Source organism: Acipenser ruthenus, chromosome 1 (assembly GCF_902713425.1).
Source record: "Acipenser ruthenus chromosome 1, fAciRut3.2 maternal haplotype, whole genome shotgun sequence".
NCBI lineage: Eukaryota > Metazoa > Chordata > Actinopteri > Acipenseriformes > Acipenseridae > Acipenser > Acipenser ruthenus.
The window spans coordinates 62,322,617-62,394,705 of NC_081189.1; the positions used below are offsets into that span (position 1 = coordinate 62,322,617).

The window sequence follows — 72,089 nt, forward strand, 5'->3', positions numbered from 1 at the left end:
CTTAGCCCCAGCGACCAAATCATCGTACACCACCGGATGGAAAACATTTACAACTTTCTGCACTCAAAACCAAATATATCCCATCCTGCTTCAATGAGCAACGGATTCTAGCCTCCATCACCCATGCAAGGGATTCTCTTCACTTAGTCCCCACTACCATTAAAACCTACATCTCCAGAATTCAGTATTTCTATCGCCTCAATTCCGTCCCTTACCCAACACACCTATCCATCTCATCAGTCCGCTTGACACTCGGAGGGATCCTCAACAGTCATTCGCCATACATTCGCCATTTCCCACCGACATTGCCACAACCCATCAGAAAATTGTTAGCATGCCCGGAGTAGGGGCTCCTTGACCGTCGGGGCTACCACAGGTTTTTCCCCTTTTAGAAGGGGTTGTTTTCCTCTCCGCTGAGTGGCAGGTAAACACATAAACCATTACACACTAACCCTTCTAACCCCTCTCTGTTTGTCTCTACTCATGTACTTAATTGGGACTTAATCAAAATGTTGTGCTTGAATTGAGTTTGGCACGCCTCTAGAGCATCAGTCTGAAACTAGCCTTGGTAAGTTGCAGTCCATCAGCGTGCTTTTAAATTTGGAAATTCGTCTGCAGGGGGGGGGGGTATTTTAGTAAAATAAACCATTAGTAATTTAAATCATACGCTTTTCAAAACACAGCATGTAAATAGGAAATTGAAGACTCCTATTAGTGTTTCAAAAAACACATTTTAAGAGCATTATTAAAACTATAGAAACATTAACAATAACATTTAGAAATAGAGTTTATACAGGCTCCCAAGTGGCGCATCCCAAGCACTCGCGTAGAGGGCAGGATGCGCCCTATAGTCTGGATGTCGTCGGTTCGAGTCCAGGCTATTCCTTTGTCGACTGAGGACGGGAGCTCCCAGGGGGGCGGCACACAATTGGCTGAGTGCTGCCTGGGGGGAGGGAGGGATTAGGTCGGCCAGGGTGTTCTCGGCTCACCGTGCACCAGCGACCCCTGTAGTCTGGCCAGGCGCCTGTGGGCTTGTCTGTAAGCTGCCCAGAGCTGTGTTGTCCTCCGACGCTGTAGCTCTGGGTGGCTGCATGGTGAGTCTGCAGTGTGAAAAAAAGTGGTCGGCTGACGGCACATGCTTCGGAGGACAGCATTTGTTCGTCTTCGCCGCTCCCGAGTCAGCGCGGGGGTGGTAGCGGTGAACTGAGATAAACAAAAATAATTGGACACTATTAAATTGGGGAGAAAACAACAAAAAAAAACTAATTGACGATTACTAAATTAAAAAAAAAAAGTTGTGGATTCTTTGGCATCCCAGGAGTAGACAGTGGTCCTGTTGGTCCCATCAATGTATCTATAAATATGTTTCCAATTTTAATTACAAAAGCTCAAAGTCACTAGAAACTTAATAATAAAATCCAAGAGGGCCGCTGGATGAAAGTTAAAGTGAGGTTTGGTGCGTAAAAAAGTATTTCTTACACGTTTAAAATATTATTTTGTGTTTTTTTTTTTTATTTCAGATATGTTAAAGTTAGATGAAAACTGTTTACAAAAGTCAATTCGATTTTTTGATAGTTAAAATCAGAAATTACGTTTGTCCACCCAACTGTAGGACTGTGTCTCAGCTCAGTCGACGCAATCTCACTATCCCACCCACTTCACGTGATCTCCGTGTCCCATGTGACCTTGCATTTGCCAACTATCCGTACCTGGAGCAAAGATCTTCTATATAGAGAAGATGGTCAACTCCGCTGATTTAACTTTGGAACTTCCGTCCGTGCCTAAGTGGTGCATCGTGGGAATCCAAAGAGTTCTGGTATCCATATAATGTAAAATCTGCCTCATTTCCTATTCCAAGCCTTCTTGTTTTAAAATAATTGCATTTTTAAACATGATTCACCTAGATTTATTTTAGAGACACCCTTCCTTAACACATACGTGTTATTATACATGTTAAAATAATAATAATTTAAAAATCCACTTGAGACATGTACAATTACATGGACAGCATGTCAAATTTCACTAAGGAAAGATATGCAACAAAGTTATCGGCTGCAAATCTCAAAAACTATCCCTACAAGCTCCAAGCCGATGCTTCGGTAAATGACCCAATGAAATGGCCCAAGGTGCAGTTTCCAGATATCATCGAGACACCAGGTGTGTTAGTTATAATAGATTGTATTATACATAGGGAGCCTACCTGTCAACACTGAGCTTCCAAAAGAAGGGAGATTTTTTGGAAATTGAAATGTCTTGAATACTCTAATCATGTTTATCGGTTACTGGATTAATTAATCGATAGCGTGCAGCTGCCACCACCTTTGTAACCAGAGGGTGCAGAATCAATTCATATAAATTTATTATACAGGAGGAGAGAATGTGAAAATCACATTTAAAAAAAAACACACCAGGAGGAGCACCAAATCAGGGCACATTGTTTATTAATATACAATTAGATAAAATAGGGAAATTAGTGATCTCAAAACCACATAGTAGATTAAGTAGTCAATTAAATATCACCCCCACCCCCACCCACCCCGTGTGCTGGATAAGAGGCAGACACACCCACTAATATAAAGAAAATAACTATTATTGTTATATTTTGTATTGAGTATTGTGTCTTTATTATTTACTTAATATAACCTATAATTGTTGAACCCTTCCTTGTTTTGTGTGGTATGTGAATGTCACCTTGAGAGGCGGTGTAGTGCTCTGGGGTGGGGGAAGGGCTGTCTGTGTATATGTGTTTAGTGTGTGGATGGTGCTAACTGCTTGATAGCTGCCTAAATAAACCACACTGTATCTGAGCCTTGGTGTATATCTCCAGTATTTAATAATGGTAGCTAAGTGTTGCTAGTTTTCTGGGATTTCAAACAAAAAATACAATTCTATTACTTTTTTTTAACTTCAACACTAAATAAACAAGCCTGCTGTATAATTTAACCTTGTCTTACATTTCAACAAAATACATACCAACAAGAAGTGTTTTTTCTTAACAGATTTTTTAAACAATTCACTGCTGCAAGTCGTTCTTTTGAACCTTGACAAAGTTCACCATAGTCTTTTGTTTCAGTGAGGCAAAATATGTTTGCTGGGTTTCACTAAAGCCCTGTCCACACTATGCCTTTAAACCGTAGTTGCTTTTAACCTGGCTTAAAAGTGCTCAATACGATTTGAGTCTACACTACCCAGCGTTTAATACTGTAGGCTACTCGAGAACCGAACTCAAGTTTATATTCGTTGGGACTTTTGCCCAAAGTTTCACTGCTATTTTTGTATTCAAACTTGCCCGTCAAATATCACAGGCAAGATGTGGGAACGTCTGATCTTGTTCTTTATGATAAGCGTCACAAGAAATATCTAAGAGAGTACATCGAAAAGTAAGCACTATTTGTATGTTAAAATAAACACACTGTTGTGGCTACAGGTTTTAGTTAAATGTCCGGGTGTAGCTTAGTTTAGTGCATGCCATGAGATATCGCAGCCCATTATTAAATATAGACTGAACTACAAAGCAAAATAACATATCTAATTATATCCAGTAGCATACACAGCTAAGTGGTATTGTATTTACAGAAAATTAAACTGTCTAAAACTTTTTTTTTTTTTGTCAGTCATACAGTATATGTTAGTATTCGTGTATTTTTCCCCCAATAATGTAAAAACACTGTGCTTTCTGATGTTACATCTGCATTGACTGTAGCATCTTCCTGCTTTTACTGTATTGTTTATAAAAAAAACACATCAGGATGCATCAAAAGGTTGATCGCTGCGTTTTTCGTCCAAAAATCGAACCTGTTTAGATTTTTTTTCACTGCGAATTTCGCATTTTTTTCGCAGCGATTGCTCAAGTGTGAAAGGTAGTATTCCATTCCATAGGGTGAATTTTTTACCATAGAAAATATACAACAAATAAATGCTATAGTGTGAATATACTATGCTTAAAAAAATCTGACAGGACATCTCTGTTAAACTAGTGGGGAAAATAACACAAGCACAATGTTAAAGTAGGCGACTGCAAAAATGAAATGTGAGTTAAAAGTAGGATCGGGGATGAACAATTCACATAATTTGTCAGCTTTGTTTGAAATAAAATTAAGGGGACCAGAATTAGATGCAGGCAGGATATGAAGGTAAAAACAAAGATTGTTTTGTAATTAACAGCTTTTTCTGAGTTTAATTATGAAACAGAATCAGCTCTATTCGTTTAAAGGGATGTCACCTGATTAAAAATAAAACCTGAAAACTTCAAGCCCTACTTGTGTGTGTTCGCATTTACTTTTTCCAAAATACCGGTACTTGTTTTATTTCTTTTTAGCAATATGGACCTTTGTTCATATGGGGCATAACACATTATTTTAAAATAAAATACAGTGCATGGTGGGATACTATCGTATTAATTTCCACTGTTCATTGTGCTGCTAGGAACTGTAATCAAAATATTTTAATAGTGTGTACGCATTAAGCCCGACTAAACGTGAAACGGTACTTCAGTATGGATTAATTAGAACGGTTTCGAGTACGGGTCTCGAGGTCGGATCTATAGTGTGGACAGGGCCTTAGTAACTGCCTCAAGAGAACTAATTTTACACAATCGACATCCTTCTGCTGCTCTAAGACATGCATCTGTGTAGCGCTGCTGTCATGGCATAAGATCCACAGCATTTAGACTTATGCATGCGTCTTTACTGCAGGCATTAAATCTACATTGGCAATAATGTACAGTATTTCAGAGATAAAACTCGTAAGGCAGCCATGGATAATTGAAGTCACGGATAAACGGGGTGCGGATAAATGAGGTTCTACTGTATTTATTTATTTTTTTATCACGTGACCCCCAGTTTGAGAAACGCTGAATGGGTATAAATCAAATAGGTAATAAAATCAAGCACATTTCTCAGCTTGTACTTGTACTCAGATGGGAAGCGGATTATTATAGAGTAATCCAGATCATGCTTCTTTTTGCAACAAATGTTAGGAATGAAGCAATTGTAGAAGCAAAACATTAAAGTATTACATTGCAAAACAAGATTCAGTGCCTTATGTACGTAATGTAATCTTTTCATACAACTAATTTAACCATAGCCATAACTAGACAAAGTCTTTACCTGTCCCATTTAAACTACTTATATTTTATTAATTTGATTGTTGATATTACCTTTTATTTAAAATATTTATATAATGATCTCCCACCCCATAATAGGAGAATACACAATGGATACAAAGAATGCCCAATTCCATTGAATCCTGTAACCAGGAAAATACAGAACCCCCTGGTCATGTGATTAACTGAAACAGGAGATGAAAAACTATTTCAATGAATACAAGATTGTAAGATTTATGGAGTTATTAAATGTATTGATTTGTTATTTAGGCAGCTTAAATGTTAAATTCAATCACACTTATCTGTGTCCTGGCTATATATCTACTTTTCTAACCATTTCTGAAGTAATGCATTCATGGTGTCCATAAACATTTCCTCTTTTTTACATTAATTTACTGTTTGCTATTTAAAACAGTTACATATATTCTAACACTGTACTTTTGAAATTAAACAATAATAAATTAATCATAAATTGAATTGAATTTAATCAGATGCTTGACCACAGTAATAGAATGGAGATAGATATGAAGTGTTTTAATCACTTCTATACTCTCATGAACACACTAGAAGCAGCAAATGGTTAACTTCAGCTATAAAACCAATGCAAGAAAATGACACATCTGGCAGCAGCAGCATTTTTTTCAAATCCTAAAGACATGACTTTAAGCTGGTAAAATGTTTTATCATACAAAACAACAACAATAATAATAATAATAATAATAATAATAATAATAATAATAATAATAATAATAATAATAATAATAATAATACGTACATACATACATACATACATACTTGCAATTTCATTCAGCAGTGTTCTATTAAGCAGTGAAATAGATAGACAATTGAATGTTTATTTATTAATACCATATTAAAATGATAAAGCCAAATGCACTGTACCAATTTTTGGTCAGGTATGCATTTAAATCCAGTACACTCTTAGGATGAGAACTGCATACAAAGGTGGATCTTATGGATGGCTATGATGGGGGGTTGTACACTGTATGAAAGTCACATATATTCCCCCTGGCTGTTTATGTGAAAAATGAGATAGCACAGGAGCTCTTGTTGTACCAGTAATGCTGAAATTTGATCCCTTTCTTTGTTCTTTCACGTTCCAGGCAGCTATTTTCTCTGTGAATATGAACTACTGTGATATGACAGATTCACAGGACCCAGCTTTCCACAGCTGTATACACAAATCTGAAAATGATCTGCCAAATTCAGCAGTTGCATTTGATGTAGAATTTTAATTATACATATGTATATAACTCATTTTATTAAACAACCTTGACATATAATAACAATAAATCAGTTCCCTTGTTTATGTGCCCCCTGACGATTGTGGTTATTATTCACGTGGAAAAAGGGGCTAATGCCTTGTATAGCTTGCCTCAACAGAGACTGTATTTCTAGAATGCATGTCTGTATTGAGCTCAGAATCATTTATACAACAATCTTGTTTTTAAGCATGTTTTATGCCTTTATGCATTTTCTTGCAGTTTTGAATGTAAAAAGCTAAAAGACATGTAATAATAATGATAATGTTCAAACTGTTAACTTAAATGGTTGTCCCTATGTGTCCTTCTGGGTAATTTACAACCTACTTCAAGCACAAATTATATCAGCTTGTCCCAGTACAAACCTAGGTATGTAAAGCTGGAGTCAAGAGTCAACAGATGGGTCATAGCTAACTCGACAAAGTTTGTAATAGACAGGGAATTTTAGGTAACAGAAGATATGTTGTGATACATATGAATGCCTGGGTCAAGAACATTTTTATTTTCTGAAAAGGTCTGTTTGTGTTCATTCATGTGTAGTAAGTATTTAAGCTAGGTACTGAAGAGGTTATTAAAATTGGGTGTGACAAAGAACAAATGAATCCAAATCAACAATCTCCCTCTCGACCGGTGAGGGCACTGTACAACCGGAACTGTGGGCTTTGTACTGAATGGTTGGGCAGTTCATTCCAGGGGCAGTCGGAAGCCGGCCATTCAGGAAGAGGGCGGCGTTACGGTACCTGGAGTCATCGCCCTAGTATGGCGAGCGAAGTTTCAGTCATGAATTGGAGGAGACGTGATTGAACTAGCTATCGGAGGGGGCGGGGCTTAGGGTACTTTAGGGGGACGTGACGCCGTAATTGGTTCCTTTGTTGTGGTTAATGGGAGGAAACAAGGATGGGAAAACGTGAACTAAGTGTTTTCCTATTGATAAAAAGCTTGTATTTGTCTTTGCCAGACAGCTGATACGAAGTTCGGAGCTGCAGCCAGAAGCCAACCCGGACCTGAACGCACAAACCACCACCACTCAGAGCATCGCACCTGCACCAAGAGCACACACAGTCTGGAGACATGTTTATGTGTCTGTGTTACGTGTTTTTATTATTTCAGGACTGCAACCCCTTTTGTTTTGGTGCTGGCAATACCCATTGCTGGGTAGAGCCAGCTTTATTATTTAAAACCTTTTTGTTCAAGGAAATTAAAGAGCTTGAACTGTGAACTTTGTGTTTGTCCTTTGACTGGAGCACCTGAATCACCTGTACACCTGAGCACTGCAAACCACATTGCCACATGGGGACAGACAACATTTGCATCCAAACTTCTAGATGTGTTACCTTGTAATACCCTGTAAAAGCCATGTTTTCATAGAATGCTTCATTAGTTAACTGGGAATGTCTGATGTTTCAAATAACCTTAACACTGGTCCCCACTACAGGTTTTTGTTTGTCACATTATAATAGCATGCTGCCCAAAGAATGTATTTATTGTCTATGACTATAGAACGGCAGTGCATCACAGCCATGTTTTTTTTCTGAAATGGAGTTTGGCTTGCTGCTGAGATTTCAGTGGTTTATCAACAACAGCCTGGAGGTATGTATATCTCGATTTTATATTGTATTTGTAATTTATATTAAAAAAAAAATTAAAAAAAGATTACAGTATTATTAGATTCTGTAAGAACCTGTTTTGAAATTATTCAGGGAAGTCTGTTGTATGTACTTTTTACAATCATGGGGAAACACTGTTCTGAAGTTGTGTGATGAGCATTTCTTAACTTGCAATGGGATCACAGGAGATAAGGAAGTGTATTTCTTCTCAGTAAGATGATGATTCAATTTTGCCTCTTGAATTTGATGTTTTTTGACACATGGAAGGATAGTAAATGTACCAAACTGGCACTGGCCTGCTCCCTCGAGATGTTCCATGCTTGGAACATGCATTTCAAAAATCTGAAAAAAAATGTAGTGTGATGTAGGGCTCAGGGCTGGATTTTGGTATCATGGGCCCCTCAGGGCCGCCGAGAGCCATCATGGGCCCGCGGAAGGATTGGTATGTCCAGCTGCCGCCCCCATGCTCCCTGATTTCAGCTGTTGAATTGCAAGCTTGAATAAAAGCAATAAAGAAAATCACAGAAAAAAACAATATGCCACGTCTGTCAAGAGAGCAGTGCCTTTGTGCAATCGGCATGTTGTAGGCTGGACTAGGGCAGCGTACTGTGGCTCGCCGTCTTGGGTGCTCACAGCCAGCAATTTCAAACCTGCGAAACGGTATAACCAGACACACTCTGTCAATGACAGACCACGAACTGGGAGATCAAAAGTCACAACACCTGCCCAAGATCGACAGATGGTTTTGCAGCAATTCTACTTTCCCCAAGATTATATTTACCAAGTTTGGAGTCAATCAGCTAAATGGTTTTCGAACAGAAGCAGTTTAAATTTTGTGGGCTTGATCAATTTTGCAGTGGCCACGTAATAAAAAGTGTATCGCAGCACCATCTTTTTGAAAGCTGTGAAGCTGCTGAAAGTAAGGTAAACAAGCCTTTTACGCATGCTGGGTCTGTATGCAAAGTTATGCGACATGACATCTGTTTTCACAAATTATTCCTGGGGTTCACAGGTAAAACAATGGTTGTGAAATAATTCACAATTAGTCTTCTTAATGTACAGTTGCTTTGAAAGCTCTATAGCGACTGTAAAGGCAGATTGAAGTTACCTTGATCGTTAATTGGCGATGTGGGCAGACTGGGTCCGACTCCTTGTTCTGCCACAGTACTTTCCAATTCTTCAGGCCCGTTATTTGAAACAGTAGTGCCGCCAAAACTCTCGTTGACCAGTTGTTCAGGTTCATTTGTTGTCGTTACTTCATTTTTATAGGATTTAAAACCGAAATTTGATAGTCTCGGATTTTTTTCCACTAGCTTGCTTTTCCTTTTGTTTTTTCATTTTTTCGTTTACTCTCTCTCTCTCCTCTCTCCTCTCCCTCTTCTCTCCTCCTCTCTCTCTCTCCTCCTCTCTCTCTCTCTCTCTCCTCTCTCTCTCTCTCTCTCTCTCTCTCTCTCCTCTCTCTCTCTCTCTCTCTCTCTCTCTCTCTCTCTCTCTCTCCTCTCTCTCTCTCCCTCTCTCTCTCTCTCTCTCTCTCTCTCTCTCTCTCTCTCTCTCTCTCTCTCTCTCTCTCTCTCTCTCCGTCCTTCAGCTTGCGCGTGACCAGTAAGAGATGCAAGAGTTTAGCTAGCGCGATCACGGGGCAAGTTGATTGGATTTTAAACTGTAAAATAATGATTTTTATTTATGTATTTATTTTAACCTAGGCCGTGGGCCCCCTCGGCAGCTCAGGGCGCTGGACAAATGTCCTGGTTGCCTCCCCTTAAATCTGGCCCTGGTAGGGCTGCTACGATTAAATCAAAAAACGATTTTCGATCGATTCCATTCCTCATTATATACATCGATATAAATACTGGATAATCGATTCAATAAATTCATTTTTGTAATACGCATAGTTAATAACATTATTTAAGTTTATCAATGAACATTATTAAGTTTATCAATGAACACCCTATCTTGCTATTTACAGTATTTCTGCAAAGACAAGCTGTGGGTGTGCTCTTCTTTTCCTGCTCGCATTAACTAGCATCTGATTTGCTGGTCCCATCCTACCAGCCGAATCAGTTTTGAAAATGCTTTGTAAGTACGCCCCTCTGTGTATTCGATGTAAACAAAAAACTTGCTGCCTTGGATCCAAAACAGGATGACAGGCTTGTATTCCTGGCACACAGCACGGAAATACATTGTGTACATTGAAGAAAACTGACTGTATATAGTTTGCGCTTCTTTGGAGTTTCAAAATGAACTGTTTAACAATATTCAATAACGTTAATAAATAAATAAATAAACGATCAGTGATGTTAAACGCAATTTTGGAGTAACGATCAGCTTGACCTATAGCATGTTGTGGTAAGTAAATCAATTTATTATTATTATTATTATTATTATTATTATTATTATTATTATTATTATTATTATTATTATTATTAAATAATCACACAGGGGTGGGGGGGTAGGAATGGAGCGGTACAATCATCAATATTTATTCAAACGATTATATTTGTGTGCCCAATTAATCGATTGCTAATTTGGAGACCTAACCGACAGCCCTAGTGTGATGACGGTATGATGCCATCAACATTCTAGAAAAATGTTCCATTATGGGTGCCAAATGTCGTAGACATAGCCATTATCAGAACTTCCAATATAAATCTCATTTACTGGGTTAGCATCAATAAAGAAAACAATATAGATTGCAAAAGTGTGTAACACAAACAACATTTCACACAGCTTTTAAGCTACTGACCAAATAAAAACTTACCCAATGTTTTTTTATATAAAAACTATATATGTATTTAAACTGTATCACAATTGATGACCTTTATTTAAAGTCAACCAACCAAAATATTCTGATTGAATAAACAGTTAATTCTGATATCTTGGGTAAAACTTAATAATTGCTTTAGTTTTTGTATATACTGTACTGTAGTTTAGTATTTAGTATCACCCTCTTGGGATGCATATCATTTTACATATATCTAGAAAACCCACTTACCAAATTCTGATTTACAGTTTAGTATCAGAAAATGAGGTAATGATCTGTCAAACTTACATTTCTACATGTGCATATAGTGGATGTAGGTCATGTTGATCATGTTGTTCATTTTAAAAAAGCTCTAACAGCAGATGAATGTCACTGACATCTGTGTTATTTTTATTAATACCGTGTTTACTCGAATTTAAGTCACCCCTGAATTCAAGTCGCACCCCCAAATACGGACACAAAAGGGTAAATTACCTTGAACTTTATTTCAGTCTGCTTTATTGTTCTCGTTTGTTTAATTTGGCATACGTGACTCTGTCACGTTCGCAAGCAAAATTAGTGCAAGACAGAAATGTGTAGTTCATTTTAAGTTTGAGTTAGGACTTTGGAGTTTATACTAGTGGGGTTTAGTTAAACCAGGCACAGACCATAATAAAAGTGAATAAGTTAGAGAACCAGAGAGGGATGGGCAATCCACTATTAAGCAGTCCATAGCTTAGTGTTCCTGTTTCTTGTGCTCTTCCAGATACAGAAAGAAAGATATATAAATAAATGATTGTTCATTTTGAAGCCGGACCCACGTTGATCATCTCAACAAGTACTATACTGGTGATATTATAGTATTGCATAGTCTTTCGATTGCATCTCCATCTTCTGACACATCTCAGATGCTGCAGTTTCTCTTTTCTTCAGGAAACAAAATGACTTTTCTTTTAAAAGCTGAATTAAAAAATGTTCATGAAGTTCGCTGTGCAGCCAATTTAATATACCTGTACTGTACCTCGAATCCAAGTCGCCCCCCTGCCCCCCACCCCCCCACCCCCAATTTCTTTTTATTTTGGCCACAAATGTGCGACTTAAATTCAAGTAAATACTGTATTTATTTAATTGAACTTTATTAATGCACATTTGACATGGAATTCTACAAAATAGGTGGTATGTTCTATGTTTGGATTGACACAACTGTCATTTCAAAACAAATAACCACTGGGAAGCTGGGGCTCTTAATCTTTACAAGCTTAAATTATTGAAATGATTAATGCCTGTAATTACATGGCAACATTTAGGCTACATTAAGCTTTTAAAGGATTGTAAATGATTAAGTATCTTTGTGTGAGAATTACAGTTACAGGCAGGTGTGTAATTATATTCCTCCCCATCAATTAACATCCCAAAGACGGGCAGAATCGTCAGATGTGTGTCTGATCTATGCAGGGTCACTCAGCCAAGGATACAGGCATGCCTTCACCCCATATGTCTGGAGGCCAGATGGAATATTTCACTTTTAGCCAATTTGTGTTATTATCTCAGGGAGAGGCCTAACATTATGAGAAAATTGTCTCCAGCAATTTATAAATGCTGTAGCCTACACAGTATATTTAAAAGAATAAGTCTGTATGTTCTTGATAAAGCCTTATAATACCTATCAGATCAGTTATCTCCAATATTTTGTCTGGGTAATGTTCAACTTACACATTTTTTTTTTTGCTGGCAGATATTGTATGCATTGAAAAAAGTGGGTACGTCTGCATAGCATCAAACTATTAACAGCTTAAGTTGCTACTACCTTGTTTTGATTGAACATTTTTAATCAAAGAAGTCTGAAGCTATAATGCAATGATGGCCCTGTTTAAGAGTTGTGCAGTTGATCAATCTTGTTTTTTCTCCTGTTTTGCTAAAGGTCAGTTCACAAATAAATGATGACAAGTTTAAATGATTAAAAATGATGTTGCCAGTGGTCCTTGAGTGGGTCATCTGCTAGAAGTGCAGCCGTGTGGTGCATAGGGTGAGTCATAGCGTGTAGGTTTGCATCCCGGCTGAAGTATGCTGGTCATCGCTGGGGACTCACTGGCTTTTGCACTCCCGTGGGTTAGGGAGGCAAAAGTGGCTGGAATTGTTTCTCCTCATCACGCTACAGCGAACCCTGATGGCCAAGCACCCAGCGAGCTCAAATGCAAACACCTGCAGAGCTGGCCTTTGTCCTCCAGAGGTTGGTAGCTCGTTGGGGGGTTGGGGGGTTGGGGGGGTGGGGGGCTGGGGGGGGTGGGTGGGGGGAATAATAATTGGAAACACTACATTTTTTAAATAAAACATAAATCATTTTTCAGATAGAAAATGAATGTAGTTATCTAAATTTTGCTGCAGTTAACTAACTAAAGTGATACAGAATTAAAGCACTAATAATAATAATAATAATAATAATAATAATAATAATAATACAATACAGTTAATGACATTCCTGTAAATGTTATGGACCCACAGAGCAGTCAATAAATACTGAAATAATTAAAAAAGCAGTTGCATGTATATAACAAAGGTAACATCTGTTAAGTGTTATTCAATTTGTATAGTGTAAACATGGCTTAATAACATGGCTTGGCTCCAATTTATTGGTCAAGAGTTTCATCTCAGCTTTGAAACTAAATGACTGCCATGTTAGCTGGGTTTATTGTTTCACAGGGCTGCAACACAAGCTTGTATTAATTTTCTTGGCACTTTTCTTGGTAATATAGTTGAAATATAACCACTTTTCCACAAACAAGCACAGCATCTGGCATTTTATTTTTTAATAGGCAGTTTGAATATGCAGTTCATTTAAAAGGCTGTTTCAGTTCATTTAGAGTTGCTATGCTACAGATTTGAAATGAACATGGGAGCATGTCTGAGTTGAGCCAAATAGAGAAAATGCCAATAGCCCAAAGTCGCCTATAGAAGAAAAATGAATCAATGTTGTAGATTACGGACTCCTGTAGTGGAGAATTTGGTTTTGTGGTGCTTTTTTTAAAATTCGTTTTATAATTAATTTGATTGGAACTGCACTTCTCTATGCATAGAATGCCTATGTCAAATGCCTAAATGGGCGGGGACTCATTTGCATGTTAGCTTAGGGTTTGCTTGATTTCACTTACTTTAAGACTGGGACGCCAGAATCACCGTCGAGCCCTCTTGAGGTGTCGTGGGCTAGTCGACAAAACACTGAGGATGGAAGGTGCCCAACTGAAGACCCCAGAGATGTACCCTACTTAGCTCAATCCAGATGGTTGTCATGCTGATGCGCTGGGGAGACCGCACTGTGGTTGAGGCTAGGGAGGCAAAATAAGCTGATCCCTGGAGCCAGCATTACACTTCAGCCATCAACACCAGGCAGAAGGATATCTACATCATCATATGGAAGGAAACAAAATGGATGGAGACACAGATGGATCACATTAGTTTACTGTAAAACTACGTCTTAGTTGGTGCTTATCTTGGCGAGAGCCGAGTTCAAATCAGCATGTAATGGAAATCATAAAATGCTGAAAGATCATGTATTTTTGGATTTATCTGTTAGCTAAATGTTGATGCCAAGTGTAAAAAATATTTAAATTTCATGTGTTTTTTCACAGATTTCTTTTTTAGATTCCCAGATTTAACATGTCTGTTAAATGTTGACTTGTCAAGTGTAAAGATTTAAACACAGTGGGATTTTTTTTTCCAGATTTAATTGTCATATTGTTTTTAAATGTTGAATGTTATAAGCGTTATCAATATTTATAAATTATATCTGAAAGTACACATTTCAAAAGAGGAGTTATAAGCTAGTTTTGCATTTGACCTTCAGGGGCCAGTTGCACAAAGCATCTATTGGGACTTAGACTTAAAATTTAAGCCCAAAATAAATAAATGAGAAAAAACTATCTGCTGCTATAGAAGCCAACATGACAACACCTCTGATAGCTTTTGCTGAATTTTTTAATTAAAGGGCATTTCGTAGGGAAAGACTATTTAAGGACAGACACAATCCCTTAGAGAATTTAAATAACATTGGAGTTTTTGAAAGACTGCGTTTCCACTGCGAGGACCTATTCACTTTAGTGGAAATGTTAAAAGATGACTTGGAGCCTGCAGCTAACAGAAGCCACAGCATCGCCGCAGTCATTCAAGTTTGTGTGGCAATTAGTTTCTATGACACTGGAAGTTTTTTAAATGTTGTTGGAGACTTCACAGGAATTCACAAATCTTCAGCCAGCAGGATTAAAAAGTCGCAGTGGCAGTATCAGATTCATTTAACCCTATTCATGAATGTTTTCTGCACAAACAACCATCATTGTCCAAAAGACACTATTGTAAACAAGTCAAACTTTGATACATGTATAACCACTTAGTTTTAACCGTTATACTAATCTGTATGTTTTTTGGCAGTTTCATTGCCCAGCCGAGGCCAACAACACATATGTTTAAAAAAAAAAAATGTACATGCAGCTTTTCGTAAAATATAAAGAAACTAAACATGTCAGTAAAAAACTGGTCTGTGAAATGTATCTAGTTACTTTTTAATGAACTTCATTCCAGACTTGTCTGTACTCCTATAACAGCCACACACACGTACAGTACTGTTACACAAAATCATGATAAAAACATATCTGATTTAAGAATACAATATTTTCAAGCACTGCATAACTCATGTTGACGGATAGATCACTGCACTAACAGAGGTACAAACTTGGTAATTCCACAGCTTCACCTAGCAGTTTTAAGGATGCCAAGGTGATGTATATACAATTTCACTTCACGGTTTTATAAAAACAAGTTGAAGTTTATTTATGTATTTATTGTATATATTTACCTGAACAAGATTAATACTGTCTTGAAACTGAGTGATTAACAGATTTGTTTTTTTCACAAGACCTCCACTAGAACAGTGGGATTATAAGAATACTACCAATTGAATACATTTTTAATTAAACGGTATTTGAAAATATATAGAACGTAACTAACTTATTTTTAATTTACTTGTTGCTACTATCACCGTGACATCCTCTATTCCTGTTTCTGCATCCGTTCAATTCCACTGGGACATGTTTCCCCATAAATATTAAATAACTTAACTGGGAAAATTTTTCAAAAGGGCCGCCTCCAGTTTTTGTTTTCTTTTTTTAGGCCTCGGCCAGCAGATTTTTCCATTTTTTCCAGGATTTAATTTTATCTGAATTTTTTAATGACACCGCTAACCTCCCCAATAGTACTTTTTAATTTTTTTTAACACTTTGAATGCAGCCATTTTTTAATTTTTTTTAAGTCGAAAAAATAAGACTGGTCTTCATTGCTTAGCAACAGTAGCTTAAGAATAGTCTTACGTAAGACCAGTTTCGCTGGACTTAAACTAAGTCTTAGACTTTTTTTGCGCAACTGGCCCAAGGAGAGGTAAAAGGTCAAGATCAAGGTCATTTTTGGATAAAGCATATATGTGTTCCTATCTGTTCCACTCTAACCGTATCTGCACTCTGTAAGAAGTTATAAGCTAGTTTTACATTTGACCTTAAGGAGAGGCCAAAGGTCACATGAAAGGTACAAATCCTAATAACAACAATAGGATTCCCAGCCATGGGCTTGGAAGTCTAATAAAACTCTTTACAATAACAATAGGCTTCCCCAGCCATTCTGGCTTGGAAGCCTAATAATCTTAACAACAATAATAGGCTTCCCAGCGCAGGCTTCAACCCCCCAGCCTTTTCCTGTATTCCCAGACTTTCTGGAGGAGATCAAATCCTCCTGGCACCAACCGGCCTCAGTGCCTAGTGTGTCCAAGAGCGCAGCCTCATGTGCTTTCTTGGAAGATGCAGAGGCGATAGGGCTAGCACAATTCCCACCAGTGGACTCCACCATAGTGGCCTTGGTGCAAGCCCCCCCCCACCAAGCAGGAGGCCTGTCAAAGAATCATGTATGCCCTAACGGCCAATGCAGGACCACGGACGCCCACCTTCAAAAGACTTACACAGCGGAAGCGCAAGTAACGTGCCTGGCCAACACGGGAGGTCTCTTGACAGCCTACCTGGATGGCATGCTGCAATCTGTAACCCTTCCTGAACCACTGGCTTCAGAGCTATGCTTGGTCTCGGGTACCGTGCTACAGATAGTTCCAAGGGCAAGCCCTGGGTAGAAGCTTGGCAAGATTGGTGGTGGTGCGCAGACAGCTGTGGCTGTCTCAGACGAGGGTCCCGGATGCGGACAAATCCACCTTACTGGATGCGCCTATGTCCCCTGGCCATACTTTTGGACCAACGGTAGAGGAGATACTGCAGTGCTCTCACAGAGAGAAAGAGGCGTCTCGAAAAGTAGCTGCAATGTTCCCCTCCCATGCCCCGGCACGGGGAAGGGGGAGGCGATGGCATCCGGCAGTTACTACGGTAACCCAGTCTGTTCCAATCCCCACTGCGCCACGGGGCGACCTGAGGCACTGCAACCAGGCCTCTGCAGCAGCTAATACAGCGCACCAGCGCTCAGGGAGACAGTTCCAAGAGAACTGCCACAGGCAGCCTCCAAGGCAGCCTCTAACCCAGCCTCAGCAGCCCCAGGGCCCTGAAGGCTTGCAGCCTCAGACCCACCCGATTGCACAACACCAGCTACAATACTGGTGCAATTGCACCTCAGACTCCTGGGTGCTCGCCACCGTACACACCGGTTACGCACTGAAATTCCACTCGGAACCGCCTCCCTTTCAGGGAATCACCAACACATCCATGAGCGACCCTCTCCAGGTCTTGGCTCTCAGACAAGAAGTAGAAACACTACTTCTAAAACAAGCCATCTGTCTCGTAGAACACACCTGTCAAAGAGAGGGGTTCTACTACTTTCTGGTGCCAAAAAAGGACGACCTGAGACATGTCAGCGGGTTCTTGAGGGAGAGGTGGTTCCAGGGTCAAACATCACTCTAGTCTGTCTGGCCAGGTGACTGGTTTACAACAGTGGACCTGAAGGATGCGTATTTTCAAGTTCCTATCCATCCAGCGCACAGGAAATATCTCTGCTTCGCCTTCGCAAGTGCATGGATGCAATCCTAGCTCCCTTGCGGCTGCAAGGATTCAGGGTGATGAATTACCTGGACGACTGGTTGATCTGTTTCCAGTCCCAGGAAGGAGCAGTGGCCCACACAGCGATTGTGACACAGCATCTGTCGAGGCTGGGTCTCACCCCAAGTGCTACAGACACCGTCGGCTGAACGTGTCTCGCCTATGCTGGGGAGCACTACGCTGGTGGAGACAAGCCTCTCACCTGAGCGAAGGCGTAATGATGGGAGTGATACACAACCATCAAGTGGTGACGACAGATGCATCTAGCTCTGGTTGGAGGGCGGTCTGGGAAGGCAAAGGAGTCTGTGGACCCTGGTCGGGTCACTGAACATCCCAGCACATAAGCACACTAGAGCTGAAAGTGGTTCACCTTGTGCTCTAACATTTCCTCCCTGTGCTCCAGGACAAACATGTCCTTGTCCGCAGGGACAACAGGTCAGTAGTTGGGTACGTGAACAACCAGGGAGGGCTTCGGTCCCGGGGGTTACACCGCATAGCCTCTCGGCTGTTGATTTGAGCATAGAGGCACTTCCTGTCCCTCCGGGCTGTCCATCTCCCGGGAGTGGTGAACTGGGCAGCGGACCTCCTCTCCATCAACCGTCAGAATGGTGACTGCACCCTCAGGTGGTGCAGCACATTTGGGAATGCTTCGGGGAAGCCCAGGTCGATCTCATTGCCCCCTGTGGTTCTTCCTCCACAGCTGCGGAGGTCCACTAGGCATCGACGCCCTAGCGCACAAATGGCCCAAAGTGCTTTTGTACGCTTTCCCGCCTATACCGCTGCTCCCTGCCTTCCTCGAGAAGGTCAGGAGAGACAAGTCGACAGTTCTCCTGGTGGCCCCCAGATGGCCCAGGAGAATCTGCCAGCTGCTGCAGGGCCAGCCCTGGGAGATCCGGCTACACATGGATCTCCTTAGTCAGGCAAAAGGCACCTTCTGGCACCCAGAACTGGCTGGACTCCAGCTGTGGGTCTGGCCCCTGAACGGGACGTCTGTCCACCTTAGGGCTCTCAGACGCAGTCATCAGTACACTGCAGAACACTAGGGCTTCTTCCACAAGAGTGTTGTACGCCTATAAGTGGAAGTATTTTCAAAACTGGTGCATGACCATCTATTGCCCTATAGCAATTATTTTACAGTTTCTGCAAGATCTGTTAGAGGCAGGTAAATCCCCCTCTACGTTGAAAGTGTACCTAGCAGCCATATCTGCATGCCATGTTCCCATTGACTCAGTATCCCCGGGCGCTCATTTACTGGCGACCCGTTTTCTAAAGGGTGCTCGGCGGCTGCGTCCTCCTAGAAAGGACGTCCTCCCCAAATGGAGTCTAGACGTGGTACTGGAGGCTCTCACTAAGGCCCCGTTTGAGCCCATACATTCCATAGAGTTGAATTGTCTCTCTATGAAGACAGCCTTTCTATTAGCTATCACCTCCACTAAGCGGGTCAGTGAGCTACAGGCACTGTCAGTGCACAGTTCTTGTATGTGTATTTGGGACAATGGAAACAGGGTATTGCTGCGCATAAACCCTGCTTTCCTCCCTAAGGTGATTTTCACTTGAATCAGTCAGTGGAACTAGAGGCTTTCCATCCCCCTCCTTTTGCAGAGGAGACAGATTGGAGATTGAATTCCCTCTGTCCGGTCCGGGCATTGAGAGGTTATGTGGATAGAATGAGAGCGCTGTATCAGTCTGACCAGCTCTTCATCTGTCATGGTGAAAGGACCTGAGGTCAAGCCCTCTCAAAGCAGCGACTGTCACATTGGATTGTGGACATGGTTTTGACTGCATATACTAATGCCGGCCTACCCCCACCTGGGAGGGTGGCCGAACACTCTACTAGAGGTGTGGCTGCGTCATGGGCCCTCTTTAGAGGTGCCTCGTTGACAGAAATTTGTACTGCGGCTAGATGGGCTACTCTGCATACATTTACCACATTCTACCGACTTAATGTGGTAGATTCCATTATGTTTTCACTAGGGTCCTTGAGGTTGCACACTCACACCACCAACACTAGATGGTGGTAGCGAGATGTCCCTCATGTTCTGTCCGCTCATTCTTCCTCGCGACGGCTTTGGTATACTTTCCCAAAAATATTATTAGCGGTCATCTTCGAATTGAAAGAGAACGATAGGTTTCGGATGTAACCACAGTTCCCTGAAAGAGAAGATGACCACCAACTTGGTGAGGTGGAATCAATCACATTTGTGGGTTCAATGTAAAAGAGACTGAAGTCTCTGTGCAGTGACTATTTATTAGCTCGGGAGGCGAGGCCGAGGACGTTACTCCACGGAGGGGCCTATCGGCAGCTTTGATATAAAATGCTCCCAAAAGTATCCCAAAAGTATTATTGGTGGTCATCTTCTCTTTGTTCAGCACTGACAACAAGTGTTTATAAAAGTGCAAAATGGTCACTTGAAATTAGTGTTTGCTAAATGTGTTCATGACAACAGGCTGCATACAATACAAAGAGACCTTTTTTAAGATTCAAAACTAGATTTACAAAGTGATAACAATAAAATGCTTTACTTTTTATCATAAGGTGACATTTTATACAATAGAGATTCTACATTCATAATCTCGCTTTGGTATGCCAAAAAGAATCATATTTTTTCACAGCTGGGGACTTGCTATAATAAAATACTGATGAAAGCTTTGCTTCTGCCAGACCTGTTTTGCTTTGTGGTTCAAGTCAGCCACTAAGCATGGAATTGATTCACAGTGTTAAAAAAGGTAATCTGGCACCTGCAATGCAGAACATTTAGACTTTGTTGTCATAGTATCACTATTTTCCATTTTTCAGGCATATAAATAGATTCACGTTATCCACTGTAGATATGTTCTTGTTGTAATAATAATTGTTGACTGACATCATTATTATTATTTTATTATTATTTATTTATTTCTTAGCAGACACCCTTAGCCAGGGCGACTTACAATTGTTACAAGATATCACATTATTTTTACATACAATTACCCATTTATACAGTTGGGTTTTTACTGGAGCAATGTACAGACATGCTCAAATTTGTTGGTACCCTTGCAGCTCATTGAAATAATGCTTCATTCCTCCTGAAAAGTGATGAAATTAAAAGCTATTTTATCATGTATACTTGCATGCCTTTGGTATTTCATAGAATAAAGCAAAGAAGCTGTGAAAAGAGATGAATTATTGCTTATTCTACAAAGATATTCTAAAATGGCCTGGACACATTTGTTGGTACCCCTTAGAAAAGATAATAAATAATTGGATTATAGTGATATTTCAAACTAATTAGTTTCTTTAATTAGTATCACACATGTCTCCAATCTTGTAATCAGTCATTCAGCCTATTTAAATGGAGAAAAGTAGTCACTGTGCTGTTTGGTATCATTGTGTGCACCACACTGAACATGGACCAGAGAAAGCAAAGGAGAGAGTTGTCTGAGGAGATCAGAAAGAAAATAATAGACAAGCATGGTAAAGGTAAAGGCTACAAGACCATCTCCAAGCAGCTTGATGTTCTTGTGACAACAGTTGCAAATATTATTAAGAAGTTTAAGGTCCATGGAACTGTAGCCAACCTCCCTGGGCGCGGCCACAAGAGGAAAATCGACCCCAGATTGAACAGAAGGATAGTGCGAATGGTAGAAAAAGAACCAAGGATAACTGCCAAAGAGATACAAGCTGAACTCCAAGGTGAAGGTACGTCAGTTTTTGATCGCACCATCCGTCGCTTTTTGAGCGAAAGTGGGCTCCATGGAAGAAGACCCAGGAGGACTCCACTTTTGACAGAAAAACATAAAAAAGCCAGACTGGAATTTGCTAAAATGCATATTGACAAGCCACAATCCTTCTGGGAGAATGTCCTTTGGACAGATGAGTCAAAACTGGAGCTTTTTGGCAAGTCACATCAGCTCTATGTTCACAGACGAAAAAATGAAGCTTTCAAAGAAAAGAACACCATACCTACAGTGAAACATGGAGGAGGCTCGGTTATGTTTTGGGGCTGCTTTGCTGCGCCTGGCACAGGGTGCCTTGAATCTGTGCAGGGCACAATGAAATCTCAAGACTATCAAGGCATTCTGGAGCGAAACGTACTGCCCAGTGTCAGAAAGCTCTGTCTCAGTCGCAGGTCATGGGTCCTCCAACAGGATAATGACCCAAAACACACAGCTAAAAGCACCCAAGAATGGATAAGAACAAAACATTGGACTATTCTGAAGTGGCCTTCTATGAGTCCTGATCTGAATCCTATCGAACATCTATGGAAAGAGCTGAAACTTGCAGTCTGGAGAAGGCACCCATCAAACCTGAGACAGCTGGAGCAGTTTGCTCAGGAAGAGTGGGCCAAACTACATGTTAACAGGTGCAGAAGTCTCATTGAGAGCTACAGAAAATGTTTGATTGCAGTGATTGCCTCTAAAGGTTGTGCAACAAAATATTAGGTTAGCGGTGCCATCATTTTTGTCCATGCCATTTTCATTTGTTTTATTATTTACAATATTATGTTGAATAAAAAATCAAAAGCAAAGTCTGATTTCTATTCAATATGGAATAAACAATGGTGGATGCCAATTACTTTTGTCAGTTTCAAGTTATTTCAGAGAAAATTGTGCATTCTTTGTTTTTTGTGGAGGGTTACCAACAAATTTGAGCACGTCTGTAGGTAAAGTACCTTGCTCAAGGGTACAGCAGCAGTGTCCCCCACATGGGATTGAACCCACGACCCTCCGGTCAAGAGTCCAGAGCCCTAACCACTACTCCACACTGCTGCCCTACTACTCCACAAGCATACATGAATTTATACATACAAATCTGTCTGCACTGGGCTAATTACTTTTTCATCATGATTTTGCATTTTACTGTGGGTTATCAATATATATATATAATCATACTGGTGTACTTTACCCTATTAAACATATTTCTATTACATTAACAGTTGAAATCCATGATTACACATTTGAAACCATTTACTGAACAAGCTCATCATTTCCAAAAGGGCACATACAGACACATCTTTGTGTCCCAGTGCTTGTATTAGGTTGCATGGTGATTTATAGCAATACCACATTCTCCCACAAAGGTTAAAACCAATTTAATTTCCACCACTTTACCTTTGGTATCCGCCTAACTACATTAGAATTGGGAGCAAATGCTATAACATAGCATCTGACACTGGAGAGTGTTTTAATAGTGGGAAAGCCAGCAGCTATTAATCAAGCAGTCATCATCCAAACACCAGTCCTGTGCATACAGCCCTCCAAACACAATTAATAAAATACAAAGTAAATGCAGTTACCCTTCTAATGAACCTCAGTTTTGAATAAACACCAATAAGCTATTAACAGTACAGTATTTATCTATTCTGTTGTTTTGCTGGTAGTGTGAAACCCATGTTATGTAATTTAAAGGTTAACAAAACACTGTTCCTTCATATGGATGTTCACATTTCCTTTTTAGGATGTAGTTGATGACTGGTTACTTAAATCCACCTTCAATTTGTAATATTACATAATACTGTCACTATAAAAAGGTGCCCATCTTGTCTCATTTTATAATTTTTTTTTCCTACAGTGTTCGAAGCCTTGAAGGGATTTTGCTGGAGAAGCGTTTTATGAGATAGATCCATTGCAATACATTATTCTGTGCGTGCTGCAAGCCCAGTCAATAGATAGTAAATGCAAAAGCAAGGAGCACACACATGCACAAACCTCTAATGTTACTCTAAGGGTTTTTGCCTTGGAACATCGTGATAAGATGATTTTATTGACCTTTGTCTTTTGTGTTTTCTATGCTTATCCTTTAGTAGCACATTGAAAACTCCCAGCAATATATTACAAATCTAGAACATGGGTACTCTATCAACGGAATGAAAATAGCATTAAAGGAAATATCCATAATAAATACTTTAAACTGCTAGTCATAACTAGTAAAAGCAAACTGATTGTGATGAAAGATCACAGAACAAGAAAAATATGAGCAAGAAAAATTGAACAAGAAAGAACAAGAAAAATTATGATGCAAGTGATTTTTTTTTTTTTTTTTAAATATGTAATTTATTAGTTTGCCTGAAGAATATATATATATATATATATATATATATATATATATATATATATATATATATATATATATATATATATATAGACACACACACATACACACACACTCACAGTATATGTATAAGGTATAAACCACGACATTGTCATCTTCTGTTATGTGTCTACTCTTGACAGTGCGTGCACTTATTTTTATTTGTATTTTTTTTTTCAGGTGGACTGCTGTCTTCACTCAGAAAGTTGGTGTCGTACCAGTTATCTGGAGTTTCATCCCCAAATATATTAAAGGAAATAGGTGGAATGTGACTCATTTTTGGTTGTGGTTTTGTAACTAATAACAAATAAAATGGCAGTTTGTCAATTCAGAATGTAGTGGTGCGTAGTGATTTATTCAGTGTGAAGCGGCTCATTAGTATGCAAGCCATGGTATACATTATATATCAGAGGTTGTTATTTTTCCAAGCCGTGTTTTATATATATATATATATATATATATATATATATTTCTGTGACTCAGAGTATAGTCTATGCCTTTTGATGTTTCTTTAGTTGCAGACTGCCCTACTTTTCTTGCCATGTTCTATTTCTTCTGGGAACTTCTTTGACAGCTGCAAGGTATCTGTCACAGTAGCAGAGCAAATGTAGTAATGCAGGACATTGCAACCTGTAGACAAATTATATGTTACACCAGCACAAGTCAACTATTTCTGTCTACTGGCTCAGCCAAACAACACACACAACCTAGTGCCTAAAAAGTAGGGGTTTTAAAAAAAAATAGTAGGCTTGACAGGAAGGTGATGAAGGCTGTCTTGTGCACAATGTGAAGAGAGTAAATCAATGCATTTTTATTTCATAGATGGACATTACATTGTGTCACATATTGTGATTACTATACTCAGAGTGCATTTTTAAGCACTATATAGAATATGAATTTTAGTCATTTTTTTTTTACTATGATGTGCACATTTCAGTTAAACCAAACTGATAAATCCAGGGCGACTAGTTTGCAATCACTATAAAAAAAATATTTTTTCAAAATACCGTGACCTGTGCTCTGACTGATTTATATCATAAAATAAAAAATGAGGCTTAGGTCATTGGTTATGATAAATTAAAGGCATTTCTTGATCAAACCAAACAAAACTGGAATGGGCAAAAGAAGGCTGTTGATTGCACCCTTTTCCTCCCACTCACATACCTGCACTAACTCCTTTCTTGCTCAATGATAGAAAGCAGCCACAAAAACAGGAAATCCAGAATCTTTTACCAAGTATTTCTTACAGTGCAGTAGATTATAGACTGCACCATATAATGAACAAACAGGTGGAGTTGTTTTTCTCTTTACAGAAGACATCAGATTTATATATTCATATATAACTTATAGATCTTAGAAGATATGATTCTCTTTTTCATTTACATGCAGGACTTTGCTTTACTGCAGGTGGGTATGGTAACTTTAAATGGTGAGTTCCAAAGAGCACATTGCTCATTCCACTACCATAATAGCCTTCAACTGGAGACATGTTTTACATAACAGTTTAGGAGCATTGTTGTGGGACTATCTGGAAAAACTGCTGTTGAAATGATGACTTGGTTGAAGAGTTGGTGTTTGTAGCATGTCCGACGGTGTCGACTCTCTGGAGGAAATGGGTTTATTATTGTGGAAAAATTAGTTTGAGAGGTTAGACAGCATAAGAAGGGGAGAGTTTGAGCTTCTGAGCAGAACTACAGAATTGTATTAAATCAGTTTAAATACTATATGAAACTGGATGCATATTAGAAAGCTCAGTAAATAAATATGACAAACAATTCTCTGATTTAAAGTATGCTAAGTACACACCATCTGTTAGACAGGTGTAGTGTGAGTTTAATACATTTCAATGTTTGAACAGCGTTAACCATAATTAAGTTTGATATATATTTACCACGTTGAATTAGGCTGCTAGCCTGTCTCATAGCCTCATAGGATCTGAATCCATACTTCACAACTTCTCATCAAGCTACTTTTGTAAGGTCAATATTGAGGCTCCAGATGTCTTACATAAGTCACTTTTAGCAGGCAGAGTTATTTCATTTATAACTTATGCTCATTGGAAAACTTAGCAGTAATTTAACATATTTACAGTTGCAGTCAAATGTTTAGGTAACACTAGTTTAGGGAGCTGTTATAAGTGGTTATAAACAATAGCAAAAACAAAACAATGGCAAACGTGTATAATAACTGTATTGCAAAAACAAAGCAACCCAATACAATTGGTGAGACAGACATATAAAGACAGACAGACAGACACACGGGCATAGAAAGACAAACAGACCTGAAAAGACAGACTATATTCTATATTGTAGCAAAAGTTTTGCTTTTGTGGACGAGGAAAAAAAAGTTTCAAAAAACTCCAAAACTCCAAAAATGCAAATTCAAAAGTATTCATACCCTGACAAGGAAAATGAAATTAATAGCTAGCTGAGGCACCTTTAGCAATAATAACCTCTTTTACAAAGATTAGGATATTTGTCAATGAGCTTTTGGCATGATTCTTTAGTAATTTTTGACCATTCTGCAATGCAAAATTGTTCCAGTTCATTCAAATTCCGAGGACTTCTCTTGTACACAGCCTTGTTCAACTCATACCAAAGATTCTCTATCGGATTTAGATCAGAACTTTGACTAGGCCAGAACCTTGATTTTATTCTTCTTTAACCATTCTGAAGTAGATTTTGATGTGTGCATTGGATCGTTGTTGTGTTGGAATGTCCAGTTGCGTTTTAAACCAGGTTTTGTAGCAGAGGGTTTCAGATGAAACCAATATCTTTTGGTATGCTATGGAATCCCTTTTACTATGTATTGGAACTAAATTTCCTGTGCTATTAGTGGAAAAACAGCCCCATAGAAGGATATTACCACCTCCATGCTTGACAGTAGGTATCGTGTTCTTTTCTTTGTACGCCTCACCAGACTTTCTCCAAAAGTAACGACTATCAGCATGACCAAATAGCTCAATTTTTGTTTCATCACTCCACAAAACCTTTCACCAGAAGAAATATCCATCATTAAATGCCGTTTTGCAAACTTTAAGTGATTGTCCTTGTGACATTTTCTTAAAAGTGGCTTTTTCCTTGGTCTGCGACCATTGAGACCTTCACCATGCAATACTCGACCTATGGTTGAAATGGAAACCCCAGTCCCACTTGTAGCCAATTCACTTTGAATATATTTGGCAGGTAATCTCGGATTGTTATTAACCTTCCTCACAATTCTTCTACTTGTTCTTGGTGAAAGACCGTGGGAGTGTTGTGACAGTACCATGAGTCTTGTAGTTCATGATAATAGAAACAATAGTTGAAATTGTGATACAATTTCAAATGCTTGGGAATCTTGTATCCTTCTCCAGCTTGTCATGCCTCTCATGCCTCACACTTTTATACTCTCTAAGAATGTTCACCTACAATCCAGCATTTTCTAGACTTTTCTAGAATTAGGTTCTGCATTATCATATTGAAATTTCTAGCACCTTGTAGACAATACAATCATAGCATCAAAGGGTACGAATACTTTTGAATTAGCATTTTTGGAGTTCTGCAAAAAAAAAAAAAAAAAAAAAAAACTGTTGAAATAAATAATTGTAGACATCTATTTCTTTTAACTTTTTTTCCTCATCCACAAAAGCAAATCTTTTGCTACAATTTTTTTTCCTAAAATTCTTTGCCTTTAAGAAATTTCTAGAAATTATAAATTTCCATTGGCGTATGTAAATGTTTGACTACAACTGTAGAACTGAAATCATTGCCTTTTTAGAGGCAGCTGTGAGCAGGAGATAAGAGACTATGCAACAGGGAGAAGCGGCAATTTAAGTTTGACTTTTTATTGTTAAAAACACAAAAGGGAAATTATTTATTGAATAACTCAACGTCCCTAGGCATTATAAACCTAAACATGATGTTTTATTTGCTACAGATATGAATAAACAAATTCCACTACAAGTTTACAACATTTCAAAGTCACTGCTTTGACTTGCCTATACAGCAGATCCTCAGTTACACACACCAAACTTACGAACTGAACGGTCAACCGAACACCCCACTTTTAGCAGGAAGTGTGCTATCACTCAACCATGCCTACATTGCAACCAGAATACAGTTTTAAAAAGTGCAAGGTTAACCTTCTGAAATGTTAAAGAACTGGGAAACACAAATGCATTACACTTTCAATTGAATGAAAACATTAAAAATATATATTTTTTAACTTGACAGCGGTATCATCTTCAGCAATGGGAATACGGTATCTGGAAATAGTCGGCGATATTAAAAAAGTCCAAGAGAAATACCAACAAGGAGACAAACGACAGCAGAGCAGTAAAAACAGATACAGTGCTCCCTCACTATGAGGCTCTTGATTATAACGCGCCTCAGATATAAGGCTCCTACAGCATGTACCCCAATTCCCTATACTAGTGATTCATGCAATATTTCTGCAGTAAATAAAGTACCGGCGTTGTTCAAACTATAAACAACTTCTCAGTCTAAATTCCATTACTGTCTCTCCCTTTGATAAGAAAAGCTGTGCTGGCACTTTATAACACAGAGATCTTATTCAGCATTTGTTTTATAACTAAATACATATTAGGCCTATTACGTGGTTATCTTTCATAATGTATTTACTATTTTTGCTGCGAGAGGAGGTGCGGCTTTCTCCGGGAGATAAGACGCTTCAGCCCCGCTCCGGCAGCCAAACCTGGGGAGAGCCCATTCCCTCTTCCCCTCGCCCGACCCACTCTCCTTCTTGCACTTGGTTTGCTTGTCTGTCGCTTTGAACTGAACTCCAGACAGCCATTTAGCCAGGCTATTTATAGTTTAAAAACTGCTAATAACACTCTTTGGTTATAACGCTCATATTGTGGGTCCTCCCGTATAGCGAGGGAGCACTGTATATCATATGCAAATCTGATGATGGCCGTTATGAAAAAAAACAGCATGACTGTACCAACAAATGTATCCAGACAAGAGATGAGGCAGATTTCAAAGCAAGTACGGGCAATTTTACAAGGAATATTTCAGTTTTAAACATAGAAAAGTTTTTTTTTCAAGCCACAGTAGTCTGAATTACTAAGCAAGCTGCAGGAATGCATTTTGTTTAAAATAAAAACAACCACTACGTTAACCCAGGTTTTTCCTGAACGTTTAAATCTGTGTTGTACAGTTACAATTTGAATAGTAAGTTAAATTTAGCCTTTTTCCCCATGTATAGTGTACTTTTAAAGCCTTTCAAACCGTAACAATACGAGTATTGCATCACTGTGCTGTATCCTTGTATATTCACCCGATTAAGGCTGTAGATAACATGTGTACACATTTATTAAAACCACTGAAAACTAATTTTCAGAGTTACAGACATTTTAGACTTATGAACAACCTCCATTCCCAAGGGGTTCTCTTGTGGTTCTACTGTATATATTATCTGTTGTAAGACAAACAATTATTTTATTTTTCAAAGATATATAGCAAAAATGTTAAGGTCAGTTTAGTGTTATGTTATAGCCCAGAGGCAGATTAATAGTCAACTGTATGAAGGAAATGTACAGTAGGTTACAACCATCCCTTATTATTCCTTCCTTAATTAAATACTGCATGAGTGTAAACAGACGATTTAAAAAAAGCTTCATTCACCTCTTTCCAATAAAAAATTAAAGGTATTATTTATATTGTCATAATATTTAATTTCTTACCTTAAATTAAATTATAAGGCAAATCTTCTCAAATACAAAATACATTGAAACTGTTTAAAAAACAAACAAAAAAAAAACAGGTATGTCTGATGCTGTATGCTGAGATTTGCCTTACAATTTAAAAACAAACAAACGCAAATAATGAAATTGCACATCGTAACCTTTAAAGTATATTTTAAAAAGCTTGCAGTATACATATTAAATTCTGAAAAAAAGGTAAAAACGCATGCACCAATCAGAAGCTACACTGACATCTGTTTCATCCAATGGAAGCACCGAAAGATTTTTTGTTTTTGTTTGATTGGGTGATTCACTCTCCCTGGAAAAAAAAAAAAAACTTGAGTAGGACTGATGCCTGACATTTGACTCAAGGAGGGGTGAAGATTGATCCGAGGAGGGGTGAGGATTGACTCGAGGAGGGGTGATGACTAAGGATGTCCTAAAATGGACACCATACATGTGACAGTTGGTACACTTGTTAGCCCTTTCAAATACTGTAACTACTGTAGAGTGATAAGCTGCGGTTGAGTGTATGGGGAAACGGGGACAGCATGTGGCGTGGTGGTGGTGATGGGGGGTTAGATAGTATCGACCCCTCACTTCTAAATATAGCACTACACCACTGCCGCGGCCCTCGTAAACATTTCTAAGAGTTTTCTATATTTTCTTGGAATGAAAAGACTTGCCATTACAAGTTAATTTTCCGCTCAATATCGGTACAAGCAGCGTGGCGCTACTGTAGCTTTAAGAACATGAAAACAAGGCACACGTGCAGCCAGGGGGAGGGGATTTGGTGATTACTGTCCCAAATGTTCAGCGAAAAAAGTCAGCTGCATAAATCCCACGCAAGCAGAAACTAGGTAAGTTCCTTGAAATCTAATTATACTAATTAGTTGTGGGTTTCATTAACATACACACTATTATAATCATGTTAAGCCCTAAAAATAACCTGCTTAATAATGTGAACTGCGCGCAATGTGAAAAGCTCTTAAAGTGGCTTAGTGTGCTGAAATACAAAACAAATGCTTACAGACTTTGCAGATATCAAGCTTAACACTTCATAATATTGTCCTAAAATAAATCATACTTTTGTGATTAAACTGCGTTGATAAAAACAGGGAGAGTCGTGTTGTTTGTGATATATAATGTTCTGGATTTATTTATTTTGGCACTGGTTTGTAATGAATTCAGATGACATTTTATCTTTAATTTGAAAACATTTGTATGCATTTTTAAAAAAAATAAGGAATCCCAATAAATGTTACTAAATTGCAGTTCACATTACCATGTTATTTTGTTTATGAAAACGTTAGGTTACTTACCGTAACCCTGGTTACCTGAGAGAGAAGATGACCACCAACCAATACTTTTGGGCTCTGCCTGCCATAGGTAGGTATTCGCTGAGCATTTTATGTCAGAGCTGCTGATAGGCCGATCCAGGGAGTGACGTCCTCGGCCCTGCCTACCGAGGGAATAAGTAGTCACTCCGCGGAGCTCACTGACCCGCTTAGCGTAGGTGATGGCCAATAAAAAGGTTGTCTTCATAGAGAGATATTCAGCTCTATGGAATGTATAGGCTCAAACGGGGCCTTAGTGAGAGCCTCCAATACCACTTTCATTCTCCACTCGGGGAGGACGTTCTTCAGTGCACCACCTGAGGGTGGAGTCGCCATTCTGATGGGTGAGGACCCTCCCTCAAGAGGAGGTCCGCTGTCCAGTTCACTACTCCAGGGAGGTGAACAGCCCCGGGGGATAGTAAATGCTTCTGTGCCCAGATCAAAAGACGAAGGGCTATGCGGTGTAACCCTGGGTACCGAAGCCCACCCTGGTGGTTCACGTACGCCTCTACTGTCAGTGTGAATGAGGACATGTCTGTTCTGAAGCACAGGAAGGAAATGTTGGACAGCAAGGTGCACTGCTCGGATCTCCAGTGTATTTATGTGCAGGGATTTCCAGTGTCCTGTCCAGGACCCTCTGACTCCTCTGCCTGCCCAGACCGCACCCCAACCCAGGTTGAATGCGTCTGTCTTCACCACTTGACGGCTGTGTATCACTGTTGCGCTTGGGGTGTAGCCAAAAGGCATTGAGCCATGCTTGGATGGGGTGCATGTGCAGTAACCCCAATTGGATAGCTGATGAGGCTGCGGCCATCAGACCCAATAGTTTTTGACACAACACCAGTTGTACTATGGAACCCTGTTAAAACAGGGCCAGACAGTTTTGAATAGCTGCTTCTCTGTCGTCCGACAGGTAGGCTTGCTAATTAACCTCTTAGCTAATTCTACAATTACCTTTCCAAGATGACTACTTCTTGCAGCCACCCTTACCAAGATGGAGTAGATGTCTCCCAACCCCCCAGGGTCCTAATGCCTCCAAATTAAGTTTGTCAACACCTACTCTACAACACTATTATTGTTTAGGTTTAGATTGTTATTTGACAACAATTCCATCAAAAATGTTTCTGGAAGGGCACCTCAAGGAAAGTGAGGTGTGAAAGCACCCCAATGTAAACCCTAATGCCAATGTGCTTCCCCACCTCACACATAATGGAGAAAATGGACAGGTGTTGTGAAAATAGGAAAGGTACTCTGCCAATAACTTTTTGTCTCTGTGACGAGGATAGAAGTAATCAGACCTGCAAGTCTACCTCCCGACCAGGAAGGGCGCTAAGTAAGGTTGGTGGTACACTTTCACAGGGATGGGCTGACTCGATAGTAGGACGGAACCGGAAGTCGGCCATCTCGGAGGAAGGGTGTAGTTGCAAGACTGCTAAACAAATCTATTGTGATCATCTGTGAGGCACGCTGATCACAAAGGCGTACAAAGGGGACGCAGCTATATATATATGGGGACCTTATTCAGGATGTTATTCAGGCCCTTATTCATTGCTCTTGTTCATGACCCAATTCATAACCCCCCCACTCCATCCCCCAGAAGGTCATAAAGGTCATCAATCAGATTTTGAAAAAGGTCAGCCTAGTAAACTGCTAAGGAGGTCAACAATAAATCTAATGTGTCTAATTGTAGAAAGTCTCCCCTGAAACTTGTTCAAAGAGCATCCAAAGTTTTTTTTCAGTTTTTTAAGAAGATTTCTACATTCTGACGCCAGTTGTAATATTGTCTTTTTGTACAGAATGGGCTTTCATTCATTAACGATCCAAGTGGTGTGAGGTGCAAGCTGTATGTGTCAGTTAGCTAACTGTCATGCTGTCATGATGAGTTCACTGACATGTAGGATAATCCAGTCTATGTGTCAACTTAGAAAATAAAAAGGCTTGCTAATTTTCAAGTTGGGATGGCTATCTTTCTATGCCACTTTTTTAGGATGTTCAGGTTTTTTGTTTCTTGCAGCGTACAGCAAGTGTATTTCTCGAGGACTGCTGTAGATTTTTTATCATCATACAATAAAAAGAGTTGAAATGTCCATCAATTTGAGCCTAATTTATTTTCCTAATTCCCAGGGATATGCCCTAAGAATTTCCCATAGATGTTTGTATAGATATTAAATATGCAGTACATTAGAATGTACTATAAATATTTATATTCTATAAATATCTAATCCAGGGGTTTTAATCTTGACATTTTCTAATGATCGATTAATCATCCGATCTATTAATCACACACGTTTACTAGTGAGATGAAATTGTATTGAAAGACAATTACAAGTAATACAAAGTATTAACCTAACGCTATTGTAGCTGGCCGATCAGTGAAATAAAAACACTTCCAGAGGTTTGTGAAATATATTTATATTTATAAATTTATTGCATTTATATAGCGCTTTTTATACAAAAGTATCGCAAAGCACTGTACAGTACATACAGTACAGAAAAAAAGAACAAACCACAATACATTTGTAAAGCACGTCACACATACAACTGCCACAGTTAGACCATTTAAATAACAGTATACACATAATATAAAAACTGTAACAGTCCCAGGTTCCCTGACAAACAAAGGCAGAGCATTCCATAATTTAGGAGCTCTACAAGAAAAAGCCCTACCTCCTGTGTTTTTTTTTTTCTTGACTCTAGGAATAATCAGCAGCCCCGCATCCTGTGATCTCAGTGCGGTTTGGAAGATACGGGGTCAGTAACTCCTGCAAATAACTAGGTGCTAATCCATTCAGGGCCTTGTAAGTTAACAGCAGAATCTTAAAATCAATTCTATACTGCACAGGGAGCCAATATAAAGATGCCAAAACAGGGGTAATATGTTCACTTTTCCTGGTTTTAGTCAGAATTCTAGTGACGGTATTCTGAACAAGCTGCAAGCGGGATACTACATGTTTTGGGATATCAGAATAATATAAACCACACCTTATTTTTACTATCTTTACACGTTAGTGGTGTGTATTTTTCTTACAGTTTGGCAAGCCAGCGTGGAGAGGATTTTTCAGGACTGGAAGGCGAGCATGGTGAGTATCAGTATTTTTAGAACTTTTCTAACTTCTGTTAGACAAAGGGACAGCAGAGGGGAGGTACCCCGCATTAAGCTCGACTGCACATGCTCCACCTAAGAACGTAGAGGTGGAGAAGGGACAGTCCAGGGAATCTCCCTCTTGCAAACCCAATTTTGTTTTTGTTTTTAACGTATAAATAGTTCTTGTGTAAAACTGATCATTTTATATGTGAGCTGTAGTAATATGAATATAGGATTGTAAGTCCCCACTAAATCAGGACACAGAAGGTTGCGATATTATACCGGCAGTTGTCAGGCGAGCACACAAATACGTCTTGGGTCAGATCTCTCAAATTAGTATAGAAGACAGTTTTGGGTATGGCAGAGAGTTAATGACAATTGTTTGAACAGACTATTAGCATGGAGGAATTTATTGAGGCATATGTTGTTGAACATGTTCCTAAGGACAGTGTCTATGAGGGATTACAACACAAAGCTGACCCGTGGGGTTTGGTGAAACTACAGTTTGAAGGGTATTTGTCCAAAAACTAAGAAAGCTAAATTGCTGGTGATATTATTGGGCTTGCAGATAAGCAATTCAGAATATCAAATTATAGAGTTACAGAGGACAAGCAAGAAAATGTCTGAACAATTGCAGAAGGTTGAGGGCATATATGATTGTTTGGTCAGAAAGTGGGGAAAAAATACAACCGGGAGTTGTAAGAGATAAAATACATGTAATTTGACAGTTTGAAAATATTTGCTTACATGTAATTGGAAGTTAGGCCAAGAGAGTCATTTAAAATATTAACTTAGTTTGTAATTACAGTTTTTGGTGTTTTATGGGTTGAAAGGGATCACACCTGGCTCTTTTTAATTTAAACGTTTCATTGCAAGGGGATGGAGAGAACCAAAATATGGAGGGTTTTCTTTGTAATCAATGGTACTGAAAATGGGTTATAAAGTGTATCGTGCTTTTAAGGGGGGAGATGTTTGTCTGATTGTGTGGCATGTCAAGATGTATTTATTTATTTATGTATTTATGTATTTTTTATTTTTTATTTTTTAAATTTAGTCAATTTAGCCAATGTTTTTTTTACCCCGGTTTTCTCCCCAATTTGGAATGCCCAATTGTTATTTGTATCCTGGTTCACCGCTGCAACCCCCTGGCGACTCGGGAAAAGGAGGCTGGAACACGTGTCCTCCGAAATGTGCTCCTGCCAATCCGGCATTTTTCACACTGCAGATCCATAGCAAAGCCACCAGACCTAAAGTGCCGGCGGACAACACAGATCTGATGAATTCACTGCAGAACCGCAGGCGCTCTATTTGCGTGCGGTGAACCGTGGATTCCCCTGCCGACATAAGCCCTCCCTACCCGGGCGGCGCTCGGCCAATTGTGCGCAACCCCCTTGGAACCCCCGGTCACGGTCGACAATGCCTGGATTCAAACCTGCGATCTCCAGGCTATAGGCCGCATCCTGCAATCCATGTGGAGTGCCTTTACTGGATGCTCCACTTGGGAGCACCGTATTTATTTATTAATAGCTGTTTTTTATTTCTACATGAAATGAAAAAGAATGAAATCACATCTTATCACAAGGCGAGACATCTGCGATGTTGATGCCAACTTTCTTTACAACAGCAGCCTGAGAAACCACACAAGACTCCTCCTTCTTCAAGAGTTCAACATGGTTTACACAATTTACGCAAGTCACAGCGTAATCACATACTCACTATACTGTGCTACGTGATCTCTTTTCATCATTTGAAAATACTGTATCCCAATTAAACAAATTGGCGTCCCAATTAAACAACACAAATAGCATTTGGAAGAACCGTTTCCCAGAGTTGTATCCCATTTAAGCAGAAATCCCGATTAACAGTATCCCGATTAGGCGGTGTCGACTGTATAATAAAGTAACATTTAAAAGTAAATAATAATAATAATAATAATAATAATAATAATAATAATAATAATAATAATGACAATTAATAAAAACGTGTCCAGCATTAGAAATTTCTTTAGTTTGCTTCAGCTTACATTTTGATGTTCCTAACAGCAAACACTAACTATATACACTGTAATTAAATCACTAAACCACTAAGCCAGTTTTGAGACAAACAAGTTTTTCAATTTACATTTTCTGATACTGTTTGAAATACATTGAATTAAAAAAAATAATCAACATACTTGTGACAAGATAACACGATAAACTTGTATTGCTGCCGTGAATGGAAAGCACCGATGAACAAATGTTGCAAGTTGCAGTCTTTTATCTTCATTCTGAGATATAGTGAAATATTAGGTATACCTTCCAGTAAGTACCCTCTGCCATTTTTCAAGATGTGTTTTTCGCCCACAGTTTTTTGACACCACACTCAGGTAGACCCACAGTTGTGAATAATCGACTAAAACCCCTAATCTAAACTAATGTCACCATTATTTTATAGAAATATGTATTATTCTGTTATCATATCAAGGTTTATAGGCACCAAGCATTTATGGGGTTAACATATCCTGCAACTGTGGGGGATTGCTATTTCACAACAACTCGCTATAGCCTGCAGATACAGGAGATTGTCAGGGAGTAAATATTTTATTGGGTCTTTTTCCACACTATGTATTTGGTGGAACTATATTCTATTTAGAGGATTGCTTCTATTTAGAGGGGCAATGATATCCCTTCTCTTTCCCTTTAGGTGTACCCCTAAAATCACTGAACAGCTGGAATTTTCTTTTGTTGTGAAGTTTCTTTTCTCTTTTCCTCTGCTTTTGTAGCTGCATCTCCATTTCGATGGGACCCAAAATCCATGCAAAAAGTTGTCAGAGGTCTTACCTCACAGGTCTAAAGGTAAGATCCTGAGCCACACCTTCTATCATGCCTTTAAATACTGTAAATATTATAACACTTGTTTCCTTGCTTATTGTAATATGCTGTAGGTAAAAGCATGGTATTATTATATATTGAATAAAATAACCATCCTACACCACCGGGACTAGAACAGGTCAGTTCATAAAGGCAGCAGTCAGCTTTCAGAGGATCAGGTGTGATATTTAACTTCAGTGCAGCCTGTGCCATGTTAAAAGAACATTTCAGATTGGAATATTGTAGCAGTTCCCATGCTACATAATGTGGGTGTAAATCTCACCCACCTGTCTCTTTAATTAGGGTCAGTAGCCTGGCCAGGTTAAAACTTCATTTCCCACAGTTCCTTGCAACCACCCTCTGTTAATACTCTCTCCCCATTGGCTCATTCAAGTATCTACTCTTCCAATCTCAGGGCTCCTTAGAATCCAGCACCTGTACTAAAGATGGCTGATTAGGCCTGGAGGGCGACTCTCTTTCTTTGAGGAATCTGTTATAACCTACAGCTTTACAAAATTGAATCTCAGGGAATCTTTTAGCATCTTTAGGTAATTCCAGTGTACCCTGCACTTTGTGTAAACACTTATTTTAGTTTTCACTGTTACCTGTTTATGTTTAGCTGTTTTTCAAGGTCTATTTAGTGTTTGTTGTTTTGTGTGTTCAGTCTCCATTTTTTCCTGATTCTCCTGATTTTTTTCCAAACAACTGTTCAACATTCAACTCGGCAGTACTGGACAGACTCATCATTTTCAACACACTCAATTTTTTCAACCTTCTTCAATCACCATCATTACTGGACACTTTGCTGGACTTCTTTATCTGTTGGTGAGATCATTCCTTTTCTGTTTTTTCTACTTTAATTTGATACTTTATTTCCTGTATTTTTTTTGCTTTTGTTCTTTTATTACTTTGTTTGGTTTTCAGTCACATTACTCTACTGGACTTGTTAGGCCTAACTTTCATGCACCATGCATTGCCATCCAGACTTATTGTTACCATCTGTGATTTTTTCATTGACCTTTATCTTTGTCTGTCTGTCAGTGTTTCGATTTTGTGTTGTATGTGTGTTGGGGCGGGGGCGGGGGGGGGGGCGGGGGCGGGGGCGGGGGCGGGGGGGGGGGGGGGTTTGAGGCCCACTGGACACTACACCCATTTCTCCTTTGTGTTACTTTTTGGCCTTCTGTTTTCCATTTACCAACTTACCTGTACTATCTTTATACTTAACAGTTTTGTCCACCTTCCCTACTTATCTGTACCAGCTTTATTCTTACCTGTTCCCTGCAATTTTGTTTTCCTTTGTTATTATTATTTCCAATCTTTCTTATGGTTGTTTCTTCTGTATTTTGGTTTTTGTTAACTTTTTCTATTTGTTGACATTATTATTCACAACAATAAACCAGTTGTTCATGAAATTGACACCTCTGATGTCCTTGCTTTTGCTGTCTGTCACTCTTGCTGACTTATTTAGTTATAGGAATAGGGCCAGTAGTATCTCATTAGGGAAGACTTAGAGTGACTGTTACAATATGACTTCTGAAAGAGGAATTCCTAGAGCTCTTTGTTAAAATTCACCTTGTATCAGTGAAACCCCCACAAGTACTATTAACAGGAAGATGAAACGCAGAGGGTTTTAAATGACTGCAAAGTAGGAGTTGTGGAGACTCATCAAATAAGTTATATTGATTTTTACTCAACTGCTTTAATGGTTAAGCTGATTTACTTAACAGTTGCACAGAATTAATATTGTGCATTAGAGTAATACATGTTGAATTTGGGAAGGACAATGGTGAGGTAACAGAGATTACCATGGCTTGTATGTGATGGAATGACATTTGTAGATCTTTTGGTTATCGGAAATCTTAAACATAAATTAGTAAGTCTATTGTCTTCTAATACACATCAGTTCATGTATTTCTCACATCTGATTCACAGTCATTTTTGTCAATTATTTAGAGCTACTGCATGGAGGAAAGGAGTAATGGAAGTGGTGATAAGACAAAAGTGACCCACAGTGCTAAAGAATTGTGTACAAATGTTGAATTCCCAGGTGATCCGCACACATTACTGTACTTGAATTTAAACTATTTGTATGCTGTCCCAATGCACTGGGTACTTGAATAGCACTCAGATTGCATTAGGAGTTCCATCACATGTTGAAATGTTGCTTGTAATGCAAAAAATGTGTATGGTGTATGTTGACAAAATATGGGGGATAACTGGGATATGGAGGCTGTGTGGTCCAGTGGTTAAAGAAAAGGGCTTGTAACCAGGAGGTCCCTGGTTCAAATCCCACCTCGGCCACTGACTCATTGTGTGACCCTGAGCAAGTCACTTAACCTCCTTGTGCTCTGTCTTTCGGGTAAGACGTAGTTGTAAGTGACTCTGCAGCTGATGCATAGTTCACACATGTAAGTCGCCTTGGATGCATAGTTCACACATGTAAGTCGCCTTGGATAAAGGCGTCTGCTAAATAAACAGATAATAATAATATGGCTGTGTGGCAAAGTGCCCCGCCCCTGTGTGCATTTGTGTGTTCTGTGTATGTATGTATGCGTGCGTGTGTAAATGTTGGTGTATAGTCATTGGTACACGGGATATAAACGGGTCTGTGTTTCACGTGTATTTAAAAAGTGTATATTTGTATTTAGGCACGGGATTGCACATCACGCACGTGCATTTAAAATATAATATGTGAACACGGGGTTTCACGTAATGAATTCACGTGCTGGGATTCAATTACTAATTAATTACTCACTTGAATCCCAGCACGTGAATTCATTACGTGAAACCCCGTGTTCACATATTATATTTTAAATGCACGTGCGTGATGTGCAATCCCGTGCCTAAATACAAATATACACTTTTTAAATACACGTGAAACACAGACCCGTTTATATCCCGTGTACCAATGACTATACACCAACATTTACACACGCACGCATACATACATACACAGAACACACAAATGCACACAGGGGCGGGGCACTTTGCCACAGGCTGTTATGTGGGTTAGAGTTGTCTAGGAGACAGACATGCCAAAGCAATAGCTATATTTACAACTTCACATGCATTTCACTTCCAGTATTAACTATTCTCTATTGAATATTCTAAAAATGTGGATTTAGATTTGACCCCTGAACTGTGAAATACCTGGTTTACATGCCTAGAATTGGAATTTGGAATACAGTTTTAAGGATCCATATCGGTATGACCATTCCATACAGTACTATACATTCACATGTTATAGAGGCACCAGTCATTTCATTATGTTTGCTCTTGTAGTAATTTTACAGAAAAAGAGAAGTCATGATACTGTAATGAATTGGCATCTCAGCCCATTGAATTGAATGGTATTTGCCAGAGTTCATCTGTACGGTTATATATTGAAGTCAAAGAAAAAATAAAGCACATCCTTTTGTATCAAGGGAAGGAGGCACAGAGGAGTAATAAGTGAACCTACTGCCTTTCAATTCTTTCTGTGTACCTTTGGTGTCTCTCACGGTACATTTTTAGTCAATGCACATAACACATATGTTTTAAACTTGAAACTGGCAGAAAGAAATACTATTATGCTGCTGCTATATGTCTCATGAGACTCCCAAGATGGAATAATTTAACCTATGCGTTTTGTATCCCCCATTTCCCTTGCCTCTTGCAGCACTGGCACATTTAAAAATAGGAATTGTTATCTTGTGCTGGGTTACTAGGTTAGATAATGTTGCAGATCCTCTCATTTAATTAATTGCATGTTTCTTTTTCACTATGTTGTGTATTTTGAATTAATCACACAATTACATTGGTCTTTTATTTGACACTTGTATGTTCATCCAAGCACGTATTTATATATGATTTGATTAAACATGTAATCATTTTGGCTTTTTGTTTAACACTTGTATGTTTATTTGCGCACAAGGATTTCTTGGATCGCTACTGATTTAACTGACAAGGAGAGAAGGAATCTGAGCTGCAAGTCTACCACCTGACCAGAAAGGGTGCTTTGTAAGCTTAGTGGTACGGTTTCCCAGAGACGGCTCGACTCGATGGTAGGTCGGATCCACAAGTCATCCATTTTGGAGAAAGCACGTAGTTGCAAAACTGTTAAACAAATCCATTGTGATCAGCTGTGGGGCAACGATTGGATAGAGCGTGGCGCTGGGCTGATCACAGGGAGAAGTTCGGCAGTGCAAAGGAGACACAGCTACGTGAGTACGGCCCCTTACGCTGAGTGTACTAACATGCCAGAGCGCTGTGTTTGTTTGTGTTCACAGAGGAATAGAGGCTAGGGAGCTGCAACCACGTAGCCAGCACAAACACTGGAGCACCACTGCCCAGCACATCACAGCACTACCCAGCACCATTGTTTCTGGAGAACTTTCCTGAATTATTATTATTATTATTATTATTATTATTATTATTATTATTTGGGACTGAAACCCACCGTATTTACTTACCCCATACCATTGCTGGTAGAAGGAGCAGATTGTTATTTATTATTAAATAAATATGGATGTTTTGAATTTCTATTGAACTGTTGGACATGGCCTTCTTCCCCACACCACTGACCCCAGTAGAAAGGCAAGGATCCATCCACCTTCGCAAGAGAATCAATGGGACCCTCAAAGTCGACCTATTTGCCGCTGGTGTAGGGTAAGTGGAAATGTTGCTCGCTACTGCCCTGAAGTGACTCAGGATACAGGCTTTAAACTACCGTAGATTCTCCGGTTACTGTGGGTCAAGTGGCCGACCTTCCAAGACAAGAGCCCAGAGAACTACTTGAACAAGTTCTGGTATGCCCTATTAATTGAAGTTCAGGTTGATGGGACAAAAGTGAAATGCCTATTAGATAAGTGCTCCCAGGTGACCTTATTCTGTGTGTTTTTTCAACAGGCATGTTAACCCTTTGCGGTCCTATGTCGGACCTGGTCCGACATTGCAATTATTCCTATCCGGTCCAATGTCGGACCCTGTCCGACATCATAAAAAAATGCAAAAAACGGGTTTCTAGTCGTTTTTTCTCCAGAAAAAGCCGAGAAAACCATTCAATGGCCGAGTGGGAGCGTCAGGAGCCGAGACAAGCTGAAAAAAAAGGGCGTATCTCATGAATAGTCATACTTGCCCCTGGGATCAGATAGGGGCGGCCATAAGGAAACAAGCTGCCTGTGACTGCATCAGCGCTCAGAGAATATCACGGACATTTGCAGAGCTTTTTTGAGATGTTATAGTAAAAAAATAATGACTTGGTTCGCATTATTGAGGCGTTTGGTGATAAAACGAGTGATCAGGAGATGATTGATCGGTATGTATGACTTATTATTATTATTATTATTTATTAGCATATGTGCAAGCTATAGCGAACGAAAGGGTGGGGCGGGGCTAGAGATGCCTAGTGAGTGCTTTGTTGATATGCAGGGCCTTTTAAACCCGTTTGACTGTGGGGGGAAAAAAAATACTTTTAAACAGCTCGTCTAAAATTAACTGCGTGTGTGAAAATAAATTGAACCTGACGCGCCTGACACGCACTTAATAAATAGACTGCAGAGGGTTAAGGACCAGGGAAGCTATACCACAGGAGACAGTCAGTGGTTGAATTTACTCGCCGCCAATGAATTGCAGATCCCATATATAGGTTATGCCTTAATGGATTTTGAAGAAAGTGGGGTAAAGCTTCCAGCTAAAGGGATTGTCATTGTGAAGGATGGCTTTTTAGGGGACGATCAGGTTATTTTGGGGATGGATGTGGTTGCAGCCTGCTGGGAAGAAGTATCTCAACTTGGGCATTCTGATTCTCTGTTTTTGGCCTCCCAGAGGGACCAAATGATGTAGAACATGTCATCGTGTGGTGGCAAGCTTTAGTGGACTGCCAGCGAATCTAAAACTTAAACATCGAAATATGGGCAGAGAGGGACAGTGCGTCTTGCTTGTAGATGTCCAGTGCAAGTACCCGCTCAGAGCAAAGTGGTCATATGGGCACGTTCCACTAGGGGGTCAGCAGGACAGAAGTGCTGCAGCTTAATGGAGCCTGTGAATGACCTACAAGGGGTACAAATGGCTCAGACACAGGGTAGTAGAGGGTGGTCCAGTCCCAGTGCGGGTGCAGAACCTTAATTATTTTCTAGTCTGTGCCATACAGAAGGGCCGAAAGACACTACCAGTAGAGTGGACAGATGCATGTGAGGCTGCTTTTGAACAACTGAAACAAGCTCTGTTACAGGCATCTCTATTAGCCTTTGTGGACTAATTATTGCAGCCTTTTATTCTCTATACTGATGCAAGCCAGGGTGGGTTAGGAGCAGTACTAGCTCTGGAGCAGGAGTGTGTGATTTGCCTATGCAAGTTATTGGCACTCAAATGGGCTGTCAGACAGATTTAAGGATTATTTGTGGGGAACCACTTTTATTGCATATACAGATAATAACCCTCTTGTTCATCTGGAGACTGCCAAGTTGGGGGCAAAAGAACAATGGTGGACGGCCCAGTTGGCTAACTGTTATAACGAGTTGTAGTATCGGCCAGGCCTGAATATTATCAATGCTGATATATTGTCTCGGTTCCAATAGCCCAAGACTTAGAAGCGTGGGTTTGGGATTGTGGGTACTATTGGGGTATTTATTACTTATTTAATAAAATTACAATTGTGTTTATTTCAACATATAAACTTTCTTCAATACCAGTAATTACTCGCATTCAACTTAAATTTAAAGCTCATAAATCCCCTCCTCAAAAAACCTACCCTCGACCCCACCTCCCTCCAGAGCTACCGTCCTGTCTCCCTCCTACCCTTCTTCTCAAACCCTTGAGCGGGCTGTACACCGCCAGCTCTCTGCTTTCCTGTCCAACCACTCTATGCTCGACCCTCTCCAATCTGGCTTCCGCTCTGCTCACTCCACTGAAACCGCCCTTCTGTCTGTCACCAACTCACTAAACTCTGCCCGAGCTGCCTCTCTCCTCTGTCCTAATTCTCTTCGACCTCTCTGCTGCCTTTGACGCTGTCGATCACTCTATTCTACTATCCTCTCTCGCTGACCTGGGAATCTCTGGCACTGCTCTGGCCTGGTTCTCCTCCTACCTCTCCAACCGCACTTACCAGGTAACCTGGCGTGGAGCAACCTCCACACCTCGCCCTCTCAACAGGAGTCCCCCAAGGGTCAGTCTTGGGTCCTCTCCTGTTCTCTCTCTACACCCGCTCCCTGGGCCCCCTCATCACATCCTATGGTTTCTCATACCATTTCTATGCTGATGATGCTCAGATTTCTCTCCTTCCCCACCTCTGACTCCACCATCCCCTCCCGTATCTCTACCTGTCTGTCTGCTATCTCCTCCTGGATGCACTCGCATCACCTCAAACTCAAACTCTCTAAATCTGACCTCCTTTTCTTTCCCTCCTCCTCCTCCCCCTCCTCTGATCTCTCTGTCTCTGTTCCTCTGGAATCTACCACACTCTCTCCCTCCTCCACAGCTAAGAACCTCGGAGTCACCCTGGACTCCTGCCTCTCTTATTCCCAGTACATCTCCACTCTGGCACGCACTTGCCGATTCTTCCTGAGCAACATCCAAAGAATCCAACCCTTCCTCACCAACTACGCCTCCCAGCGCCTGGTCCAGGCCTTGGTACTCTCCCGCCTAGACTACTGCAACTCCCTCCTGGCTGGCCTCCCTGCGTCCGCCACCCGTCTGCTCCAGCTTATCCAGAACTCCGCTGCTCGCCTGGTGTTCCCTCTGCCTCGCTTCTCCCACGCAACTCCACTGGCTCCCGATCACTGCTCGCATCCAGTTCAAGACTCTTGTACTAGCCTACAGATGCCTTGACCAGACTGCACCCAGCTACCTCCAGACCCTCATCTCTCCCTACACCCCCACTTGACCTCTCCGCTCCTCCTGCACTAGAAGACTGGCTCTACCTCCTTTGCACTCCCCTGCCTCCAGAGCCCGCTCCTTCTCCACCCTCGCCCCGCAGTGGTGGAATGACCTTCCTACAGATGTCAGGACTGCCCAGTCCTTGACCACCTTCTGACTCACATCTTCAGACAGCACCTGTAGAACTCCTCTTTTTTTTTTTTTTGCCCCTGGACACTTACACTATGTAACACAATTTTTGTTCCTGGGTAGTAAGTGTTATTTCCTAATTGCTTACAGTGCCTTGCGAAAGTATTCGGCCCCCTTGAACTTTGCGACCTTTTGCCACATTTCAGGCTTCAAACATAAAGATATGAAACTGTAATTTTTTGTGAAGAATCAACAACAAGTGGGACACAATCATGAAGTGGAATGAAATTTATTGGATATTTCAAACTTTTTTAACAAATAAAAAACTGAAAAATTGGGCGTGCAAAATTATTCAGCCCCTTTACTTTCAGTGCAGCAAACTCTCTCCAGAAGTTCAGTGAGGATCTCTGAATGATCCAATGTTGACCTAAATGACTAATGATGATAAATAGAATCCACCTGTGTGTAATCAAGTCTCCGTATAAATGCACCTGCACTGTGATAGTCTCAGAGGTCCGTTTAAAGCGCAGAGAGCATCATGAAGAACAAGGAACACACCAGGCAGGTCCGAGATACTGTTGTGGAGAAGTTTAAAGCCGGATTTGGATACAAAAAGATTTCCCAAGTTTTAAACATCCCAAGGAGCACTGTGCAAGCGATAATATTGAAATGGAAGGAGTATCAGACCACTGCAAATCTACCAAGACCTGGCCGTCCCTCTAAACTTTCAGCTCATACAAGGAGAAGACTGATCAGAGATGCAGCCAAGAGGCCCATGATCACTCTGGATGAACTGCAGAGATCTACAGCTGAGGTGGGAGACTCTGTCCATAGGACAACAATCAGTCGTATACTGCACAAATCTGGCCTTTATGGAAGAGTGGCAAGAAGAAAGCCATTTCTTAAAGATATCCATAAAAAGTGTCGTTTACAGTTTGCCACAAGCCACCTGGGAGACACACCAAACATGTGGAAGAAGGTGCTCTGGTCAGATGAAACCAAAATCGAACTTTTTGGCAACAATGCAAAACGTTATGTTTGGCGTAAAAGCAACACAGCTCATCACCCTGAACACACCATCCCCACTGTCAAACATGGTGGTGGCAGCATCATGGTTTGGGCCTGCTTTTCTTCAGCAGGGACAGGGAAGATGGTTAAAATTGATGGGAAGATGGATGGAGCCAAATACAGGACCATTCTGGAAGAAAACCTGATGGAGTCTGCAAAAGACCTGAGACTGGGACGGAAATTTGTCTTCCAACAAGACAATGATCCAAAACATAAAGCAAAATCTACAATGGAATGGTTCACAAATAAACATATCCAGGTGTTAGAATGGCCAAGTCAAAGTCTAGACCTGAATCCAATCGAGAATCTGTGGAAAGAACTGAAAACTGCTGTTCACAAATGCTCTCCATCCAACCTCACTGAGCTCGAGCTGTTTTGCAAGGAGGAATGGGCAAAAATTTCAGTCTCTCGATGTGCAAAACTGATAGAGACATACCCCAAGCGACTTACAGCTGTAATCGCAGCAAAAGGTGGCGCTACAAAGTATTAACTTAAGGGGGCTGAATAATTTTGCACGCCCAATTTTTCAGTTTTTTATTTGTTAAAAAAGTTTGAAATATCCAATAAATTTCGTTCCACTTCATGATTGTGTCCCACTTGTTGTTGATTCTTCACAAAAAATTACAGTTTCATATCTTTATGTTTGAAGCCTGAAATGTGGCAAAAGGTCGCAAAGTTCAAGGGGGCCGAATACTTTCGCAAGGCACTGTATGCCTCAAAAGTATAGAAAATGGCTATTATTCCCCACAAACTTTGCTTTTGTGACCAAGACAGTGATATTTTGAAATTTACCTATTTCCAATGAGAAAACGGGCGAATTTGTGTCTTTTCGTTCACATAAAGTCAGAAAAAAACAACATATGAATCCAAATTAACATGTATTTATACTAAAGTAATACAAAAATGACTACAAAAGATTTAGAAGTGAGTAGTTTTTCGAGATTTACGATTATACTGTAAATCACTTTCACGAATCAGCCCCCAAATGTAGTCTCCCATCATGTTCTCGTTATACTGTCCTTGGTAGCGGCGTTCAAAGTCCAGTATATCCTGGTGGAAGCGCTCGCCTTGCTCCTCCGAGTACGCTCCCATGTTCTCCTTGAATTTATCAAGATGAGCATCAAGGATATGGACTTTGAGGGACATCCTACAGCCCATTGTGCCGTAGTTCTTCACCAGAGTCTCAACCAGCTCCACATAGTTTTTGGCCTTGTGATTGCCCAGGAAGCCCCAAACCACTGCAACAAAGCTGTTCCAAGCCGCTTTCTCCTTACTAGTGAGCTTCTTGGGGAATTCATTACACTCCAGGATCTTCTTTATCTGTGGTCCGACGAAGACACCAGCTTTGACCTTTGCCTCAGACAGCTTAGAGAAGAAGTCTTGAAGGTACTTGAAGGCTGACAACCCCTTTTCTAGAGCTCTGACAAATTGTTTCATAGGGCCCAATTTGATGTGCAGTGGTGGCATCAGCACCTTCCGGGGGTCCACCAGTGGCTCCCACTTGACGTTGTTCCTCCCCACAGAGAACTCTGTCCTCTTGGAAGGGTCCACCATGCAGAAGTAGCAGTTGCTTGAGTGGTCAGTGGGTTCCCGCCAAATTCTTGGGATAGCGAACTTCATGGCTCTCTTTTCCCCTCTGTACCATCCTACAAAAATACATTTATTTCACCCATGACTAATGTGTAAGAGATTCTCGGAACATTTTTCATATATGATATATTTTTTCAATAACATTGAAAATTGTAAAACATTTTAAAATTAAAAACTTTTACAATTTTAAAAATTAACAAATTTTATAACATAAAATTCCGAGCAACAATTGTCCATCTTACCATCCAGAGTTTTTTTGCAGTGCTCGCAGGTGAAATGAGGTGCCCAGGGTTTGTCTTGATCCCCGACAGGCATGCCGAAATATGCCTTGTAGGCCTCACACATCTTAGCAGATGCTTCCACGGAGTACTTTTTCGCTCTTGTCTTGATAAATTGGCCGCAGACATAGCAAAATGTGTCTGCCAGATGCTTGCAGCCTCTTGATGCCATCTCAGAAAAATGCAGATATGTATCCACTTAGGCAGCTGGAACTAAACTGAGCTGGTGGGCTTAAGGCCCCTGTATTTATACTACTATTTATATTACTGGAAAGTTCTAGAAAGTTCTAGAAGTTACTCCAAGTTTACTCAGCACTGAATCTATCTGGAATGTTCTGGAAAATAGGTAAATTTCAAAATATCACTGTCCTGGTCACAAAAGCAAAGTTTGTGGGGAATAATAGCCATTTTCTATACTTTTGAGGCATAAGCAATTAGGAAATAACACTCACTACCCAGCAACCAAAAAAAAAATAAAAAATTGTTACATAGTGTTATCACTCTTCCTTAAATGTGCTTTACTTGCTCTTATCTGCCCCCTATTTTACTGCATTTAATCCTGTACTTTAGAGTACTGTAATCTGTCAAGTGTTATTTAATATGTAGTATTTTGTATTTAATTATATCCTGATGCAACTATCACTGACACTGTTATTGTTCCATTATTGAATCGTATTTAGTCATACTTGTACTTGCTAGAACCAAAGTCATTGTATTTATCTTGCTCTTAATTGTATTATTACTTGTACTGTGATTCTTGAAATGTATTTGTTTACGATTGTAAGTCGCCCTGCATAAGGGTGTCTGCTAAGCAATAAATAATAATAATAATAATAATAATAAATCAAGCTTGTTCAACTGGAGTGAATGACTTAGTACTGAGAATCTCTTCCTAGAAATATTGTCTTTATTAAGCATACAATCAAAACTATGTTCACTCAAAAACAGTTACACATTTATTATGTTAAACATTACAATAAGAACTAATGTGTTAAATAACAATTTGCCAATTAAATATTAATACATACTGACACTACAACAAGGAATCGCACAAGACCGGAATAGATATTTAAGTATTGTTACCTAGTCTGGAATAAAGCAGTTGAGTTTTAGCTTGCAGATACCTTATGTTTTTCTAGCGTCAGGGCCCCTGATCTGAATGGATTAATGCTTGAAGGTGAGGGCTCCAGGTGCAGTCTTTTGGTTTCCTTTTTTGTTTTGTTTTTTTTTTATCTCAGAGAGCAGAGAGCACTGTTGTAATTGTTACAGTGGGTTTTAACAAAGAGATTGTTAAATGTTCCTGTGGCATGCTCTGATTGGCCAGTTTGTGCCTGAATTGGGCCTGCAATCTGGATTGTTCGCCCCCACCCCTTCTCTTCCCTGATGAGTTTATTATCATAATTTAGAAAGGGGAAACTTTTAAATGTACATAACGTTATTCTGAATTCCTGTTATTTTTACCATAAGAAATTGCATTTCATTATACACCAGATATGTCGGGATGCAAACAGTTTCATTTTCTTAGGGTTTTTCTATCTGCGTTATTCTGTGCTTGTTAGGCGACGTAAGAATAAAAATGCTTGCATCTTCTACTTGTAGTGCTTTTAAATCTCTTGTTTTCTTTTAGTTGATTTAAACTGCATTGTTTTTATTTCTTCTTGCCTTACTCACTACATATGACCATGCCTTACTAAAATTGCCTTACTAAAAATATATATGACCGTCTCCAGATTTAGCAATAAATGAATCACCGGACTAAAGATCCTCGGATGGGTGAGTTTAATTTTCAGATTGTAACTCTACAGGCCCAAACTGGGAATGCCTGGAATGATTACCACGTACGCTTGGGGCACCTTGGGCTAGAGAAGACCTTGTCGACAGAGTTCTGGCCATGCATGGAAAGTGAAGCTCGAGAATGGATTAGGGGTTGCCCCCACTGTAACCTGTATAACTTTTAGCCGGAGAGTAGGTCCCCTCTAGTGCCTATTAAGACAACCGCCCGTTGGATTTCTTAACCTTGAGTAGGCCCTGGGATAGGTATCAGAATACACTGGTAGTAACTGATGTATTCACCAAATTTGCATGGGCAGTCCCCACTTGTGCTGCACTAACAGTTAAGGTGTTGTGAGCTCATGTTATACAGCCGTTTGGCTGCCCTGAAATGTTTTACTCTAATTGAGTCAGTTTTTTTGCTGTGCCAGCAGTTGGGTATAGGAAAAGTAGGACAACCCCTTACCATCCCCAAGGAAACGGAGCATGTCAATGATTTAACCAGACTCTGCTTAGTCTATTGGGGACCTTAGAGGCAGAACAATAGGGGTGGGCAGAGTATCTTCCGGGCTTAGTACATGCTTATAACAATATGATGCATGCATCTACAGGGTACCCCCCTTTTATCTAATGTTTGGTCGGCATCTCCCAGTAGTGATGGCACTGGGGATGCCTGCCAATTACACAGGAAGTAATACTGGACAATGGGTATAGGAGCACATATTTATATATGATTTGATTTAAAGATGTAATTATTTTGACTTTTTAACACTTGTATGTTTTATTTGTGTACTAGGATTTCTTGAATCACTACTGATTTAACTCACTACAGCTGCAGGTCGTTGTTATAATCCAGCACACACAGTTTAAAAAGGGACTTGGTTCCAAATGATAATGTGCACCATTTATTACATGTAATTCATGAAGCTACAAACTTGAATACTCCCTGCACTGTATTATCTTTGGATGCAGAGAAAGCATTTGATTGGCTTGAATTTGACTTTTTATGGCTTGTATTAGATCGCTTTGGTCTAGGGACAGATTTTACAAGTGTGTGTGTGTATATGTATATACACTGAGTGTACAAAACATTAGGAACACCTGCTCTTTCCATGAAATAGACTGACGAGGTGAATCCAGGTGAAAGCTATGATCCCTTATTGATGTAACCTGTTAAATCCACTTCAATCAGTGTAGATGAAGGGGAGACAGGTTAAAGAAGGATTTTTAAGCCTTGACACAATTGAGACATGGATTGTGTATGTATGCCATTCAGAGGGTAAATGGGAAAGACAAAAGATTTACAGTAAGCGCCTTTGAACGGAGTATGGTAGTAGGTGCCAGGCGCGCCGTTTTGAGTGTGTCAAGAACTGCAACGCTGCTGGGTTTTTCACACTCAACAGTTTTCCGTGTGTATCAAGGATGGTCCACCCAAAGGACATCCAGCCAACGGAAGGCCAGTGGTCAAAAACGACTCTGATGAAAGAGGTTGACATGAATTGTGCAGAGCAACAGACGGGCTACAGTTAGTCAACTGACAGTCCAGTACAACATTGGTGCCGAAAGACCCATAAAAGAATGCACAACTCGTCGTACCTTGACACGAATGGGGTATGGCAGCCGGCGACCTAACAGTTCCACTTCTTTCAGCAAAACACAAGAAACTGCAGTTGCAGTGGGCTAAGGAACGAAAACACTGGAGGATTGGAAAAACATTGCCTGGTCTGATGACTCCCGGTTCCTGCTAGTGGGAGGACTAGGGTATGGAGAAAACCACATGAGTACATTTATTATTATTATTATTTATTTCTTGGCCGACGCCCTTATCCAGGGCGACTTACAATTGTTACAAGATATCACATTATTTTTTACATACAATTACCCATTTATACAGTTGGGTTTTTACTGGAGCAATCTAGATAAAGTACCTTGCTCTAGGGTACAGCAGCAGTGTCCCCCACCTGGGATTGAACCGACGACCCTCCGGTCAAGAGTCCAGAGAGTGATGGTGTGGAGTGTGTTTTCATGGCACACATTGGGCCCCTTGATAAAAGTGGAGCAATGTTTGAACGCCACAGGATATCTGAACATCATTGGCAATCAGGTGCATCCCTTCATGGCAGCAGTGTATCCATCTGCTAATGGATTTTTTCAGCAAGATAATGCCCCATGCCACAAGGCTAGGATAGTCCAGGAATGGTTCCACGAACATGACAGTGAATTCAGCTTACTGCAGTGGCCTGCCCAGTCAGCAGATCTCAATCCAATTGAGCATCTGTGGGATGGATGAGATGGAACGAGCTATTCGGAGTAGAGATCCACTACCAGCCAACTTGACACAACTGTGGGAAGCATTGGAGGCAACATGGGCCAGCATCCCTGTGGAACGCTTTCAACACCTTGCAGAGTCCATGCCCCGTCGAATTGAGGCTGTTCTAAGGCCAGATGTAATTAGTGTTTTAAATTTATTTTTTGTTTTATTAGTTTTACTTGTTTAGTTTTTAGTTTATATAGTTTTAGCGAAAGCTAAACATGGCAACGTACATGTTCTTTCTATAATGAGCAACGGGAGTGCAATTGGTTCAGAGGATTTCGATACCAACGACAGTGATGCTGATTTATCACTCAGCAATGATGAAGATGAAGAGGATTTGGAGCCAAGAACTGATGGTGGTGCCCTGGCGAGCAGTCGAGGAAGCTTTGGTCTCACCCATCAGACTACAAGATGTTTTATTTGTGGGGCTAAAAAATGTGCTTTACATTATGGTCCTATTATAGCTAACTCGATTGCAGGCTGGAGCAGTAGAAAAGCATATGGGACACAAAATTATATGGCATCTACACTCTCCTTTCTGGCATAATAAAGCTCTTCTTTCTGGTGCCCAGACCTTCTTTTTTTGCACCCTGGTGTAAAAATAGCATTTACATTCTTAATAATATATTTAATAGAGATGGTCTCCACAGATTCCAAGAATTATGTTTACGTTTTAATTTACCTGGTTCTCCTTTTTTCTACCTCATTCACTCTGCCCTATAGGCTTATGGGATGCCCTGGGGGTCAGAACTGCAGCTGCATCCTATGATAAACTGGGTCATCAGAGGGGCTCTTCTAAGGGAATGGTCTGAGATCTATTTACACTTACTCAAAGCCTCCTATAAACCACTTTATAGGAACGAGACCTGCCAATAACTGATAGACAAATTGATTGGGAAGCAGTTTGGGATAATATATTCGCTTCCAAAAACCATAACCATCAATTAATCCATAGATCTTATTTGACCCCCAGTAGAAGCTTCCGTATGGATATTATCCCAAACCCACACTGCAGATTCTGCTCTGTGGGTGTTCCTGGCACTTTACTATATATTTTATGGGAATGCCCTTGTCTTCTGGGACCCTGTGGCCTCTACTTTCTCCAATTTGCTTGACAAGGATTTGCTGCTGGAACCCTTACTTTTATTGCTTAATGATGACCTGAGTGTCAACGTACGATCTGGCTGGCTGGAATAATGGAGGCAAAAAAAATGATAGTTCAGCGTTCTCCTCACCAGTTATCCTCGTGGCAAAGGCTATTTAATGGTAAAGACATCATTCTGTTAGAGCTCTCCATCGCCAGGACAAACATGATGAAATCATCCATGCTGGAGACATGGAAGGAAACTGCTGCAGAGGTATCCCTGTTATTAAGCTCTACACAACAAGACTGTCTACAGACTGATTCAGGATCTTATACGCCCACACTTAAATTGTCCCCTTGTTAAAAAATCTAAATAAGTACAGTGCCTTGCATAAGTATTCACCCCCTTGGACTTTTCCACATTTTGTAGTGTTACAACCTGGAATTAAAATGGATTTAATTAGGATTTTTTTGTCACTGATCTACACAAAATAGTCCATAATGTCGAAGTGGGGAAAAAAAATCTACATATTTTTCAAAATTGTTTACAAATAAAAAACTGAAAAGTCTTGATTGCATAAGTATTCACCCCCTTTGCTGTGACACCCCTAAATAAGCTCTGGTGCAACCAATTGCCTTCAGAAGTCACATAATTAGTTGAATGGAGTCAACCTGTGTGCAATTAAAGTGTCACATGATCTCAGATTAAATACCCCTGTTTCTGGAAGGCCCCAGAGTTTGTTAGAGAGCATATCTAAACAAATAGCATCATGAAGACCAAGGAGCTATCAAAACAAGTCCGGGATAAAGTTCTGGAGAAGCACCAATCAGGGTTGGGTTATAAAAAAATATCCCAAACTTTGAACATCCCCCGGAGCACCGTTAAATCCATTATTAAAAAATGGAAAGAATATGGCACAACCACGACTCTGCCTAGAGAAGGCCGTCCACCAAAACTCAGTGACCAGGTAAGGAGGGCATTAGTCAGAGAAGCAACCAAGAGGCCAATGGTAACTCTGAAGGAGCTGGAGAGATCCACAGCTGAGATGGGAGAAACCGTCCATGGGACAACTATTACCCGGATGCTCCACAAAGCTGGGCTTTATGGAAGAGTGGCGAGAAGAAAGCCATTGCTGAAAAAACCCCATATCAAATCCCGTTTGGATTTTGCCAAAAGGCATGTGGGATACACAGCAAACATGTGGAAAAAGGTTCTCTGGTCTGATGAGACCAAAATTGAACTTTTTGGCCTTAGCGCAAAACGCTATGTGTGGCGCAAAGCCAACACTGCTCATCACCCTAAGAACACCATCCCCACGGTGAAGCATGGTGGTGGCAGCATCATGTCATGGGGATGCTTTTCATCGGCAGGGACTGAGAAACTGGTCAGGATTGAGGGCAAGATGGATGGAGCCAAATACAGGGAAATTCTAGAGGAAAACCTGTTTCAGTCTGCAAGAGACCTGGGACTGGGGCGGAGGTTCACCTTCCAGCAGGACAATGACCCTAAACACACAGCCAAAGCTACACTGGAGTAGTTTAAAAACAAGAACCTGAATGTCTTAGAATGGCCTAGTCAAAGCCCAGACCTCAATCAGATTGAGAATCTGTGGCAAGACTTGAAAATTGCTGTTCACCAACAGTCCCCATCCAACTTGACAGTGCTTGAGCAATTTTGCCAAGAAGAATGGGCAAAAATTGCAGGATCCAGATGTGCAAAGCTGGTAGAGACTTACCCAAAAAGACTCACAGCTGTAATTGCTGCCAAAGGTGCTTCTACCAAGTATTGACTCAGTGGGGTGAATACTTATGCAACCAACAAATGTATTTTTTTTTTGTTTAATTAACTTTTGTGTCACAATAAAAAAATATTTTGCACTTTCAAAGTGTTAAGTATGTTGTGTAAATCAAATGGTAAAAATCCCAATTAAATCCATTATAATTCCAGGTTGTAACACTACAAAATGTGGAAAAGTCCAAGGGGGGTGAATACTTATGCAAGGCACTGTACATTCAAGTACATGTACTCAGTTATATAATTACTTTATATCACGTTATATATATATATATATATATATACGATGAGTCCTGGGAGGGTGACAGGTTGCCTAGAGGAGGAGGGGTTTCTGTATAGTCTGTTTTCTCAAAAAGATTAATTGTTATTGAATAAAAGTGTCTGCCAAAAAAAAATGATCATGATGACTATTTCATTTACTTTAATGCAGTAACTGTGCCCTACCCTGCCTTGAAGAACATATTGCTGAAATGTATGAATAAGTAGCTTCTAATTTTGATTTGCAATCCTAATGCTGTCAATTTATGATATAGCAAAATTCTGAATCTTTAATAAACATTTGTATCAAATGATTTGCATTAATTTCTTATACTTGGGTTCATTCATTTAACCCATGACATTTACAGCTTTGAATGTCACATTCCCTGCCTTGAGTGAGCAACTCCATGTCTGAAACTGTCTTCAGCTGAAAAGCATATAAATTGGCAAATGAATACTAATAAGAATAGGAGGCAAATGCAAAAAAAACAATGAACATAAAAAATGTTGTGTCCCTGCGGTTAAATACATTCTTACTACAAATTGTAGCAGTCACATTTCAAGTATCAGTGAAGGCGACAGCAATGGTTTTATTCTTATTACAAAAAACATATTGATCAAATCCAGGGTATACTGTGAAGCACTTAGTTGGTTATTTATATGAAATATTGAAAGGTGTGAACTAACTATTATTACTGTGCTGATCTAGTACTATGTACACAACGGTATTGTAGGTGCTGTTCTGAAGTCAAAATGCCATCTGTTATTTGTATAAACATGCATCTTTTAAAAAATCATTTGCATATGTTTTCTGCTATGTGAGGTGTGGACAAGAAGGGAACCACAATAAAAGTAGGAGAGTCCTACATTTAACTATGTGTGCATATAACTTGATGCAAGGGAATAGGCCTGTCACTCCCATGACGTCATGTAATTCTTGCCTGGGTGACAACAAATTAATTGGAAGCAGTTCTACTATATATATATATATATATATATATATATATATATATATATATATATATATATATACACATGACTCCTAACAATGACAGATTTATTGTACAGTTGAAAGACAATTTCACCATTCCCAGGTACGTAATTGTTTTCGTCTGTGATCTGTTTTCAATCAACCCCAATGGTGATTTCTGCTCTCGCTCAGCCCTTGATACAGCTCTGCCAGGAGACAGACGACACCTGTCCCGGGCCGCGGGCCACCATTTGCCGACCACTGGTGTAGTTTATAGTATATTAGAAAGCTTGAGTTATAAGCTGAAACCAGTACATTCCTAGTTTTAATGAAAGCTTATGATTCGTTATCCCTGGTGTAGGAAAGCAAGTTTAAAACTCCAATGTAGCATAATGGTATTATCTGAAATGTTCCCCAAGCCATCCGAGCCACAGATAATGTGATGATATCCCTTGAGATTGAGACCTTATAATGTAATATTAATTTGACAGCAAATTACAAATGAAGGCAATGGTGCATAAAACAAAGAGAGCAATGGAGCTCCTGATCAGCCTCTTTAATCTGCCAGAGTTTCAAATGTAAAACCATTAGTAAGGTGCTTTGCTCAACACTTTACTGATATATTTTCTTAGAATGTGATGATTTCGAAAGACCTGGATATGGATTTAGAAGTACATTTCCCAGTATGTCAAGGGAATCAGATTACGTAAACTTGAATAAAAGAAAGACAATTAATTTCCCTTGTAATAATAGCTACCCTCAATCACTTTTCAAATATATTAATGCCATTTATCTGTTGAAGAAGATGTTCTTTGACTTGAATAAAACATTTTCTTTACTGAATGATTGCTGAAATAAAAATGGGCTCCATTTATCAACCGGTGCAATGTGCCAACACAATGGTAATGTCTGTTTGCTCTCAGTTTGTACCCCATAATCAGGAATGTTGCTGGGGCACTGTAACCCAAAGGTAAGTACTGTATATTGAAACAGGCCATCAGGCGTGGAAAAAGTTGTCTTTTCCTAAATCTAGTCAGTGAGTGGTTCTTGCCAGTACCCTTTGGTAAGGTCTAGGGTAGTGAGGAATCGAGCTGTTCCGAGTCTATTGATCAGCATGTCTACTCTGGACATGGGGTATGCATCGAACTTCAACACACTTTTTACCTTTCTGTGGTCATTACAGAAACGAAGCATACCATCAGGTTTTGGCACTATTACAATAAGACTAGACCACTCACCTTTAGACTCTTCAATTACACCGAGTTATACCTTTTGTTTTTCACCTCGGTACAGATGGCTTCCCTCCTAGCTTTTGGAACGTGGTAGGTTTTTAAGTTTGTTTTGTTTTTGTTTTTTTTCCTGGGTAAGTTATGATGTCATGTCTTGACATCAGTTTTTCATGGCAACCTTAAAAATACATCACTATTTTTACGAGGAACTCTCCTACCTCTTGTTGTTGCCAATCAGATAAGGTGTCTGCTACTCTGAAGGTTGGTTAAAGATTTTTTCTCAACAGGAAGAACGTTTGAGTGGCCATTAGTGTTTCCCTATCCTTCTAAGCTTTCAATAAATTGACATGGTAGATTTGTTCAGGATTCCTTTATAATTTACCTCATTGATCTGTTCAATAATTTCATATGGACCTTGCCTTGTGACTCTCGACTGTGGGCACAAGTACCAATACCCTATCACCTGGTTGAAAATCCCTCACCCTTGCATTTTATTATAAATATTTTTCCTAGGACTCTTGAGCCTGGTATAGCAGTAGTAAATCCCAGTTTTTTCTATCTCTGTCCACTGCTTTACACAACATTGCTTTTAGCATCTTGTTAATTCTTTCTACCAACCCGTCAGTCTGGGTGTGTTTGGCAGGGCTGAGGCCGTATGTGTGTAAATAGCTTGGGTTTTGTGTAAATATATATAAATACGGATGTAGTGTTTAAGTTTGGCAGAGATGGGGTTAATTCCATCCCTCTCAGAATTCATGTGTGGAATGTTGCCATTCCCTAATTAGGTAATTGGGTGCTAATTGGGGAATTGAGAAAGTCCAGTGAAGGCACTGCTCAGACTGGAGAAGCCAAAGCATTTATTTTGAACCAAAGGTGATTATTGTGTTTTATTTTGGCCCCTGTGCTTTTGTTTCTTATCCCACTTGTAAAACAATATGTGACAGTATAGCTTCAGGAATGAGACTCCAAGTCAGATAAAGCTGCTATGAAATACATCTTTGTTTACATATTTACAGAAAATCCACACTATTTACACACGCAGGGCTTCCACCCTGCCAAAGGGTGGTAGACTGAGGTTCGCAAATGTTTAATTTTGAATAATTTACACCTCTTTTGTCACTGTAACAGAAATGGCTCATGGTGACATCCAACCAGGAAAGGCAGAGACACAGTACTGTGAGTAAATGCGCTGGTGAGCAGATTTATTAAATAAAACAGTTAAACAAAACATAACACTGAACAAACAAAACGACACGTTGGCCAAAATAAACAGACAAACAAACACTGAGTAGCAATTGTTATCTTTTGTATTTTTGTTTCTCCCAGCTCTCTGTCCCATTCTCTGCGCACTGAACACCCCCACCCCTGAGTGAGAAATGCGTGCTTCTTTATATACAGCTGTGCCTGGACTCATTTAAGAACATAAGAAAGTTTACAAATGGTTGTTAGTAATTTGTTGATCCCAAAATCTCATCAAGGATCCCAGGGTGTCAGCTTCAACAGCATTACTGGGGAGTTGGTTCCAGACTCCCACAATTCTCTGTGTAAAAAAGTGCCTCCTATTTTCTGTTCTGCCCCTGTGCATTCCCTGTGCCCAAATACCACCTAAATACAAATATAGACAAACTCACCTGTGTTACATAACCCATTCTATACAAAATAACCCAAAATACACCCAGGGGCAGGGGTTACCCTGTCACAGTCTTATGACATAAAAGGGGCAACCTGATCAGTGAGTATCTCTTTTGGTATGCCGACCCTACTAAACATTTGCATAAGCTCTTTTGCAGTAGTTTTGGCAGAGGTGTTGCGGAGAGGCATGGCTTCAGGGTAGCTTCCCCAATGGACCCACTAGATCCATGGCAACCCGCTCAAAAGGTACCTCTATAATTGTTAGTGGTACTAATGGATTACGAAACATTTTAAATGGGGTGGTGCACTGACACTCGGCGCAGGAGGTGCAATAGCTGGTTATGTCTGTCTGTATATCTGGACAATAAAATATTTTTTAAATCCTTTCCCTTGTTTTGTCAATACCCAGATGCCCCCCTAATAAATGCCTCATGGGCAAAATCCAGCACAATACATCTAAATGGGCATGGTACTAACAACTGTTCAATGCTGTTTACTCCTTTTGTTCCCTACTTGATACAGTGGATTGTTTTTCATTTCAAAAAAGGGTATTGGGTAGGGTCTCTGGATTTACAGGGATCCCATCTATCACTACCACATCTTCTTTAGCACAGGTTAGAGTGAGATTGTGCAATTGGGCTGTCCCAAAATTTTGGGGGCTTATTCCTAAATCCGCTAACACTGCGCCCTCTACTGGGTCAGTGTTTCCGGAGGGGTCTCTGTAGGTAAAATTGGTATGTACATTTAGTAAATTTCCTCTCACAGTTTAAATTAGTCCCTGTGTCTCATTCTACCGCAGCCTGTGAGTGGGGGAGTTTATATGATGCCATAAAGTTCTAAAAGCACCTTCCAATTGGTCCAAGTGCCTCTCCAACACATTCCAATATGTTTAAGGGCCTCATAAAAGGAAACTTATTAGAATGATTTTAGGGTAAAGAATATTTTCTGTTTCTACGGTAGTATGGTAATTAGGTAGCTATTATTGGGTAAGTCTGGGATGTTAGCGGTATGTAATAGGCTATATGTTCCTGAATGCTTGTTTTATTGCCTGTATAAAAATAAACTGTAAAGCAGAAATTCTTTGTAATCTTCAGTGCCGTTGGAGAGTTACCCAGTGCTTTGGGGATCATTGCACTGTAATGCGGTGAAGACTTCTGCTTTTTGGAATAAAACTACTCTGTTGAAACAATTGACTTTGTTGAACTTATTCAAGACATTTTAAAACCCCTACAGTCTCTGGATTTTGCTTGTCGCCTACCAGTACTGTAAGCGGGGATGAAGCACCTTTGTCTGTAGGGATGCCAAAACTGTTATTCAGGCACCTTGTACCAGCGGCTTTGGCTTGTAGCAGGCAGTTGGGCTACCATATGACCCATCTCATTACACCTAAAAAATTTAATTGACCGTTTTGGAGACCATTTTTTTTTAAATCTTCTTGCCCCACTGGTTTGACCATATACCAGTTCCATTTAAAATACCTTTGTGCCTGGCAAGGATCTTGGCTTTTAGCTGCTCGTAGTCGTGTGTCTTCTGGATGTAGGTCATAGTAGGCTTTTTGGGCATCTCCAGCTAAGACGGGTGCCAGCAGCCCGGCCCACTGTGTGGCAGGCCAGCCTTCTCTTTTACACTGCACTGGGTTAATAGCAGTGCTTAGTTTTTCATTTAACACCCTTATTATTATTATTATTTGTTTATTTAGCAGATGCCTTTATCCAAGGCGACTTACAGAGACTAGGGTGTGTGAACTATGCATCCGCTGCAGAGTCACTTACAACTACGTCTCACCCGAAAGACAGAGCACAAGGAGGTTAAGTGACTTGCTACTAGGTAGCAAGTGTGATGTGCGATGTGTGCTGTTATTCTTGTCAGAGCAGCAAGTCAATTTCTTGCTGAACCCTTGTAACCTTCTGCTGCAGTCTATGTGCACAAAAGATAAGTGAATTCCTCCACTACAAAAGAAAATAATAACAAAAAAATAATACCTAACTCCTATTACGGAGCGCTAACTAACTTTAAACTGTCCCTAACTCCCATACAGACAGCTAGTCCGTTTACTGACTTTAAAACTGACTTTATAAATCACGTATTTAAACAACACTTTGTTTATTACCTCACACGGCACTCCGGTCTGTCCACAGGTCCTTGTCTTCACACAGACAACCCTTGTCTGTGAAAACCTGTCCTTTTATACCTGCTTATCTTACTAAATTGAAAATAGGTATATTTGTTTTACTGATTGCAAGACAATCAGTGTTTGGGCTGGATGTGGCAACGTAGTTTTTCCATACTTTTTTAAACTTAATTTCTTTTTTTCATATTTTAACTCTTAAATTACCTTACCGGGTAAAAACTGTGTAATTCAGGGACCTATGTATCTGCCTTCTATGACACTGCCCCATATTCTGTTACAATATATTATTCAGATATGTAACACGTTGCCATGTCCGAAACATTTTGAAAGATTTGGTTGAGAGACAAGATTGTGATCCTACAGCTTTCGTTGCATGCGATTTTCAGATTGAATTTGTTAATAAAATCAATCCAATAATGCTTTGAAATTGAGTCGATGAGGTCTTTAATGAACGATTTTCTCGTCAACGCTAGAACCGCCAGATTTTCTTACTACCTAGAACCGCCATGCCGGTCATTTTGAAAGACAAACTATCGGATACAACTCAAAAGTTTTATTCATGTATATCGTAGATAATATCTGCATAGCAGAAACAGTGTATTTAAATGGAAAATGAAAGATAAAAGGGTTTATTTTCAAAATTAGCGCATACAGCACAACCACAAAAAATATAAAAATATATAATAAAATAAACATTTCAAAAGAAACTAGTGTGTAAAAAGGTGTGAACGGGTATATGTGCATACAAAACTATAAAACTAAAATCATTTTTCTAATACTAACATAAAAAAGAAAATATAACACTTTATCCAGTATGTCGTCTATATTGTACTGTATGTAATGTCTTCTTACTGTATTGCTCTATTTGTTTATTTGTTGTATTTATTTATAACTTGCACTTCTCATACACTTGTAAGTTGCTTTGGATAAAGGTAATATAATAATAATAATAATAATAATAATAATAATAATAATAATAATAATAATAATAATAATAATACGTTGTGTAACACAAATGTTTTGAGCAAAATGTACTTCACAAACAACACCCTGAATAACTGAATAACAATCCACACAGATATAACGTAAAAAAGAAAATATAACTAAATTCATGTTATGTACACGATGCATGTCACTTTCAAAATAACACAATCCAACAAGATGTACTTTGACTCTGCATAAAGACTCATACTGGGCACAGACATCAAAGAAGTTTGATTATTGTTTACCTACCTGGCGTGTGTACACTGAGTGCAGCTTTGCAGTATTGTGATCGAAATGTTTGTGCCGAAGCTTTGTGGCTAGTTCCAAAATGAAATATCTCCTTCTGATATTTTCCCCATTACATTCCTTGTATCAAAACGAAAGATTGATAGCTCCCAGGTGAGTTGCCAGGTAAGTGACCATCTTGGAGCTATTGTTGTACAAATCCAGTCAGGGCAAATAACTGTCTGAAGCTGGGCGTAACTTGTTGCTCTCAAATAAAACAAAATAATATCTCAATATTTCTCGAAAAAGATTGTGTGACATTGTCTATAAAAAAAAATTGTAATCCACAGTTACATCCACACGCTGCGCATGTCAAAACAGACGCGAGTTGCAAAGGATTAGCATACAGCCACACCATCCCACGTTACACAGTGAAATACATAGTGATGTGGCCTAGAGGTGGGAATGGGGTGTACCGCTGTATACTGTATGTAAAAAATAAAATAAAATAATAGAATAGTGTAAGTTATATTAAAAAAAAAATTATGTATTGTAATGCCCAGTCAATATGACCGGTCTGGTGGTTTTAGGGATGCATTTTTATAACTTCGTCATTTTTGCGAATTTGCTGCTCAAACACCGTCTGCTTATTTACTTCATATATAAAGGAAAAGTCAAGATCGGACATGCGCATGGGATTCACAAATGCAGAGTTATTTCAATTTTAAACCCTAAAACGGTCAAATTGACTGGCATGGCGGTTCTAGTGTTAAAAATCTTTAGTCATTTAACCTCTTTCGGGTGGATATTTTGCCATGGCTTACTATTAACTCTTTTAATGTGCATTTTGTTATCTTTTTTGGTGAAAAAGAAAAAAAATACAAGTTAATATATGTATATATATATATATATATATATATATATATATATATATATATATATATATATATATATATACACTACCGGTCAAAAGTTTTAGAACACCCCCCATTTTTCCAGTTTTTATTGAAATTTAAGCAGTTCAAGTCCAGTGAATAACCTGAAATGGTACAAAGGTAAGCATTAAACTGCCAGAGGTTAAAAAAAATGTTTAGGTTACCAAAAACTGAAAAATAATGTACATTTCAGAGTTATACAAAAAGGCCTTTTTCAGGGAACAAGTAATGGGTTAACAACTTACAGCTGTTCTGCAGCAATGGAAGTAAATTAAGCCTTGAAAGTTGATGCTAACAATTCCTACAGGTGTCCCAACTTTTGTTGATTACTTACAAACCCTCTGTCTGTATAAAAGCAGCGTTGGAACAGACTGTGTTACTACACCCTCTTAAGCATTATTTGGACAGTATTGTACTGCAGGAAGTAGTATATTGCTCTCATAATGGCGAGAAAAAGGCAATTAACAAAGGAAGACAGACAGACCATTATAACCCTTAAAAGTGTCGGTCTTTCCTTTAGAGAAATTGCAAAGAAAGCCAAGGTGGCAGTCAGTACAGTTTCCTACACCATCAAAAGGCACTTGGAAACTGGAGGAAACTCTGACAGGAAGAGGTCTGGCAGACCCAAAGCCACAACAGAATCAGAAGACAAGTTTCTGAGAGTCAACAGCTTGCGTGATAGGCGGCTCACAGGACAACAGCTTCAAGCACAGCTTAACACTGGTCGAAGTAAGCAAGTCTCAGTTTCAACTGTGAAGGGAAGACTTCGAGCTGCAGGTTTGACAGGTTGAGTGGCAGTAAGAAAGCCATTGCTAAGATGGCAAAATAAGAAAAAGAGGCTTGCCTGGGCCATGAAGCACCGCCAGTGGACTACTGAAGACTGGAAGAAGGTCTTATGGACCGATGAATCTAAATTTGAAATCTTTGGTTCATCACGCAGGGTTTTTGTACGCCGTCGAGTAGGCGAAAGGATGGTTCCTCGGTGTGTGACACTGTCACAAAGACGGCCGAGTGGGTGGCGTCAGACCAGAAGCAGGAAATAAACAGACAGAGAGGTGTGGTTTGGTGAAGCTGAGTGAATGCTTTCGCTCAGCATTTAATAAACAGAACAGAAAATAAAAGGTTTGAACATACAAAACACAGGGCACGGCACTTGAGGCCAAAATAAATAGACGAACAAAACGGACTAAACAGTGCACAGACAGACGAACAAAACACGGTGAGCAGATACTCTTATATTTACGCTTTTACAATTTACAATTACCTCCGTCTCCAATCCCGTTCTCCACTCACCGAACACCCAACCCCGAGTGAAAGAAACGTGCATCTATATATACTGTTGTGCTGGGATTCAATTACTAATTAATTATTCACTTGAATCCCAGCACGTGAATTAATTCTGTGCAACCCCATGCTCACATATTACATTTAACCAGCATGTGAAGTGATTTGTGCCCTCCTCGTGCCTAAATACAAATCTACACTTTTTAAATCACACGTGAAACACAGACCCGTTTATATCCCGTGTACCAATCTATACACCAACATTAACACACGCACGCAACATACAACACATAATATACACACAGGGGCGGGGCACATTGCCACATATACCCCCCCCTGTGCAAAGCACACATGGCCTCAACGGCCACCTCCCCCCTTAAAAATCCAGCAGTCCAGGACAAAGTCTCGGGCTGGGAAGGGAGGCTTCAGTGGGCCCATGGCTGGCCATGCTGTCAGCACCCCTGCCGGTAGTGGCACGGCTGACAGCCTGCTAGTCCACGCTTGCAGCGAAATTGCTGCGGGGGATGCTGGTCTCCTGACCTCTCCCCCTTCCTTCGTAGCCGGTAGCTCCCCTTGGTGGGGCTCCGACCACAGTACTGCCGGCAGCGAAGAAGCTGCAGTGGGAGCAGGTCTCCGGACCTCCCCCACGATCTCCGGCAGCGAAACTGCTGCTGGGGTTGGTGGTCTCCAGACCTTCTCCCCCTTCTTCGTGGCCGACAGCTCCCCTTTTTGGGGCTCCGGCCACCGTACTCCCTGTGGTGGAGGTACGGGAAGCAGAGACAGCTCCTGCTGTTCTGCTTCTGGCGGTGGTGGAGACAGAGGCAGCTCCTGCTCCTCTGCTCCTGGAAGTGGCAGAGGCAGCTCCTGCTCCTCTGCTCCTGGCGGTGGTGGTGGTGGAGGCAGAGGCAGCTCCTGCTCCTCTGCTCCTAGTGGAGGAAGCAGTGGGGGTGGCGGAGGCAGAGGCAGCTCCTGCTGCTCTGCTCCTTGCGGTGGTGGTGGCGGAGACAGAGGCAGCTCCTGCTCCTCTGCTCCTGGCGGTGGTGGAGGCAGAGGCAGCTCCTGCTCCTCTGCTCCTAGTGGAGGAAGCGGTGGAGGTGGCGGAGGCAGAGGCAGCTCCTGCTGCTCTGCTCTTTGCGGTGGAGGCAGAGGCCATGGGGCTGATGCTGGCCACTCAGAGGGAGGCTGTGGCGGTGCTGGCTCCCTCTGCTGTGGCGGCTGGGCTGGTGTGCGCCGTGCTCCCTTCAGCAGCATAAATAGAGGCTGCTGGGGGACACCAGCATCCTGCCCTTCTCCCCCCCAGAAAAATTCAGGGGGTTGAGCCTGTAACTCCTCCCCTTCTGGCTCTTGGGACGGCAGCGATGGTTCCTCCCCCTTTAGCTCTTGTGATGGCAGCAGCAGGTGAACCAACAGGTATTCTCCCTCTGCTGGCAGCTTGGGTCCTAGGGCTGTGGAAGCTCCGACTTCCCTCTCTTCGGGCTGTGGACGCACCGACTCCTCCCTTTTGGGCTGTGGATGCACCGACTCCTCCCTCTTGGGCTGTGGACGCACCGACTCCTCCCTTTTGGGCTGTGGACACACCGACTCCCCCCTCTTGGGCTGTGGATGTTCGGGCTCCCCCCACTCAGGCGTAGGACGTTCGGTCTCCTCCCACTCAGGCGTAGGACGTTCGGGCTCCTCCCACTCAGGCGTAGGACGTTCGGGCTCCTCCCGCTTGGGCTGTGGACGCTCTGGCTCCTCCCACTTGGGCTGTGGACGCTCAGGCTCCTCCCGCTTGGGCTGTGGACGCTCAGGCTCCTCCCGCTCGGGCTGTGGACGCTCAGGCTCCTCCCGCTCGGGCTGTGGACGCTCAGGCTCCTCCCGCTCGGGCTGTGGAGGCAAAACCAGCAGGCATTCTTCCTCTGCTGGTGGAGACGGGGACAGCAGGCATTCTTCCTCTGCTGGTGGACCTGCTACCTGGGTTGTTGTAGTTATGACCGTCTCCAGGTAGCTGAGGACCAACTCCACACCTTCCTCCCAGGTGCTTACGGTCTGTTCCCTCGCATACGCCTCCCATCGCTCTCTGTCCATAAACCGCAGGAACCGGACGGCTACTGGTATAGACTGGGCCTCCAGCCCAGCATTCTCCAGGATCCAGTCCCGCACTTTGATGGCGTCTTCTGCCATTTTTTTTTTTTTTTTTTTTTTTTTTTAATCCAAAAATGCGGTTCCTGCTCTGGCCTGAGTCCTGGCGGCGCTGTAGATCCCACGCAGGACACCACGTGTCACAAAGACGGCCGGAGTGAGTGGCGTCAGACCAGAAGCAGGAAATAAACAGACAGAGAGGTGTGGTTTGGTGAAGCTGAGCGAATGCTTTCGCTCAGCATTTAATAAACAGAACAGAAAATAAAAGGTTTGAACATACAAAACACAGGGCACGGCACTTGAGGCCAAAATAAATAGACGAACAAAACGGACTAAACAGTGCACAGACAGACGAACAAAACACGGTGAGCAGATACTCTTATATTTACGCTTTTACAATTTACAATTACCTCCGTCTCTAATCCCGTTCTCCACTCACCGAACACCCAACCCCGAGTGAAAGAAACGTGCATCTATATATACTGTTGTGCTGGGATTCAATTACTAATTAATTATTCACTTGAATCCCAGCACGTGAATTAATTCTGTGCAACCCCGTGCTCACATATTACACTTAACCAGCACGTGAAGTGATTTGTGCCCTCCTCGTGCCTAAATACAAATCTACACTTTTTAAATCATACGTGAAACACAGACCCGTTTATATACCGTGTACCAATCTATACACCAACATTAACACACGGACGCAACATACAACACATAATATACACACAGGGGCGGGGCACATTGCCACAGACACCAACTGTCAAACATGGAGGAGGAAGCGTGATGGTCTGGGGCTCTTTTGCTGGATCCAGAGTCGATGACTTGCACAGAGTGAGTGGCACCCTGAACCAAAACTGCTACCACAGCATTTTGCAGCGCCATGCAATACCCTCTGGTATATGCCTAGTTGGTCAGGGGTTCATCCTAAAGCAAGATAATGACCCAAAACATACCTCCAGGCTATGTCAGAATTACCTAAGAAGAAAAGAACAAGACGGTAGGCTTCAAATCATGGAATGGCCAGCACAGTCTCCAGACTTAAACCCCATTGAGCTAGTTTGGGATGAACTGGACAGAAGGGTGAAAGCAAAGCAACCTACAAGTGCAACACATTTGTGGGAACTTCTGCAACAGTGTTGGGAAGAACTTTCCAAACAATATTTGATTTCCATTGTAGAAAGAATGCCACGAGTGTGTTCGGCTGTTATATCTGCAAAAGGTGGCTACTTTGATGAGTCAAAAATTTAGATTACATTTTGTTAAACAAAACGATTCCATGATTTGTTTTTTATCTCCAATTGTTTATTTGTTCTATGCTTTAATTTCAGAGTACATTGAGACATTAAACTGCGTAAATTTCAATAAAAACTGGAAAAATGGAGGTGTTCTAAAACTTTTGAGCGGTAGTGTATATACATACTCTCTTCAAAGAAATGCATAGGTGTTTTGAGTGTATTTTTTATAGCATTAGTATGGCAGTTTGCATTGTAAAATACACAGTTCCAAAAAAACCTTAACCTGTACATAAATCATTAAGACATTCAATAAAGTCACTTCCAAAGGTCAAACAAAGTTCAAGGTTAATGGAAATTAGTAATGGGTATGCCCACCATTGGCATTGATGGCAGCCTGACATCTCTTTCCCATGGATCGAATCAGAACCTGGACAACATGCCAGGGAATGGCAACTCCCTCTGCTCAAGTGCCTGGAAAAGTCCTTGTAATGTCTGTGGTTTGGGGTGACGTCGTAACACACGTCAATCAAGCTCATCCCACAAATGCTCAATGGGGTACAGATCTGTTGATCGAGACAGCTTGAACATTTTTTTGAGGTTAGGAAAGCTGTGGTGGCCCGGGCTGTGTGCGGTTGTGCAAATTACGCTGGAAAATTACGTTACGGTGGTTCATGAATGGGATCACATGAGGCCGTATAATCTCATGACAATAGCACTGAGCTGTCAGGTTGCCTTGAACATGAACAAGGTTGGTTCTGCCAGTGTCTGAGATTGCCACCCACACCATGACACTCCCACCACCAAATCTGTCAACCTGTCGCACACAGGCTCTTCCATCTGCACGTCGAAGCAGACATCTGGATTCATCACTGAACACCACGTTTCTCCATCTTTGTATGGGCCATACTCTGTGACTATGACATTACTGAAGTCATAGTTGATGATGTTGCAGTGTAAGAATCACTCCTCTAACTGGTCTTCTTGGTCGGATACCTGCCTCACGTAGGCGGTTTCTGACAGTCTGGTCGGAAATTCTATGAAATTCTACACATTCCTGGTACTGCAGATGTTGTAGAGGTTGCAGTGGTGAACCTGTGAATCTGTCCTGGGCTGCCGTTGTCACACCTGGTCTGATCTTGGGCGGTGAAGTGTTGTTCCACATTGCTGGTATCGGTGCAAAAGTCGTCCTATAGTGCTCTGGGAAACATTCAGACGCCGTGCAACGGTGGACTGAGATTCGCCGGCTTCCAAATGTCCAATACCATTATTCCGTTGAGCCTCAGTAAGTCTAGGCATATCTTCAAATATGTCTTCAGCGAACACCAATAAGACATGCAAGCTGAGAACCTCCACTTTTATAGCCACATCTTGGCATGTTGCACATGCAGTGAATGCATGTAAATATTAAGCAAATGGTGTTCATTTTGGGAATATTCATGTGTTTTGGCGTTTTGGCGTACGTCACGCGTTTTCGATCCTCACAATGTGACACACTGTCAGCAAAACGTGTTTAAATAAAATACAATTCTTTTGATCAAGTTTTGTTGCAATTTTTAAGAGATTGAAGAAAACATATCTGCTATGGGTTTCTTTTTTGATTACAATACAAGGTGTAGAGCTGTGTTCCTAATTTGTGCAGCTGCTCAAACCCAAAAGGATGTGAGCTCCAAAATGATGGCACCTATGCCACCTCCCAGCACACCACCTAGAATAAGGGCAGGAATAATATCCAATCAAGACAGGAGCCCAGCCCCTCCAATTTCACCTGCAAGCTGGACTACTTTCCCTGCCAGATGAACCACTTGTGTTTGTAGTTGTTAGTTATTAGTTGTTAGTTATTATACATGTATACCATGTATGTAACACTTCATTATATAATTATTAAGCGTTTAAAGCGTCAAATAGCTATACATGGATTATGACTGTAAGTTGAAGTCATTATTCACTATTTACCTCTGATACCCCCTGGTGATAAGGTCAACTGAATATATAAAGGGTACAGTGTGCAAGCTTGCAGAACTAATTGTAGTTCCAGCATTGGTATTTTCACCTCTAGCCCCTGTTATGTAAAGTGCCAGGTGCTTCACAGAGTAACAAGAACGATTAGATGCACACACTGGCACATGAGCAAAATGTCTTTGTTCTTCCACAAAAAAGCCCTGTGATGGGGTACTGCCCCGTCTTTATGATCATGGTTGGGACTGGCAGGGAGGGGGTTAAAATTCCTCCCTGCCAGAAAAACATGTGAGAATGTGGCTGGAGCCCTAATTGACTAATCAGTAATTATTGAATAATTGGGCTCCAGCCACAGGGGATAAAAGCCAGGGGAGAGGCCCTGGCTGGAGGAGAGTTGAAGGAGAGTTCTGGAAGGAGAAGAAGAGTGTTTTGTTTGTGCTGTGTTTTTCTGTTCCAGTGAAGGCAACGCCCAGCCTGGAAGCTTTATTTTGTAAGTTTTTGTTTTGTGGTTGTATTTTGTGTTTGAAACCTTTTTGTTTGGCCCTTGTGCCTATTTATTTTGTATTTTTGTTTATTAAAAACTTTATTTTTGAACTTTTAACTGTCTCTGAGTCTCAAACCTCGGTCCATCCTGTCACAAGCCCCATAAACTGGTCGAGGTTCCTTATTGGAGGACCAAAGAACTCGCAATCTAACTACAGTATGCTACAAAATGGCCTTAACTAGTGCTGTATAACCCAATACCTTTTTGTATATTGCTGTAATAGCACTGCCTTTAATGTATTTATGAATTTTTACCCTGCCTCAAGCTGCATAAAAACATCTGTGCTCAGTCAGCCCATCTTGAGGAAATACAGATTTCACCAAAATTAATCTAAGATAATATAAGTCCTCTGTAGAAAACAATGTTTTTCTTTTACCATGATTATCATCAAATCTACTTTTGTATTGCTGAGTGTCACAAAACAGAAAAGGATTTAGTCTGATGACATGACATGGTGAATGTGAATACAGATTTAGAGAACTCACTTTAGCCCAGTTGCTCTGATGTATGTTAATTATCAAGCAACCAATGCATGTTTTAAACCTTGGACTGCTGAAAAAAAATAAGGAAACAATGGATGTACAGTAGGTGAATTAATTAGCAAATAACAATTATACCAAAATGTGATATTTATAACATTGTCTAACACCTGATTACAGATTGGAATGTCAGACTTCAAATGGAGCCGGTGTTTTGATACTGGAATGAGATGAGGCTGAGTTTTACAGGATGGTTTTCATGCAGATGGAATTGTGGAATAAAAGAACAAAACCACTTCAAAAAGGCTCTCAATTAGGCATTTTAACACAGGCAGAAAAATTCTCCGGAGCCAAATCCAAATCTCTCTACATTCATTGCCTGTATTAACTTTGCCCTTACATCTCTCCCACTTGTTCAGTTTCAGAATATCCTGCTTGCAATGTGAACAATCCTAACCCTCCCACATGTGCTCTGTAGTAACATACCTGAAAGAAACACCACAAAATGAAATCATAGAGGGGGGTCCCTGAGTGGGTTATTCAGTTAAAATGCTGCAGCTGGTAGCACAGGATGGTTCACACAGCTTGGACTGCGCCAGTTCGTGTCCGGGTTGTGCAAAGAGGCCGAACTTTGCTGGGGACTCCAAAGGGGGCGTCACATTGGCTCTGATGCTGCCGGGGTGGGGGATGGGAAACCGGTAGGGACTCTTTCTCCTCATCACACAACAGCAAACCCTACTGGCCAGACACCGAGCACATTCAGAGTAAAAGCAGGGCTGATCGTGTTCTCCGGGATCGGTAGCCCACCCACCTCTGCTTTGGATTGCTCGGCTTAAAAGCGATTCTGGCTTTAGGCTTGTGAGATTGGAGGACCCTCACACGTCCTCAGAACGTATGTGCTGTGTGGGGACCAGCTGCGGTGAGGAGAGAAAACATAATTGGACATTCCAAATTGGGTGAAAAATAAATACAATAATAATTGATCACTTTAAATAAAAAAAATAAAAAAGGTAAATCATAGCATCTTAATTTGGCATGGGTTCTTCTCTGATAATATACTGAGCCAATTTGTGCATCTTTATTTTTTTAATTATTATTATTATTATTGTAAAATATTTAAAAACACACACACAAAAAAGTCCAATACTACAATTTAAACTATGAGATAAGTCAAAGAGGCACAAGAGTCATCCTGATTACCTCAATGAGAAACTGTTATTGCGAGATGCCCACAAGCAGGCAATCTGTCTGGAAAAAATGACTTGGCAATTTAAAAGGGAATCTTGTATTGTTGTAAATTGTTTATGTTGCTATGGTTGTTTCATTTAAATATGTGTTTAACTTGTAGCAAATACAAGTAGACAAATTCCATTACACATTGGTACAAGTA

General features: G+C 40.5%; 1 long non-coding RNA gene across 1 annotated transcript; it reads left to right on the plus strand.

Moving 5' to 3' along the window:
• The first annotated feature begins 33,858 nt into the window (after positions 1-33,858).
• On the plus strand, positions 33,859-37,883 carry LOC117421055 (uncharacterized). Its single transcript, XR_004547447.3, has 3 exons — positions 33,859-33,974; positions 36,741-36,813; positions 37,557-37,883. It is a non-coding gene; the product is annotated as an uncharacterized LOC117421055 (long non-coding RNA).
• The last annotated feature ends 34,206 nt before the right edge of the window (positions 37,884-72,089 follow it).